Raw genomic sequence first — 72089 nt, 5'->3', positions numbered from 1 at the left:
ATTAAGTTTTAGTGTCATTATTTTATTTTATGTTGACTAATAACTTATCCCCAGCAATACTTAATTTTGCCAACTAGTTGGAAACAAACACTACCCCAGAAAACAATTTATTTTCTAACTAGTTGACTAATAACTTCTCCCCATCAACACTTAAATTTGCCAAATAGCTGGAAACAAACATTGCCCCAGAAAACAATTCATTTTCCAACTAGTTGACTAGTAACTTCTGCCCAACAAAGCTTTATTTTTTCAATTAGCTTTCACCCTGGCCTATTTATTATAGGCTGGGCTACTTGAAACTGTGAGTGCACAGATCTCTAAGAATAGAAGGGTAAATTAGTCAAATTTCCAAATATGGAAAAATTTCAGTTTAGCAGCACTTCTCAAAAAACATGGTAGGCTAATACAATAAAAATAAAAATTGTCTTACTTCATGCTCCTTTTCTATATATTACTTGTTATCCTGACAACAAAGCAACCCTCCCTCCCTGATGATCCCATCAATATATACAAAACTAAAAGAAAACTCCAAAAAGTGGAAGACAATTTGCTAGATGTTTTCCATAGAAATTGCCTACAGATTGTTCTGGGTACCTGGATGAATGACCATATTTCAAACAGTAGGCTGTACAAAAATGCAGTTCAATCCTGCTCTCTATGGCTATAATAAAAGAAAGGTTGAGACAGCTAGGGCACATTCTGCAGATGAAGGATGACAAATTGCCAAAGGTTTTCTTTTTTGGCCAACTGTCTAGGGCTAAAAGGAAAGCAAGTTGTCCTTGTCTGGGGTGAGAGTATGTCATAAAGAAAGATTAAAGGAAATGGGAACTTCCTGGGAGGGAAGAAGTTACTAGTTTGAAAATGAACTGTTTTCTGGGGTAATGTTTGTTTCCAGCTAGTTGACAAAATTAAGTTTTGCTGGGGAGAAGTTATTAGTCAACTAGTTGGAAAATGAAAGTTTTGCTGGGGTAACATTTATTATCAACTAGTTTTCAAATTTAAGTGTTGCTGGGGAGAAGTTCTTAGTCAACTAGTTGGAAAAATTAAGTTTTTCTGGGGAGAAGTTATTAGTCAACTAGTTGGAAAATTAATTGTTTTCTGGGGCAATGTTTGTTTCCAGGTAGTTGGCAAAATCAAGTGTTGCTGGGGAGCAGTTACTAGTCAACTAGTTGGAAAATGGATTAGTTTCTAGGGTAATGTTTGTTTCCAGCAACACATGAATTGGAAATCAAGTCTTTTGCAGTAGGCATCAAGACATGACCAATTGTAGGAAAATCCAAAACAGATAGTCCAAGTAATTGAGAGGAAAATCTGGGATAAGCCCTTTTTAGGATTGTATAAAAATGACGTTAGAAGAAGATTTGATAGCAAAATTCTATATAAGCCTATAAAGTAATTTTTTCTAATAGTCAAAGATAGAATCTCCTTTTTCAATAGGCTTTCACCCTGGCCTATTTATTATAGGCTGGGCTACTTGAAACTGTGAGTGCAAACATCTCTAAGAATAGAAGGTTAAATTAGTCAAATTTCCAAATAATGGTAAAATTTCAGTTTAGCAGCACTTCTAAAAAAACATGGTAGGCTAATAAAATAAAAATAACAATGTTCTTATTTCTTGCTCTCTTTCAATATATTAGTTGTTATCCTGACAATAAAGCAACCCTCCCTCCCTGATGATCCCATCAATATATACAAACCTAAAAGAAAATTCCAAAAAGTTGATGACAATTTGCTACATGTTCTCCATAGAAATTGCCTACAGATTGTTCTTGGTATCTGGCTGACTGACCATATTTCAAACAGTAGGCTGTACAAAAAATGTGGTTCAATCCTGCTTTCTAGGTCTATAATGAAAGAAAGGTTGAGGTGGCTAGGGCACATTCTGCAGATGAAGGATGACAATTTGCCTTTTTGGCTGACTGTCTATGGCTAAAAGGAAAGCAGTTTGTCCTTGTCTGGGGTGAGACAATGCCATAAAGAAAGATTTAAAGGAAATGGGAACTTCCTGCAAGGGGAGAAGTTACTAGTTGGAAAAGGAATTCTTTTCTGGGGCAATGTTTGTTTCCAGCTACTTGGAAAAATTAAGTGTTGCTGGGGAGAAGTTACTCATCAACTAGTTGGAAAATGAACTGTTTCTGGGACAATGTTTGTTTCCAGCTAGTTGGCAATATTAAGTTTTGCTGGGGAGAAGTTATTAGTCAACTAGCTGGAAAAATTTAGTTTTTTCTGGGGAGAACCCAGAAAAAACTTCATTTTTAATTTAACCAAAGTTATTAGTCAACTAGTTGAAAAAGGAAAGTTTTGCTGGGGCAACATTTATTGTCAACTAGTTTGCAAATATAGATTTCTCCTATACAGATGGGCCAAATTTTCCAACTAGATGAGTAAAATGCTTTTAATTATAAGTAGATTGGATAGTACCACTCTAAATAAGCTTATAAAGTAATTTTTTCCAATAGTCAAAGGGTGGAGTCCTGACTCAAAATATTTTCATCAATATATAAAATATTGAAAGAAAGTGTCATTATTTTGGTTAATCAAATTATTGTGCAACTTTATGGGATACCATTCAATTTACATGTACTTGGTCCAAACTGTTACAAAGTTTTGGAACTGGAACAAGAGAGATGCATTGAAAGAAGACACAGAAAATACCTAATTTTTGCTATATATTTGCACATTAGGGAAAGGGCATAACATAGTAGGGCTAGATGCAAAATGTGTTAGCTACAATTATTTTGAATAGCCAATTATAAAGTAAGAATTGTTTTCTTAAAATGTTTCCTTCTCAATAGATCCTAATCTAGACCAATACCCAATCTTCTAAGATCTAGAAATAAGAAAAGGTAGGCATGATACCTTAGCAAAACCTTAAACTAGAATTCTTACCCAGATTTGTTGTTGTTTGGGGTTTGACGCGTTCGACCAATCGGTCATATGCGTTCGTATCACTCAATTATTCTGTGCCTTCTGTAATCACTAGCTTGCTTGGGTGTCACATTAGTCAATATTCATTGAGCCATGTCTGGTATCACTTATTGTGCTATTGGTAGGGGGTCATTCACATGTAGCAAATGCCTGCGTCGAAAAACAAGAATCAGAGTAATTCGGCACTGCTTTGTCATAAAACAAATAAAATGCAATTGCAACACAATTAAATAAATAATGCCAATATACAACACTCCTGTCACATGCGTCAACTAAAAAAAAAAAAAAAAAAAAAAAAAAAAAAAAAAAACCTGATAGAACATAGATAAAAGGAAAAAATATAGAAAGTGTGGTGACTCTAAAATGAACTAATATAAAGGTGTAAAAAAAAAAAAAAAAAAGAAAAAAAAAAAAAAAAAAAAAAAAAAAACTTAAAGGGAGTGAACCAAACCAGTAGTCTTAACAAATCTACCTAAAAGGTTTGTGCTTAGTTGTATAGCCCAAGGAGGAGACGTGTAATGTCCCAGAACAGAGCGCATTGTGAATGCTTTAAATGCCCTCTCACAGCAATTCCTTAGTATTTCCCTCTCCTTTTCATATTTTCTACAGTTGAAGATGTTGTGACGTATGTCTTCGTACACTTCACATGTCTCGTAGTTGGGGGAAGGGGGCATTTTCCAATGGAAGAGAGTTGATTTAGTCCTTGCATAGCCACATCTAAGACGAAAGAGACAAGTTGAAAGGATGCGAGATGAGAGGTACATTTCTTTTGATGGTTGCTTGTAATTATACAAATCCAGGAGCTGGGTATGGAAAGAACGGAGCCAAGCCTCTTCTTCCTCCAAAATTTTTGAACTGATTGAAGACAGGAATTCAGGACCAGTAATAGGGGTTTGAGTGATCAGACCCAGATGGGAGGCTTGTTTTGCAGCCTGGTCTGCTAATTCATTTCACGTTCTACCACAGTGTGCTGGGACCCATATAAATAGGACTGATATACCCTTTCTTGCAAGTTGTGCAGTCAGATGTTCTATCTCCAAGTCAACATTTCTTATTTGATGCTTGTGATGTGAAAGGTAGTCCAGAGCTGACAGTAAATCAGTGCAAACAATATACTCCTGATGTATAGTCTCTGTTTGGCTTGCTCTGGCTTGGAGAGAAAACTTAACTGCAATAAGTTCTGCAGAAAAAATTGTCAGGTAGGGGGTAAACAGTAGGAAAGAGACAGGCCCTGGGAGGGTATAACTACTGCACAGCTGCATTTTGTTTCTGTCTTAGAGCCATCTGTGTAAACTTGGATGTAGTCCTGGTATTCTGCCAACTTTCCGAGGAATATGATTTTCATCACAGCTTGGGGGAGGTCCTCCTTTTTTTCAATGCTGATCTTAGGAATAATCAATTCCCCAATTTCTTTGGAGGCGCTGGGAGAATCATCATCCAAATTATCAGTCAGCCTGCCATTCTCTATGAACTCTTCCATGCCAGGAAGGCAAAGGAATCTCTGAAAAGTGGGTATCTCTGTTGGTTTGTAGCGGACATCAGGGTTGTGGTGGCTAATGATTCCTTTGTAGATAATGTGGTTCTTGAGTCTTATCTTTTTTGCAAAATATCTTGCAAGAAGATATTTTCTTCTGGAGTGAAGGGACTGGATCCCCACTTCACAGTACATAGCTGCAATAGGAGTTGATTTTAGGCAGCCAAGGGCTCTTCGTAAGATTGCATGGAGGGTAGTGTCAAGTTTCTTGAGGAGACATTTCTTAGCTGATCCATATATAAATGATCCATAGTCTATCTTGGATATCACCACTGACTTGACAATAGTTGAAGCAAAGACTGTGGGGGCTCCTCTTCTTCCAAGACAGAGAGCATTAATGAAGTTTTGTCTTTGTTTGAAACTGCCAATCAGCTCATCCAGATGGGGTTTCCATGTCAGTTTTTGGTCAAACACAATTCCCAGAAAGCGTGCATGTTCTGCAACCACAATCCCATGTCCATTCAGTTTCACCAGTGGTTTGAAAGCATCCAGGTTATGCAATTTGTGGAAAAACACACTAACTGACTTATGGCTTGAGAAGACCATATTATTACTTTTTGCCCAAGTTGATAGCATATCTACAGCTTTTTGAGAGGCTGACTGTAAGCATACAGGGTCTCTCCCCACAACTGCAACAGCAATATCATCAGCATACAGAAAGAGCTCTGCTCCAAGAACATTTTCCAGGCTTATATCATGACAATAAACTGAGAAGAGAAGTGGACTTAGAACAGCCCCTTGAGGGAGTCCAATGTCAAAGGCTTTCCTCTTAAACTCTGAGAAGGAGCCCCCCAGGGAGGCCTGGACCTCCCTACGCATCAAAAATTGGTGGATCCAATTTACCAGTGGGTCTGGTAAGCCAATTACAGATAGCTTTCTGATTAGTTGCTTCACATCTACTCTATCAAATACTGATTCCATGTCTAAAATGATCACATGTACTGCTTTTCCTTTTTTGAAGCTTTGTTTGATCAGATGCTCTAGTCTAACTAAGGCATCTGTGTTGCTCCTTCCAGGGAGAAATCCGAGCTATTCAATTTGGATGTGGTCTGATAATGGGGTTAAAATTCTTTGTTTTATTACCCTCTCAATTAGTTTAGTAACACAAGAAGTGAGTGATATGGGGGGGTATGAATCAATCAGCCCAGGGTCTTTTCCTGCCTTTAGAAGTGGGATCACTGATGCCTTATTCCATTCAGATGATATTGATGACTCTATGACATATCTATTAAGTAACTCTGTCAGTAGCTCAACAAATGTATCTGGCAAATTTTTCAACATTAAATTGTGAATTCCATCAGGGCCAGTTGCACCAGGCTGGAGCTTTGAAATGGTGTCTTTAACTTCCTGAAAGCTGAAGTGAGAAAGTGTTACAGTACCGTTTTTGAGACTGAGTTGATGGTGTGTGACCTGTGATAGTGTATCTACATTCAGAAATTTTTCTAAGAACAGATTAAGCTTCTCATTGGTTGAAAATTCTGTAGTCCTTCCCATCTGTATTTCTGCAGGGATGGGTGTTCTTCTTCTTTTTACCTGAAAAAAAACTGAAAATTTCTCCATAGCTCTTGAACGGGGGTGTTGTGGCCAAATTTGTCTTCAATGAGCTTTCTCCATCCATCTTGTGTCTCAGTCTTTAGTATCTTTTTGAATTCTGCTGTCTTTTGCTTGAAAGCTATTTTATTCTCAATTGAGGGGTATCTAGAGAAGTTATTTTTTTGTTTTTTATTATCTATGTAGGCTTTGTGGCATTTATTGTTCCATCCAGGAGTGGAATTTTTTCTCTTTGGATGAGGTTGTTTTTAACCAAATATTATTTCTTAAGAAGCTATTATAGCTGAAGTAATCTTATTGGATAATGATTCCACTGACTGGTCACTTGTCTTAATTTCTGAAGCCTTTTGGTTTAAGTTGTGTTTCCAGGAGTTCCAGAGTTTGTCTTGGAATTTCCAGAATTTCACTGGTTGCAACCTTGACCTTACTGGGTTGATCTCTAGTGTTAATGATAGAACCTCGTGGTCAAAATCAAAGTCACAGGGTTTCTGAATTTCTACATTATTTACAATATCTGATGATGTGAAAGTGAGGTCAATGGTTGAGTATTTGCCTGTCTGAGGGTTCAGCCGTGTATTTAGATCTTTGGGGGTGACAAGGGACAACTTATATATGGGTTCCAGGATGTAATCAGTTAGTGGGGTTGCAATTAGATCTTCTGGTGATACAGTATCCCACATTTTGTGGTGCAGGTTAAAGTCACCCAGATTTGCCTAGCAAGGGTCTAGCACCAGGGTTGCCAGAAAGTCAAACAAAAAACAAGGCCGAGCCTTTGAAAAACAAGCCAAAATACGCCCGAGCCTTTTAAAACCAAGACTGCCATCTTGGTCAGTTCATAAAGCTCTAAAATTGCCCAAATTTGTGTGTTTCACAACAATTTTCGGTGCTAAAATCAAAAAAAAATTTTTTCGTGTCGCGGCTTGCGCCGCGACACGCGCATGGCCCGCTAAGTGTATTCGGCTTTGTTCTAGATCAGTTTTTTTCCGGTTATTTCAAACATAGCATCAATCTTTCGAAACAAACACGGCAAAAATGTGGTCCTGATTAAATAAAACTTCGCACAAATCTCTCAAAACATATACGGAAAAATGCGGTCCAAACTTTTTGTTAATTCCTTTACCTTTTTCAAAATCCTCATTATTTCGTCAATGACAAAAATAAAAATTGTATTATGAAAGTGCTACAAATTGAAGCACGTGCTACAGTGCTACACATGATGAAATAGTGCTAAAATAGTTCTTTCGTGCTAGAGTCAGAAAAAGTTTTGCCCCTAATCTAATTCTACTTTTACCTTGCTTGCTTGCCCTTTGTTCATCCTGCTCCACTTTCACGGAAGAACTACGATTTTTGTGATCCGCCAAAATTCATCTGTTTTAGCTGCAGTTTCATGCCTCATAATGGTTAAACAGCTGTGAACTCTTTTTATTAACTTTTAGAATTTAATATGACTTATTCCAATGAATACAATACAATATCTTTGGTTTATTATCGCAAAAAAAAATTTGGTACACGTTATTTGGTACAGTTGCAGCACAATATTTAAAGATAACTGAATGATTAAATTAAGGCCTAAAAAAAAAAAAAAAAAAAAAACCGTGAGAACGGGGTTAATACAAAAGCCTTCGTAATCCCAAAATGCAATAATACATAGAGATAAAAAACAAAAACAAAAAAGAAAGGCACTTACTTCTAAAAGGCACTAAGAGATTTAAGACTCAAAGGATGCTAGGATATTATCTAGATCGACGAGATCGGTAATTTGGTTAAGGCTTATTGTGTTCAGCCTAATTATAACCCAACTCCTGACTAGAATTAAAATAACTAATTATTTTACAAATGAAGAACAGAAATTAGTGTTGGGAAGGGCTGAGCCAATATGGAAGACATTCTAGCCAAAATTGATCGTCATTATTTATGAGAGCACCAAAGAATGCAACCACTACCTGGCATCCATTAGAAGGTTGGGATGCAATTTCTATACCTGGAAATACCACTGGAAAGAATTGAACGGTACATTTGGTAAATACATATAAGATTCCATATCAGAAGTAGGGACAAAGGGACCACTTATAAATACCTTTTACTCTTTCTAATATTATAATACATGTTTCACTCAAAAAATGTATCCTTCAACTCTCATAGTCCCATATATAGGCCTAGGACATATGTTTATGCAGGACAACAAAAACACTCAAACCACACAATTATTTCTTTACAACATATAACATGTTTTTATTAATCATATTATCAAGTCAATTTTCATTGTTATCTATATTCATAAATTTAAATAATGTTTGATATGCACTATATCTAAAAGTGTTCTACAATCAGATATTGATCAAATGGTTTTGACAGGTCAATAAACTTATGTAAAAGATGTATACAATTCAATAGTTGGTACGGGGATGGGTGAACACACTACTTGATGTGATATTAGCCTATAGTTGGGGATATTGAGAAGGAAACATTTTAAGACAGCAATTGTTCCTTTACAATATGAAACGAAAAAGTAGTTAAAAATTTTGAAGGTGCTTCCACTATACTTTATCCCACCCCTCTAATGTGCAAATGTATTTCCAAAATTGTATATTTCCCATCTGTTTTTCTGTTTCTTGACTTCATCAATATTTATTTTATTTAAAGAAAACAAGGGTTTAAACAAGAGTGATGCATGGCATAATACATGGGAAATTTATGAATAGGGCTATTTACTTGCAGATTAGGGGAAGGGGTAAATTATTCTGGAAGTGTCTACAAAATAGCTTAACTACAATTTTTCTCTACACTTTTAACTGAGAATTGTTTTCTATATATGTTTTTTATTTACTAGTTCTAGTTTCAGATTAATAAAACATTATTTTTGTTTTGGTAGATTTCTATTTTAGGGGTCTTTTCCTGCCTGAGAAAATATTTAAGTTAGATGAATGACTCTTTCAAAAAGAGATAGAGATATTAATTAATAATCTTTTAGGAACATATTTTGAAATACTTACCTTCGTCTCCTTCTCCTTATAGAAGGCACTGATGTTTAATGACCTTAAACAATCCTTGTGAAACCTTGCAAATTAAATAATTATAGATAACACATTTTGATTGTAATTCAACTTTACTCCCTCCCCCAACCCCCAATGGGCAAAAAAATAGGCTAGCCTAGCCCAAATTCTATATTTCCAATATATTTTCTGTTTCTTGATTTTTTCATTATTGATTCAATTTTTGGGCAGATTGTTAAGACAAGAGTGATTGTAAACATGAGCAGAAAATATGTAGGGTAGAATCCTAGACAAGCTACTTTTGATATCTTGGAAGAGTTAGATTAGGAAAACAAAACTTTCAGTGATGAAACCAGGGCCAAAAACATGCTCTGGGAAGGTGTTGCCATTCTACTATGTTAAATCCCTTCTGATTTCTAAGTCTTGGAATTTTGAAAAAAACAACATTATATCTTAATTTTGAGTTTCTTTTTCTCTGGTTTTAGTTTGAAAATGCAATTCCTGTTATAAGAGTAGAATTTTAAGCCTTATCAAGGTTTTTTCCTAAATTTCGGAAATGTATTTCCAGATCTTTGAAACTTCCCAAATTTGGATTGAGCAAAGTTGTAAAGATGAAAACACATTTTTGTACTTTCTTAAGCAGAAGATCTATTCTGCATGGTTTCACTTTTATAAAACAATGGTTTTTAAAGGTCATCAAAGGTCAGTGCCCTCTATTGGGGAAAGGAGTAGAGATGGGTTGGCTACTTCAAAATATCTTTCAAGGACATACTTTAGTCTGTAAACCCATCCTGGTTTACAGACTAATTGCTGTGAGGGTTGTGGGTAGGGGGGGTGGCATTCTCAAAGTCATAATTTCTGGACCTTTAAACTATGCTGAACAAAATTGCTATCTCAAAATTTTGATTGGGTGTGTTTTGGGAAGTGATTGACGTGGGGGAGGGGGAACTGGTTGCCCTCCATGAGCTCTTTTTGAAGTTCCTGTGACATTTCTTTCTATAAGAAGTACCCTGGTTTAAAAAAAAACAATATATTGTGCCTAAATTGCTCTTTACTTAAGCAGCACTATTGTGCTTCCTATGATATTTTGTGTTGAAATTTTAATTATGCAGTACTGGAAGTTCCAATTAGACCAGGTAAGCCTCCCCCTATAATTCAGCCTATGAGCACCCATGTATATTTGCACTTTAGGGGGGGAGGTCTTGCCTTAATCTGAGCAGAAAAAATTCCTTGTAACTTGTAAGACTCTTAACGCAGAGCCATCTCAGCCATGCAGAAATAAATTCCTAATGGAGAAGCGTTTCAGAATAGAAAGCGTTCTACGCACTAAAGGAGGGCTCTTGTCTTTTTGGGGCATAACCACGGCTGAGCCACCGTGATTTTGGATTTTTTTCTGGTTCCAAACTTTCAGTCAAAATAAACCCAAAATAAGCCCATTTTTGTACAAAAAAGCCCACTTTCTCGCCCCATGGTCCCCACGCCCACTCCAAAATTCAGCCCGCCTCTGACGGCTAAAACAAGCCCAAGGGGCGAGAAACAAGCCCATCTGGCAACACAGACCAGCACCTGTAAGATTTGGTTGTTGTTGCTGTTGTTGTTTGGGGTTTGACGCGTTCGACCAATTGGTCATATGCTTTCGTATCAGTCGCTTATTCTTTGCCTTCTGTAATTACTAGCTTGCTTGGGTGTCACTTCATTCAATATTCATTGAGCCAGATCAAGTACCACTTATTGTGCTATTGATAGGGGGTTATTCACCTGTAGCAAATGCCTCCGTTGAAAAACGAGAATCAGAATAATTCAGCACTGCTTTGTTATAAAACAAATAAAAAACATTTACAACACAATAAAATAAAAAATGCCAATATAAATCTCTCTTGCCGCATCCTCCAACTATAAAAAAAAGCTGATAAAACATAGATAAAAAAGGAAGAAATATACTAAGTGTGATGTCTCTAAAATGAGCTAATATAAGGGTGTAAAAAAAAAAAAAAAAAAAAAAATCTTAAAGGGAATGAACCAAACCAGTAGTCTTAACAAATCTACCTAAAAGGTTTGTGCTTAGTCGTCTAGCCCAAGGGTGAGACGTGTGATGTCCCAGAACAGAGCGCATTGTGAATGCCCTCTCACAGCAATTCCTTAGTATTTCCCTCTCCTTTTCATATTTTCTACAGTTGAAGATGATGTGACGTATGTCTTCATACACTCCACATGTATCGCAGTTGGGGGAAGGGGTTATTTTCCAACAGAAAAGTGTTGATTTTGTCCTTGCATGGCCACATCTAAGACGAAAGAGACAAGTTGAAAGGATGCGAGATGAGAGGTACATTTCTTTTGATGGCTGCTTGTAATTATACAGACCAAGAAGCTGGGTATGGAAAGAACGGAGGCAAGCCTCTTCTTCCTCCAAAATTTTTGAACTGATTGAAGACAGGAATTCAGGACCAGTAATAGGGGTTTTAGTGATGAGACACAGATGGGAGGCTTGTTTTGAAGCCTGGTCTTCAAGTTCATTTCCTGTTATACCACAGTGTGCTGGAACCCATATAAATAGGACTGATATGCCCTTTCTTGCAAGTTATGTAGTCAGATTTTCAATCTCCATGGCAACATTTCTTGCTTGGTGTTGCTGGTGTGAAAGGTAATCCAGAGCTGACAGTGAATCAGTGCAGACAATATATTTCTGATGTTTGGTCTCTGTTTGGCTTGCTATGGCTTGAAGAGAAAACTTAATTGCCTTAGATTTGGTTAACAACTTATAAAAAATAAGATGAAATAACTCTTCTTTTTCTTCTTAGACGGCAAGTTTTCAGGATCAGGAGACAACTTGGGTCTAATGCTGTGCCATGAATTTCCAAAACCTATGAAAAAAGTGCCCAGAAAATAGCGACGAAGAACAAAAGGGAAATCTTTTTGCAAGACAGGGTAGATATTTTGAATGAATATATGACCCTATGTCCAAGGGCTGTCCTCAGCAAGGACATACTTTTTGGAAATGGGTATCCTCTTTGATTTATTAATAGTATAATTAACTGTAGACTGAAAAGACATTCCCGTAAAATTAATGATAGTTTACCATGTGATATTTCTGACAAGCCCATAAACATAACATACCACCCTTACATATCAAAAATCACTACAAATCTTAAAAAAGTTTGCACAAAAAAATAATCTGTATGTAGTATTCACAAATAATTTTAAAATCATAAATTTTCTAAATTTTAGTAAAGATAAAATCCCAGTTACTCGCCAAAGAGGGGTCCATCAAATACCATGCGATTGTGGCAAATACTATGTAGGTAGAACACACCAGAATTTAGAAAAGCGCATACAACAGCATAAAGATGATATAGTCAAAGCTATAAATTCTAATATTTCCGCCGTTTCATCTGAATCTGCATTCGGCAGCCATATTTTTGAAAGTCCTAGCCGCAATATACTTTTTAATGAATCCGCCATTATTAGCAACGACCTAGGCATAAAGCAGGTAGTCCGAGAATCAATTGAAATCAGACTTAAGATTAGTAATAATATTTTCTTGAATAGGGACTTGGGGGAATATACACTAAATGCTTTATACACAAATTTAATTAAAAATGATCTTACAAAATATTTTAAAAAACAAATAGACATTAACACAGAACCGATCACAAAAAGACCTTTGAGGTTAGCTGCCAAAAAGGCTGGATTAGCAATAAGAACGTGTTTTTAAATTATTTGTCCTTCATCTCATTGAATCGCCTTGTTTTACCTTACTTTTTATCAGTCCTGGTTGAACTTCGTTGAAGTAAGGATGCTGGCACTGCTTTGAAAAATTTTTAATTTTTGGTTTTATTGGTCGCATGTTGTCGTGAGTCTTTTTTCTTTTATATATTTTTGTCTTGCTGAGGACGGCCCTTGGACATAGGGCCGAAATATTCATTTGAATTATCTCCACTGTTTTGCAAAAAGATTTCCCTGTTGTTCTTCGTGCTTTTGTTGTTTGTAAAGTGCCCAGAACCTGTGAAATCCGTAAAAAAAAAGTATTCCGACCTTCTTACTACAGTTTACTTTTAGTCACGTCTTCATTGACAGATTCTGGAATCTAAACTAATAAAGACTTAGTCATTTTATTACTAGTCAACATACTAACGGTCTTCATTATTCAGGAATTGGGCATCAAAAATTGTCAATAAAAACTACACATTTGGTACTCTGAAATAGCAACGTTTGGACTTCATTAGTTACTGGAATACGTGCAACATGGTCCAATTGGTTGTAATAATGAAATGTCCATTTTGTTTGATTGTATGAAGGAAGCGATGAAAGGAATTCCGAAGTAAATTCCTCTCTGCTCATTTACTGCGGAAAGAAAAAATCGCTTAAAGTATGACCTATCATTGTTTGAACTGTATGACTCACAGTTATTCTATGGCAAACATAAGAAGGTACGAACGGTCGCAGTTGCTATTTAGTTTCTATTAGTTATTAAAGTAAGAAGATAAATGCCCCTTTCCCAAATAGTAAATCCTATATATAAATAACGGGAAAATTCCCTCTCCTCCTATGGCTGTTGGAGTTATGTCGTCCCCAGAGGCGTTAGCTATTGGACCATTCTCTAAATATTTGCTGAAAAGATCAAACAAATTTTGAACAAAATCTTTATCTCCAAATTTTGATTGGATGTCTTTGAAGGGAGGGGAGTAAAAATAAAACATAGATGGAGGTTTGATTGCCAGCCAATCCCTTGTCTTATAAAGAGGGCACTAGAACTTTCAATTTACGACAGAATGAGCTCCTGCCAAAGTTTTTATGACAAATATTTCTACATGAAGTGGCTCGGTGAAAAGTTAATTAAATAGACAATACGAACAGTTTACTTCACTCTTTTTCTCAGGCAGAACTTTTGGGCCGCCAGGATGGTAGAAAATCACCTCACAGGTATGACCAGATTGTCAGTCCCTACGTTGCTCCTTACCTTCTTCATCCAAAATGGAGACCAACCAATAAATAAATCTGAGAAAATAAGCTCTACATAATTCAACTTTTAGGAAAAATTTTGTCATATTTGGAGCATTTCAGGTCTACCAAAACTTTTCGGAAAGTAGTATTAAAATCATCAAAGAGAACCATCCGAGGAATGATAATTTTTCTTGGTCAGAGCTGATGACTTAAGACAAGTTTTGGCAAGGGATGCCACAAAGTTATTGTTTTTTCAGTTACGTTCTATGGATGGATTTTTGTCAAGATTTAAAGCAAGATTTAGTGTGACGTAAATTAAAATTCCTAATTTTCTTTGCATATGTCAGAAGCCTTCATAAGGCCTTTCATTGGCTCCTCTAAGATGATATATGTTTATAGGTATCTTCGTATGCAGTTCCTGCACACAGGAATAATTAGATAGCCCTTTTATTCAAAATAGCTGAAATGTTTCAGAAGTATGCATTCTGAGTAAGTATAACACCTCCTCAGTACTAGGGGACATAAAGTCCACTAACTACCTAGTGTAGATAGATATATTTTGGTAGAACAGAGGGGAATGCTTAGTATTGGCTATCTGACTGGTTTAGAGCTATTAATGTCGTTCTCTAGGGGGTAATCCCCAGGTTTTAACAAATGCATTCTTATGAAATGGCCCACGCCCCTGAGAACATCAAGAGACCTTATGTTAACACCAATTTTCAAAATATTTAACTTGTGCAATCTCAAAAAGAGCTTGGGAGGGATAAACATAAAACTTTGAAATCCAAGGGTGGGCTGGAGGAGAGGGGAAAAGTTGAAACATTTTATTAATTAAATAGTCGAAACAAATTTTTGGTTTCATAGCAAAGATGGATCCTTGGTGGGGGCTGGTTGACCTCCAATCACTTTTACTGTTAATAAAAAAGGCCAGTAGAACTTCTGATTACCAATCAAAGGAGGTTTATACGATCACCCTTTCTAAAAGAAACTTTATGTTCCCCCTGGGCATAACTTACAAACCCTGCCCTGCGGGTTGTTGGGGGGGGGCGGGGGTTGTCATCCTCAAAGTCATAATTACCGGACCTTTAAACTACGCAGAATAAGATGATTATCACAAAACTTTGATTGGATGTGTTTGGGGAAATGATTGCCGTGGGAGCTGGTTGTCCTCCATGAGCTCTTTTTGAAGTTTTTATAACATTTCTTCCTATAAGAAGTGACATGATCAAAACAAATTAAAAATTAATAATATATTGTGCTCATATCGGCACAATATATATTTTGTTATAATATTTTGTTTTGAGATTTCTATTATACAGCATTGGAAGTGCTAATTAGACCCGGTAAGGCCTCCCCCCTGAAATTCAGCTTATGGGCACCCATGTATAGCACCAAAAAGTTTAAGAAGGTTTAGCTTGTCTTTGAAAGCATAGTTGGCTTTGCAAATTATGTTCTGGTCTTGAGAAGGCGGGGGGGGGGGGGAGGATCGTCTGCCCTACTCATGTTAATTTTTACTCGTTTTCAGTTTGAATCAGTTATTTACTGTAATTTCTGTTCGTTTTGGGTTTAATTTATTTATTGACTTTGATTTGTGGTAGTTTTACGCTGAAAAACTATTTGAATTTATTTCTACCCAGTTTTGGCATAATGGAGCTCTTTACTCTTCTTTGACAAGCTGGTTTTGTGGAAAAAGTTTTTTAAATTAATTTCTGTTTGTTTTTTATTAGCATAGTCTTTTTCATGGAAAAAATATTTATCTTTTTGTTTTTGTTTTTCTATTAGACTCCATAGTTTTTTTATTTTGAAGATTACTTGACATTATTTCTTTATTAAGCTTTTTAGTTTTCTTTAGAAAACATATTTTGTGGATGAAGTTTTTAAAAATTAATTTTTACAAAAAAAAACTTACGTGAATTTCGTTAACAATTTTTTTTTAAGGGGTATGTCGTTGAAAGATTTCAGATCCCCTGGCATTCATCTGCCATAATAGTCCCTTAAAGAGAGTGTACCAAGTGGGTGATACCCTCACTCATTTTGGCCTGGCTGCTCATGAGTAATTGAAACGCATCCAAAGTCAATAATTATAGGCAGCGCAATAGCGCTATGGAAGTTAAGAGCGATGTGGGCACAAGATATTTTTCATTTATTTTATTTTATTTATTTTTTTTTTTTTTTTAGACCACTTCATAGGCACTTCATATAGAAGTTGTCGTACAAAACTTCAAAAAGAGCTTATACTATTGGAAATTAAAAAGGCTAATGCCCTTTTTAATATTCAAAAGTGATTGGAGGGCAACCAGTCCCCCCACCCCAAGCCCAGTATTTCCCCAAACACATTCAATCAAAATTGAAATGACCATTTTGTTCAACATAGGTGAAGGGTCCGGCAAATTATGTCTATGAGAATGACAACTCTCCCCCTCTCCTGTCGTAATTTATGTCCCAGGGCCTTTTAAAAAATAAAAAACAAATTTTTAACTAAAAGTAAAGACCTACGTTAAAACTTTAAATAAACAAAACATTTTCATATATGAGGGGGACTTCACAAACATTAGGGTCGTTTAATTAGAATAAAAAGCTTTGTCAAAGCAATAGAGACTTTAGTCTAACAAGCAAGGGATTTTAGAGGGTGCAGCCCCACTCATATGCTATATGGACTAATTTTTGTCTTTCCAATGCTTATCTGTACTTTCAGTTGAAAAAACTTATTTTGTTGAATTTTAATGTCTGATTGTTAATGAGATCATGAAAATCCGACTCCCTCGAGGTGGTTTCAGGCACGATCTCCTCCCCCACTCTGAACCCAGCGACACTCTTTCATAACGGATAATTGGAAATTATACCTCACATCAAGCAAATCACTACTAGGGCACTACTACCCCGCCCCTCCCCCACTTCAGCACTAATAATAAAGGTGTAGACTGAAAATATACGTGGGAAATGGGAAGAATTAGACAATAAGTCCCAAACAATTATTTAGTTTGCATCTAAAGGCTCAGTGAAGCTTAACAAAAAGTCAAAACTTTAACATAAAGAGCAAGGTCTTGAGAAGGGGGCAACCCCTTTCATATACTTAATACTTTCTGTCCGTTTTAAGTTTTGATGTTGCTCCTTACTTTCAGTAAGGAAAAAACTTTTTAAATTTAATTTCTGATCGTTTTTAAATAATACCGAGAAATACGGCTTTCTCTCTATGAAAAATTCCTTCCCCCCACGGAAAAATCCTCCGTGGAAAGTTCTCTTCACATAAAAATACCCCTCTCCTCCAGGAGAATTCCCCTAACACAATTCTATTCTAGCTGAAAATTCCACACAGAAAATTTCTTACGGACGACCTCGGGTGAAAAATTAGCGTACTTTCATTTGAAAGACTAATTTGTGATTGTTTTTAAAATCATACTGGTAATCCCCTCCTCGGTGAAAAAATCTCCAAGCAAAAGGTGTTTTCCAGCATTTATTTTTGGCGGCGGGGGGGGGGGCTGAGCATACAAAAGAAATTTAAAACAACGAATCGAAAATGGGAAATTGATATCTAGTTCCTTGTGATTTAAGGGATTATTTAGGAGGTATTTTCCGAGGGTTATTTTCCGCAGGGGGGAGGAGGGTAATTTCCTGTATTTTTTTTCTGAGGGGGGATATTTTCCGCGGGGCATATTTCCCAGGGGGTATTTTCCACGAGAGGGTATTCTCCGCGGGAAGTATTTTCCAAGGGGGGGGGGTATTTTTCGAGGGGGGGGGGCACCGGCCACCGAAAAAATGAAACCGAAAACAAAGAAAATTAATAAACACTCTAGGAAAACAAATACTCAGGAGAAACGAAAAAAAATTATGACTAAACCTAAAACAGACAGAATTTAAATTTACATTCGGTCCCAACCTTATCCACAGAAAAATTCTCAAAAACAGTTGGTGTGGCTACTTTATGACAGTCCCTCAATGGTAGACTGACCATTTTGGCATACGCAAAACTTAACAATACCGATCACTACATGGATTGCTTTAAAATTACCAATTAACATTCCAAACATTTGTTTAAAGCGTTAAGCTATTAGTTATTATCATGCAATTAGTAATAATAACTAACAGGGCATCTTTTTCAGATAGTTTTTATTAAATTGTAATTGGAAGCTTAAATAGTGAGGAAATGAAAATACTATAGCAATACAAAACGGAAGTAAAAAATGACTTCCGTTTCCAGGGGGTATTATAAAACAAAAAGATTTGATAAATTGATTGTGACACTCAGAAATTCAAAAAACTTTTGGAGTTTTAGGGGGGGGGGCGGCAAAACGAGCTAAAGAGTAGATGACAAAGAACAACTTCCCAAAAGAAGAACCAATCCAATGTTTTAAATTATCTAAATTATAATACCTGTGTGTTTTGTCAACCGTAGTATGACATTTTTAGTACCAGCCTGAAGTAATAGCCCATCGCCCCGGCCATCGCCCTATGTTCAGTTTTTCCAAATTTTGAAGAAAACACCCTTCGCTGATCGCCCTATCTTTCAAATTGATTACAGTGTTGCCAAATTTTGGCTCCTATAACCTAAAGAACTACTAAAAATAGTTTAACACAATTACTTCAGAGGAGAGGAGATTCTAAGGGGTCAGCTATTACTTCAGGCTGGTTTATATTACTTCAGAGTAGAGGAGATTCTAAGGGGTATTACTTCAGGCTGGTTTATAACAGCCTGAAGTAATAGCCCATCGCCCTGGCCATCACCTTATGTTCAGTTCAGACTGCTTTTAAGGGACATAAAGTGTTTGTAAGTCATCAGAAGCATTTGTAAATGATGTAGAGCATCTATAAGTGATCTAAAGCGTTTATAAGTTATCTAAAGTATTCATAAGTGATCTAAAACGTTTACAATTCATCAAAAGTGCTTATAATCGTTTTAAAGCATTTATAAGTGTTCATGAGTGTTTACAAGTGATCAAAAGTGTTTAAAATGATTTTGGCTGTTTGGGAGTAACCTAGAGTGTTTAACTGTTTATAAGTGATCTCACGCTATAGATACGCTTTTGAATTACAAGTGCTTTAAAGTACTTAAAGTGATTTAGAGCCTTTGTAAAGATTTTTTAGTGTTCATAAGGGTTAGAAACCTTTATAAGTGTTCAAGAGCGTTTATAAGCTGTCCAAAACTTTTTAAGTGATATAAAGCCTTTATAAGTGATCCAAAGCATTTACAAGTTATTTAAAGAATTTATGAGTTATCTTAGGTGCTTTTAAATGTTCTAAGGCAGATAAGTGATTTAAAGTGCTTATACGTGATCTAAAGCGTTTATAAGTAATAAAGCGACTGAAAATGTTCTTAAGTGATCTAAAGCGTTTTTAGTGATCAAAAGTGTTTAAAGCAAATTAAAGCATTTATAAATTATCTAAAGTGTTTATAGGTGATTTAAAGCACTAAAAAATAATCTTTATCGTTTTTAGTTAATCTAAAACAATTTTGAGTGAATACGTTCTATATCGTCTTCTAGAGCAGTTATAAGTTATCCAAAACGTTTTTAAAATATCAAAAGCTTTTATAAATGATCTAAAGAGTTTATAAGTGGTCTTAAGCGTTTAGAAATGATCTAAGGCGTTTCGATGTTAAGCAAAGAATTTATAGGTTATCTAAAGCGATTATAAATAATCTAAAGCAAATAAGTGATTTAAAGCGTTTGTAGCTGATCTAACGTGTTTATAAGTGATGTAAAGATTTTACAAGGGATCTAAAGTGTTTGTAAGTCATCAATACTATTTTAAAGTGCTTTTAAGTGATCTTTCGCGTTTACAAGTGCTTTAAGAAAGACAAATTTAATATTGGGCTCCGCAAGGTTTGGTCAATTTCTTGACATTTAAAAGATATCTAAGCCGTTTATAAGTGATCTAAAGTGTCATAAGTGATAAAACTGCTTATAAGCGATCTAAAGTAATATAAGTGATCTAAGCGTATCTAAGTAATGAGAAGCATTAAGATCTAAGAGCATTAATCTAAAGCGTTTATAAGTTATTTCAATTGTTTATAAGTGATATAAAGCGTTTGTAAGAGATTAAAGAATTTATAAGAGAATTTAAAGTGTAAGCGTTTACAATCGTTCTAAAACAATTATAAGTGTTCTGAAGCGTTTATGATTAATCTAAAGTTTTTATAGTCTATCTACATCGTTCATTCGTTGACACGTAATCTGAAGTTCTTATACGTGATCTAAAGCGTTTAAAAGTGATTATAAGCCATCTAAAGCGATTTTCAATTTATTTAGATGATCTATTATTAGATACATTTATTAGCTAGATTTATTAGATACAATTGATCAAAAGTGTTTGAAATGATTTTAAGTGTTTGGTTATAATCTTTCTAAAGCATTTAGTAGTGTTCATAAGCGTTTACAAGTGATCAAAAGTGTTTGAAATGATTGTAGGTGTTTGTAAGTAATCTAAAGTGTTTATAAGGGATCTCACGCTTTGAATGCAAATTCACATTATAAGTGTTTTAAAGCGCTTAAAGTGATATAAAGCGTTTATAAAGATTTTTTAAGCGTGTATAAGTGTTCAAAGCCTTAAACAAGCGTTTATAAGGATTCCGTACACATAAATGTTCAAAGCCTTTAAGTCTTCTAGAGCGTTTATAAATTATCCAAAACCTTTTAAGTGATCGAAAGATTTTATAAATGATTTAAAGAGTTTACTAGTGATCTAAAGCGTTTACAAATAAAGCATTTATAAGTGATCAAAAGCGTGTACTTCTTAAGCAAAGAATTTATGAGTTATCTATAGAGATTATAAATGGTCTAAAACAAATAACACTTTAGATGTGCCTTACCATTTTCAGACGCCTCTTCTTCAGGAACGTTTGCCACTTGTAAAAAACCTCCTTAGACGTGGGATTTCATTCAAAATGTCTTCTGAAGCTATTTCTTCGTAATTCTCAACTAAACAGTCCACTAATTTTAACACTTCAGTTTCTGAACTCTTCAGCAAGTTCCTGGTCTCCAAGATAGCAAACCGAAGTGATATTCATTCCATACATTGGCATGGAAATTTATGTCAAGTTAAGTGAAAGTTACTAGGGGTGGATTGTTACTAGAGATAAATTACCTGAACGAAAGGGGAGTTTTGGGGAATCGATCTTTTTTCGAGAAGACAGATTTTTGGGGAAATCCCCAAAAATTCAGGGATAGTGGAAGCACTGGTATTTTCAGACAAAATCTGCCAACAAATTTTACTAGGTTATGTAAACTGCCAAGTAGCCTTGCTACTATGCTACCCTACTTTTTGCACGGCGAGCCCTAATCAATCATAAGTCCTTTTATACCAATTTTTGTCACCCCTCCAGGGCTGGTACCCAGGGCTGTCCGCCACCCCCCCCCCCCCCCGAACCCCGTTTCCTACGCTACTGCTGGGAGGGTTGTCTATTTCCCAGATAGTAAAGTAGGCCCAGAAGGTATACTAGGTAGAACCCCTGTTTATAATTTTAAGTTTCCAGGGGCACCAGTTCACGGAAATGAAGGGAGGTAAAGATTTTTACTGTTTCTTAATGAAGACATAAAAAGATATTTTTCGAAATCCATGGAACATACTCCAACATACGCGTCTAATGATACAGTGACACTTTTATTTCTTCATATCAGTTGTAATATAAGCCATACTTGCGTCATTACTCAATGCTGAAATGATTTTGAAATGAAAGTGGTAAGCTTTAAGCTACAGAAACTAGCATTAGTTGTTCTCAGGCAACTGTAATCAACACTGTAAAAAAATTGTTTGAGTTTCAATAAAAATTGTTTGCCATGCTTATCAACAAAAAAATTGAAATTTCAGAAGCTGAAAATCATTGGAATTGAATTTTTAAGTTCTTATTCGAGTTCCCTGATCATTATTGAATTTTCAACTTTGCTGAACAATAAACTATTTGGGTTTCGTCTTGCACTATTGAATTTTCCAGTTGTTGAAGATCAAATACGTTTCATTTCCAGATCCTTACTAAATTCCCAATTAGTTGAAAAGCAAATACTTTGGATTTCAATAAGGATACTGAATTGCCTGTATAATCACAAAATTTGGTGACAAATCCCTAGTGGTGGCAATCTTGATTAACTTCCAAGTAATTTTACCCATAGGTTATACGGATGGTAATCAGAAATATCACGGGGTTTAGCATTTCCTCATCTACTCGGATTACATCTATCTCATCTCAGCTAGCTATAATAACAGCCAGGAACGGTCCTCAATAACCAAGATCTGACACAATCCAGAACCCATCATTTTCCTAATCAGAGATAGACGTTTCCACTCATCATCATGGTTTGTGGAAGCGTCGGTTTCCTAGAGAAACTAGAACAATCATGCTACAGAAATGATCCTTTGTAATGTTGGGCGCCGCCCAACATTATACAGGATCATTTCTGTAGCGGTATTCGATATTGGTTTTGATATATTGGGCCAAAGATCGATATCGAAACGCAAATATCGATATCGATATTTGGAAATTTCTGACTATTTCCAGATTTTTCTGCCATCTATCAATGAACATCTAGCAGAAAAGATCAATATAGGAAATTGTAGTTATGCATGGGCCATAAAAGGACCCATAAGATGGTATTTAAATGATAGTGAGACGTCTAACCTTATAATGCTATCGTAACCAAAAACTGGCAGGATACAGGATGCTAGAACTGGGACTGCAATTGTCCCAGTTAAAGGTAGGAACATTCTAGCGATAAGGAAAGTATTAAGGACCTACGGGCAGAACATTTCAAGAATGTGCTAAACCGTGACGAATTTACAGGAAAAGATATGGGAAAAATATGAAGAATTTTGTGACACTTTGGATGTGAGGGAAGATACATTTTGTGAGGAAGAATTAGCGATAGTGAGCTGTTAAAAAGATCAAAAATTTTTAAGAGCCCATGAGCTGATACCGCGGTAAATTAGCCTTTTAAATATGGTGGTTGTGAAGTTAGAAATAAATTACTGAAGACTGTGAATATGGTTTTTGAAGAAAAGGGAAAAACCTAGCCTTTTTAGAAAAACTTTAATTAAACTCCTCTGTAAAAAAAGGTGATAAGAATGCTTGTTGTAATCATTAAGGTATTAACTTGGTTTCAGTATGACGCAAATTACATAGTATGCTGATACTTTTTAGACTTAGAGATTCTGGTAGACAACGCTTTAGGAGAAGAACAGTGTGGCTTTAGAAAGGGGAAAGAATGCGCCGAACAAATTTTTACTCTTAGTTCAATATAAGGGAAAAGTGCCTGATTCATCAAACCTCTGTTGTATTTAGCTTTATAAATTATGGGAAAGCATTCGATTCAGCCGATGAAAAAGCTCTAGCGAAGGTCCCATCCTTGTATTGTTTACCATTTTACCACATTGAAGAGCTTAGTGCTGTGTACGAGAGTAACATTGATGAGTTTAAATATGGGGCACTTTATTCACTTACGGAGAGGTAGCTTCGTCTTAAGTAGCTTTTTTACAGAAGTATTTCATATTAGCTGATGTCATTTGTGACTGCTATGCAAGTGGGCCGACCATCAAAGTTCACGTTTATTGGAAGCAAACAAAAGGAAAGCAGTGTCCTACCATCAGTTTCACTTCTGCAACGAATCTTGCTCGGAAGAAAGAAAACTTTTTCTCCAACTCAGACAATAATTTAAATATCATAAAACTGAAGTTTCAGACCCTCATTTTCTCATACTATTTTTGTATTAAATCAGGAGTTAAACAGGATTGCGTTCTATCCATGTTTATATGGATCATTTTGATGGACTCTCTCCTAAGGAGCGCAGCAAAGGCAATGGGAGAATATGGAATCAATTAAGGAGGTAAAACTCTCAGGCTTAAAACTAAGGATGAGTGAAGGTGATTCTGGGTAACGAAAACTTCGATCAGATGGACAACTTTACTTACCTAGCTAGTATCTTTAGTAAGGAAGGTGGGAAAAATGAAGATGTTAAAAGTAGAATAGCCAAGGTCCAGGATGTTTTTCACAGTTGAAAAACGTTTGGAAGATTAAAATGTAACGTGTGCAACACAACTCTAGTATCCGCCTCTTCATGGGTACAACTCAAACGCTGTTCAAAGTCTGTATCAATAATTCCACTTCTGCTGAGCATCACTACTCTCATCCGGTCTTAAAAGCCTCCAGCGAGGTAGACAGTTAAACCTGCTTGAAGCACATGGACTAAGTTTTCGAATTCGTCAAATAAAAGTTCAATCAGTTTTGCCTTGGAATTTGATAGTGTCGAGTTTCAATCATCTAGCTTTGAGTGTTTACCTTGCAAATTTGTATGGAGATCCTCGCTGCTCGTGGCAACCACCACAGTCCTTCAAGCAGATCATATTGCCTTCTTTGTCACAATATCCAAATATTCCATCATATCTATCTGCAAGGACATGCAGTTCTTTAATGTCACCGTTAAATGACACAAAAGTAGAAAATGTTCGTTTTCCGTAGTTCTCAATGGTTTCCGATTCAGTTGGTGGGTGGCTTCTCAGGTACGCCATCAAGTATACCACCCTTGAGTGAGTCGACTCACTGCTAATCTCGACGTTAACGGGCCACTCATTCAAACTACTTTTTGCTTTCAAATACTCCAGAAGAGCTGACTTGGTTCTTGACCGAAGTACAACCTTCCCAGAAATTGCACTTCTCTAAAATATAGAAGGTGCATATGAGAGAAGCTCATGAGAAACAAATTCCTCAGATGGTGAAGTCCTGTGTCGCCAGCAATGTCAACACTCACCAATACCCTTTTGACAGTTTGAAGTTCAACATTGATGAGACTATTTACGGCACTCAAAATCCGGATTTTCTTTTTCTGGTTTTCCTGCTCATTATTCATGACCGTCACTTTGCTAAAACCAGCTTTATCCCCATCCAAGTAGCGCTCAAGCGCTCTGCTCAAGTAGCAGCAGCATGCTCCTCCATTGATTCTAGTCAGATTCTATCGCTTCGATAGAATTTTTCTATTGAGCTAAGTCACGGAGATCTACCGCCGGGACAGGCGCATTCGTGCTGGATATATGCCTATGGTTATCCAAGCTAAAAATTGGGTCACCCCGCGTCGTCGCTAATAGTTCAGAAACGAAAAGGGTTAGAGAATTTCTAGATCACTCAATTTGTACAACAATAAATTTTCTACAGAATCCATTAATAAAAAATGTGCATTATGTAGGCAAATTTCCAAGATGGATCAAGATTTTTCCAAAAACGCTATAAATTATGTTATCTTTTTTGTCTATTTTTAGGGATTAAAACGGAACGGCAAAAGATAAAACAATTTTGAAAAAAGAATATTGAGCATTATTCAATTTCCTTTGATTTGAGCTGTAGCTAAGCAATTTTGGTGCGGTTTTGAATTTTTATTCATTTTAAGGGAATTTTGTCGGTGGAGATCGATTTTTAGGGAATTTGAAGAAATGAGGATGTTGCACCCACTTGTCGACTATGTAACGTCGATTTTCGTATTCAGCATGGTCGATTACATCAGACTGCTTTCTCAAACCTTCTTCTGCTTGCTGATCACCCAAAAACTTAAATATCAAAATTTTTCTCGTGTGGCTCCCTGACTATATTCCTTTTCCTTTTATCCAGGCTATAAATGTTGATGTCACTCGCGTGCCTACCCAAACAAAAATAATGTCGCTTTGCCCTCCGGAGCAGCTGCATCTCGGTCCGGCTTTATCTAATGATAGGGACTTGAGATAGGAAATGGTCGTACTCATTGTACAGTGTTTTTGGCTATCCTAGTGTTAAACGAAAAGCAGGTCCGGGGAGTGTTGCCAGGTTTTTGGCATAACTTATAGCCCCAACAGGAGCAATCACTAGCCCAAAAGTAGCGAACGCTATTATGACCCTGTTATGGCGCTGTTATCGGTAAAACGAGGAAGAGATACAATCGGCATATCAGATAACCTACACATAAGTATAGGTCAAAAGCAAATAAGAGCTCTGTGAACGAATAAAAATAAATCCTCTACGTATGCTGTCGTAATGGATCATTTTGATGGACTCTCTCCTAAGGAGCGCAACAAAGGCAATGGGAGAATATGGAATCAATTAAGGAGGTAAAACTCTCAGGCTTAAAACTAAGGATAAGTGAAGGTGATTCTGGGTAACGAAAACTTCGATCAGATGGACAACTTTACTTGCCTAGCTAGTATCATTAGTAAGGAAGGTGGGAAAAATGAAGATGTTAAAAGTAGAATAGCCAAGGTCCAGGATGTTTTTCACAGTTGAAAAACGTTTGGAAGATTAAAATGTAAGTATACGAACCAAGATTAGAATACTGGGAGTGATGACAGTGGTCAATTATGTGTCTGAAGAGTGGGTGCTCTGAAAAACGGAGGATTTGTTTGATGTAGGAAAAAGAGATACAATAAGGAGGAATTTAACCAAGAAAATAATATAAAGAGAGACAATAAGAGTTCTTAGAAAAGGCGGATAGTACTATGGGCAGTTCAAATCCTCTTGTACTGGAATGTACAAGCCAGGATCAATTCTCCGTAATTTATCAATGAGCTTTTTAAGATAGACGTCGCATGACTTTTGTTGCACTATTCATGGCAAGGCTCAACCTAAACTTATGCATCGAAATTAAAACGTTAAGGCAAACTGGTGAATTTCTCAAATTGGTAACATAAAATGCATAAAACACATAATGGCACATCTACCCAAAACCCTCCTTGAAGGGGAAAAATCAGAGGATTTTTCCCCTTCAAGGAGGGTTTTGGGTAGATGTGCCCGGGGGATTTTTTGGGTGTGTATAAGCAGATTTTCTAAAAATTTTGGTGTAAAAAAAATTTGTCATTTTCCTGAGCTCAAACCGTAATTTTTCCTCCAGTAAAAGGTATAAGGTCCCTATCTGCAAAAATGTAGAATTTTGTATTTTTTGCCGGACCAATCAATGGCCATAAAATATTGGACAAGGATTCGTTCAAACGGATGTTAAAAATTTTTGCGCTCTTTTTAAGTGACCAAAAATATTGTTGGGAAACTAGCCTCCCTTTTTTCCCTAAAAAACACCCGATCAAAATTTTGAAAAAGAAATATTGTTTAGAATAGTTTAAAAGCCCAACAAGTATGCCTCTGAGGATATGACCCGCCAAAGGCCCCGGGGAAAAGGGAAAATAAAACTTGTCCGTTTATATATAGTATCTGTTATTGGGAAATATCTTATTCTTGGGGGGGGGGTGCGTCAAGAAGTTTCATTTGGGAAGATTTCTACGACGGGCGAGACGGATTTACTGGCATTATTTGAAAAACAATCAGAAATTAAATAAAAAACAATGTTTTTTAATTTAAATTAAGGAGCAACATTAAAATTTAAAACGAACAGAAATTACTACATATATGAGGAGAATTGTCCCCTCCTCTATTCCTCACTGTTTATGCTAAAATCTGACTTTTTGTCTCAATTCTTTAAGAATGTCTCCTGAAACACAAAGGCCGTTTGATTGGAATAAGAAGCTCTCTTAAATTCCTAAAGAACTTATTGTGTAAAAAGTGAGTGATTCAGGAGGAGGAGCCCCCTCATGCATGAAATAAATTCCATTCGTTTTTAGTTTTAATATTACTTCTTACTTTCAGTTGAAAAAAACTTATTTTTTATTTAGTAATACAAAACACAACAACAAACTTCCTATATGATCGAAATATCCAAACTGGAAATGCATATTTTTTTCCGTTTTACAATTTCAATGCTCCTTTCAAAAATGAATATGGTTACAAATGCTCTATTTGAAATATTGTAATTTTTTCTTATAGTACCACTTTTTTTTAGCTTTTGTTTCGGCAAACCTGCTGTCGTCTTTTTTTGTCTTTTTCTCTTGTCATCTTTGTCTCCAAAGTGCAAGAAAAAATTTAGTGCGCACGTAAACCCCCGGTGGTCATCAAAACGGGTACAGGCTTATATTTCTACTAGGAATGCATTTTATGCATTTTTTTTACACCAAAATTTTACACACAAATTTTTTTTACACCAAAATTTTTAGAAAATCTGCTTATACACACCCAAAAAATCCCCCGGGCACATCTACCCAAAACCCTCCTTGAAGGGGAAAAATCCTCTGATTTTTCCCCTTCAAGGAGGGTTTTGGGTAGATGTGCCATTATGTGTTTTATGCATTTTATGTTACCAATTTGAGAAATTCACCAGTTTGCCTTAACGTTTTAATTTCGATGCATAAGTTTAGGTTGAGCCTTGCCATGAATAGTGCAACAAAAGTCATGCGACGTCTATCTTAAAAAGCTCATTGATAAATTACGGAGAATTGATCCTGGCTTGTACATTCCAGTACAAGAGGATTTGAACTGCCCATAGTACTATCCGCCTTTTCTAAGAACTCTTATTGTCTCTCTTTATATTATTTTCTTGGTTAAATTCCTCCTTATTGTATCTCTTTTTCCTACATCAAACAAATCCTCCGTTTTTCAGAGCACCCACTCTTCAGACACATAATTGACCACTGTCATCACTCCCAGTATTCTAATCTTGGTTCGTATACTTACATTTTAATCTTCCAAACGTTTTTCAACTGTGAAAAACATCCTGGACCTTGGCTATTCTACTTTTAACATCTTCATTTTTCCCACCTTCCTTACTAATGATACTAGCTAGGCAAGTAAAGTTGTCCATCTGATCGAAGTTTTCGTTACCCAGAATCACCTTCACTTATCCTTAGTTTTAAGCCTGAGAGTTTTACCTCCTTAATTGATTCCATATTCTCCCATTGCCTTTGTTGCGCTCCTTAGGAGAGAGTCCATCAAAATGATCCATTACGACAGCATACGTAGAGGATTTATTTTTGTTCGTTCACAGAGCTCTTTTTTGCTTTTGACTTATACTTATGTGAAGGTTATCTGATATGCCGATTGTATCTCTTCCTCGTTTTACCCATAACAGCGCTATAACAGGGTTATAATAGCGTTCGCTACTTTTGGGCTAGTGATTGCTCCTGTTGGGGCTATAAGTTATGCCAAAAACCTGGCAACACTCCCCGGACCTGCTTTTCGTTTAACACTAGGATAGCCAAAAACACTGTACAATGAGTACGACCATTTCCTATCTCAAGTCCCTATCATTAGATAAAGCCGGACCGAGATGCAGCTGCTCCGGAGGGCAAAGCGACATTATTTTTGTTTGGGTAGGCACGCGAGTGACATCAACATTTATAGCCTGGATAAAAGGAAAAGGAATATAGTCAGGGAGCCACACGAGAAAAATGTTGATATTTAAGGTTTTGGGTGATCAGCAAGCAGCAGAAGGTTTGAGAAAACAGTCTGATGTAATCGACAATGCTGAATACGAAAATCGACGTTACATAGTCGACAAGTGGGTGCAACATCCTCATTTCTTCAAATTCCCTAAAAATCGATCTCCACCGACAAAAATTCCCTTAAAATGAATAAAAATTCAAAACCGCTCCAAAATTGCTTAGCTATAGCTCAAATCAAAGGAAATTGAATAATGCTCAATATTCTTTTTTCAAAATTGTTTTATCTTTTGCCGTTCCGTTTTAATCCCTAAAAATCGACAAATAAGATAACATAATTTATAGCGTTTTTGGAAAAATCTTGATCCATCTTGGATATTAGCCTACATAATGCGCATTTTTTATTAAGGGATTCCTTAGGGTATTTATTTTTCTATAAAATGGGTGATCTGGAACCTCTCTAACCTTTTTCAGCTTTTAAATATTAGCAAAGATGTGGAGTAACCCGATTTTTAGCTCGGGTAAGCATAGGCATCTATCCAACACGAATGCGCCTGTCTCGGCGGTAGATCTCCGTGACTTAGCTCAATAGAAAAACTCCATCGAAGCGATAGAATCTGGCTAGAATCAATGGAGGAGCATGCTGCTGCTACTTGAGCAGAGCGCTTGAGCGCTACTTGGATGGGGATAAAGCTGGTTTTAGCAAAGTGACGGTCATGAATAATGAGCAGGAAAACCAGAAAAAGAAAATCCGGATTTTGAGTGCCGTAAATAGTCTCATCAATGTTGAACTTCAAACTGTCAAAAGGGTATTGGTGAGTGTTGACATTGCTGGCGACACAGGACTTCACCATCTGAGGAATTTGTTTCTCATGAGCTTCTCTCATATGCACCTTCTATATTTTAGAGAAGTGCAATTTCTGGGAAGGTTGTACTTCGGTCAAGAACCAAGTCAGCTCTTCTGGAGTATTTGAAAGCAAAAAGTAGTTTGAATGAGTGGCCCGTTAACGTCGAGATTAGCAGTGAGTCGACTCACTCAAGGGTGGTATACTTGATGGCGTACCTGAGAAGCCACCCACCAACTGAATCGGAAACCATTGAGAGCTACGGAAAACGAACATTTTCTACTCTTGTGTCTTTTAACGGTGACATTAAAGAACTGCATGTCCTTGCAGATAGATATGATGGAATATTTGGATATTGTGACAAAGAAGGCAATATGATCTGCTTGAAGGACTGTGGTGGTTGCCACGAGCAGCGAGGATCTCCATACAAATTTGCAAGGTAAACACTCAAAGCTAGATGATTGAAACTCGACACTATCAAATTCCAAGGCAAAACTGATTGAACTTTTATTTGACGAATTCGAAAACTTAGTCCATGTGCTTCAAGCAGGTTTAACTGTCTACCTCGCTGGAGGCTTTTAAGACCGGATGAGAGTAGTGATGCTCAGCAGAAGTGGAAGTATTGATACAAACATTTAACAGCATTTGCTTTTTACCCACGAAGAGGCGGATACTAGAGTTGTGTTGAACATGTTGGACTGTTTGAAGAGGGGTGGCGATATTGTGTATGTTGATGCAAATGACACAGATATTGCTGTCCTTTTGTTCTATCATTATGAGCTATTCCTTGGATACCACCCAAATTGTCAAAAGAGGTAAGTTTTTGTGTGATTCCGTGAATATTCAGTGCCTATACACCAACTTTGCAGGAATTTGCCAAACCATATATTTTTATCAATCTGCCTTCTTCATACGCTTTCGGGCTGTGATACAGTTGGTTTTATGTTCTCTAAAGGAAAAAGATTGGTGGCTAAGGCTGTCGAGAAATGGGGACTGCAGGAACAGATTGCTTTGCTTGTGAAAGAGATAGAGAGGTCAAAGATCGATCCTTCTGTTCAAGAAAATTTTCTTTGTATTTGCAAAAGTCATCGTCGCCGCATAGGGTAAAGATCCACACCTCTTTACCTCTCTTGATGACTTGCGAGTACATTTATACCCTCGAGGGCGGGAGCTTAAATTTTTGCCGCCATCTGACGCTGCCTTTGAGTGCCATGCTAAGTGTGTTTACCTCTAGTTGGACATTTTTGTACAAGCGAACCGACCAAAGCCACAGTTTCTAGATCCCCTTCAGTTTGGCTGGACATTTCAGGATGGTGAGGTTAGGCCAGTTGTGTCCACCCTTAAGGCATTCCCAGATGGGTGTAGCCCCTGAGTACTGCTCGTGCAAGGGCTGTACAAAAAATTGTCCATGTGCGGGAAATGGACCTTGTGATTAGACCCTGAAGCCCCGCAAAAAATCGGCAGCGCGCCGCCTAAAAAAAAACGGTGGCGCGCCGCCGACCTTGCATCAGCGCGCTGACGCCGCCGCTGATTCTATCGGTGGCGGCGTCACTAATACGCCGCCGTTTTTTTCTCTTTTTTTCGGTTATCGATATTGACCTCCGGGCTTCAACCGTCATCCCGGCTAATCTGTTTCTTAAAAATAAATACTGTCATCTTGGGCTCGCCACGTATATCGGTTCATAGGAAGGAGAAGAAGAAATTTTTCTTGAAACAAAAATTCTACCTTCCACTTTAAAATTCTGTTAATTTTTCTTTCTGATTTTTCGGATGAAAAGAGGTAGGTAAAAGAGTATTAGGCAATTCAGGATGTTGTCATAGGCAGCGCAATCGTGCTGCCTAAGTAAAGAACGATGTTGGCACAATGTATTATTTATTTTTTGTTTTCCATACCAGGGCAATTCGAATCGAAGGAGTTGTGGTAGAAACTTCGAAGATGGCGCATTCGATTGGAAATTGGAATAGCTAGTGCCCTTTTTAATACTCGAACGTGATTGGAAGACAGCTAACACTCCTTCCATGCCCACCGTTTTCCCAAACACATCCAATCAAAATTTTAAGATAGCCATTTTGTTCAGAGTAACTTATTTCCAAAGAGAAAATATATTTTTTGAGGAGGTTACTCCCCCACAACCCTTAGGGCAAGGGTTTCGTAGTTATGCCCTGGAGGTATATAAGAACGATGTTGGCACAATGTATTATTTTTTCCTTTAGACCAGGGCACTTCATATCGAAGAAGTTGTCGTAGAAACTTAGAAAAGGGCTCATTCAATTAGAGATTGGAGTGGCTTGTGCCCTTTTTAATCGTCAAAAATGATTGGAAGATAGTTAACACCCCTTCCACGCCCACCATTTCTCATAACACAACCAGTAAAAATTGTGGGATAGCCACTTTTTTGAACTCAGCAGAAAGTTCTAGAAATTAGATCTTAGACGATAACAGCCACCCTCACAGCCCTTAGGGTAAGGGTTGTAAGTTATGCCCTTGGGGCATATGCGGTGTTTATAGAAAGCGTTGTCGTAGAAACTCAAAAAGGGATCATTAGTTTGGAAATCGAAAAACCTAATGCCCTTTTTAATAATCGAAAGTGATTGGAAGGCTTGATATTTTTATAGTAGAGATCGATGTGGGTATAATGTATCATTTTTTTGTTGTTGTTGTTGTTTGGACCAGGGCACTTCGTATCGAAGGAGTTGTCGCAGGAACATCGAAAAGGGCTCACTCGATTGACAATTAGAAAGGTCTGATGCCTTTTCAATAGTCCAAAGTGATTGGAGGGTAACTAATCTCCCTCCCACGCCCACCCTCCATTTGCATTTATGTTTAAAAAGTAAATGTTGTCTTAAAATTAAATCAAAATGCACTGTGTTTTTGCTAATTCCCAATAAGGCATCTCAGCAGTGTCTCAAGAACGACTGAGGGTATTATTTTCAAACTTTCAGGGCTTCTTCTGCTTTTAAAATTTGACCAAATCAAAATAGCGTAAGTGTATCCAAGCTATCAAAGAAATTAAACAAATTTTTTTGCGAATGTTATCAAGTTTTCCATTTCAGGTCAACTAGAGGAGGTATGGAACTAAATTAAGCACTACTTTTTGTGTCCAGATTTTTAAAAGGGTCTATGTTGTTAAATTTTGCTGAAAATTGTTTTCCAGCATACAAATAGCAGGACAAACTATAAATTCTTAAGAAAACGAAAAGATTTAAAGTATGATTTTCTTTTTCCCTGAAAGACTATGTCAATATAAAACGAACAGAAATTAATTAAAAAAACTGTTTCCAAAAAATAAGTTTTTTCAGAGAAAAGTAAAGAACTCCATTAAACCAAAAATGAGCAAAATTAAAGTCAAATAATCTACCAAGCGTGAAACTACCACAAATGAGCATCGATAAATAAATGAAACCTAAAACGAACAGAAATTACAATAAATAACAGAGTCAAACTCAAAACGAGCAGAAATTAACATAAGTCGGGCTCAAAACCCCTATGCCTTCCCAAGGCCAGAACATAATTTGTACTTTACTGACAAAAATACAAATGAATATGCATTGTCAGTTTAACATACATATACTAATATTTAGTAATCAAAATGTTAATATTATTTGATTTTTCAAAGTTATAAAAGTAAAAACATTTATATTTTTTCAGTAAAGTGAAAATTATGTTTTGGCTTTGGTAAGGCATAGGGGTTTTGAGCCCAACCAAAGTTAATTTCTGCTCGTTTTGAGTTTGACTCAGTTATTTATTGTTATTTTTGTTAGTTTTGGGTTTCATTTATGTATCGATGCTGATTTCCGGTAGTTTCCCGCTTGGTAAATTATCTAGAGCTAGTATAGAAATACATCTATAGAAATGAATTACATTTTTTGGCACAGTTAGGAGAGCAAAATGAAGTTGAATTATCCTTAAACTTTTACTTGAAACGTTATGTATTGACCCATTCTTTCAGAAAAGAATTTCGGAGGGTTATTCCGTGTTGATCAGAAAAGAGGACAAAGGTGCAGTTTGGGTCCTCCTGTAGTTTAGGGTGCGCGAGCCCATGGTCAAAGGTGCAGGTTTGCTCTTTCTTACAAAACAACTTATTTCAGCAGATACAAAGAAGACTCCCATTTGCAGCAGTCTGAGGCAACATAAGAGACTATGGTAGTATCAGATCTTGCGTGTGGCCGCTTATGCTCGTCAACTTCTGGCTGTACCGGCCACATGTGCCCCAGCTAAACGGCTTTTTAGCACGACAGGACTGATAGTGACTGACAAAAGATCAATGGCTCCAGGCAGAGTGAACAAACTGACTTTTGTTACAGCAATTGTAACTGAAGGGATGTAACCACTGATTTAAAATTGCTGGTGTTGTTAAGCCATGGTATCTGGTTTGTATGCAGTGTTTTTCGATGTTGTTATTTGTTGTTTTGCTTTTTTTCACTTCTTTTTAGCATGTATTTGATGATCAGGAGATTTTTTAACCTCAAACTTTGAAATTTATACACACATTAGCCCAAATCATTAACAAGCAGGAAATGACTAAACACGGGATTTTATAGGAACAATGCGATGTTAAACAAAAACACAACATAGGTTTCCCTGGGTCTAGTGACTTAAAATGAGAATTCTACTTGGTCTGATTGACGATGAACATAAACACTTTCCGCACAGCCCAAAAAATTCCTGTTTTGTCATATTGTTCTTGTATGTTTTTAGCCAACCATTTAAAAATGCTTACTAAAATCGAGGTTGAACGTGCTTGGTGAAGTAAAATTTTTATTATTATTTTTAATCAGAAAAATCGGCGCGCCGCCAAAAAAAATTTCGACGCGCCTGGCGGCGCGCCGCCGCCGATACTGAATCACACATTCGCTACCATCATTTTGGCGTGGCGCGGCTTCGGGGACTACTTGTGATTTACTTTGTGGCTGTGGTGGTAAATGTTTGAATGCTTCTTCTATGCTCTATAATTAATTCTTCTAGTTCTATAATTGTTAGTTTCTTCTATCTATAATTCAGACTCAGATGGAAAAATTTTATATGCTGAGCTAGTATATTTTAAAATTTCCTTGTCGAAGAAAAAGAAGAGCATTCGAGTCCTTTTTTTTGTTCATATTATTAGTAATTTCACTTAGGCATTAGCTTCAAGGTCATGTACGTAAATATTTCATTTGCGGGAAATAGACCATGCGACTTACTTTTTGGGTGTGGGGGAAATGTATGAATGTTTCTTCTAGCTATAATTCGGACTCAGATGGATAAGTTTCATATGCTGAGCTATTATCTTATAAAGTTTTTTTGCAAATAATTGCATTACACGAAATAGTTAGCAGTTGCTATCAGAAGGGCAAACCATTTTTTTTGCTCATATTACTAGTAATTTCACTTAGGGATGAAAAGATCTATCTTAAAGATCAAAGATTGGCTAGTATCTTGCCTTAGACCTTGCGACTTACGTTGTGGCTGTGAGTGGGGGGGGGGATGTATGAATGCTTCATCTGGCTATAATTCGGAGATGGAGAAATTTGGTATACAGAGCTATTCTTCTAAATTTTGTTTGTTAATAAGTGCATTACACGAAATAGTTAGCAGTTGTTATCAGAAGAGCATGCCAGTCTTTTTTGTTCATGTTATTAGTAATTTCACTTAGGCATGAAGATATTTATCTTCAAGGTCATGTGCGTAAATTCCTGAGTTCATGCATGTACTAATGAGTATACTGTGCAGTTTCAAAGTATAACTCCGTTGCTCGCCAAATGCTTGAATATTAGAGCGTTTTTTTTGACGACTGAAAACAATAAAATTGCAAGTTTCAAGGTCATCAGCGATGAGCCCAACTGTATAGCGATGGCACCCATAATCAGCGGCATTAATTACCATAGGATGCGCGATCATTGTTGAAAGTTTTTGCGAAGCATATTTTTTAACAGCAAAAAAAAACATGATTTTTTCGAATTTCGAAGACTAGCACTCCCCCCCCCCGGCCGAGTATACAACGCCCATATTCGTAATCAGCGCTATCGATCACCCCATATTCCGTTGTAAAACCTTCTGCTGCTCACTGATCAACCCTCCTGTCAACATTTTTGGTGAGTGGCTCCCTGACTAATAATACGAATCGACCGTCTAGGAAATAAGGAATAATACGAAAGGTAAAATCGGTTTGAGAATAGAAAGAAAAACGAATTTATAAGGATTATCAAGGTAAAAATAAGTTTTATTTGAACAGTGCTATAACGTGGACATTAGATTAGGAAATTTGGCGCTTCGCATTGATACTTCAGTTCCTATTTTTTCTCAAAGGGAAACTATGCGGTCAGCATGAATGCAGACTATAAGCTAAATTAAATTTAGTCACTTTCTTTTATCACATGATAATTGGGATTGGTTTGATTTTTGTCTGTAGTACTGAGGAGCTCGTTAAGGATATGATCAACTACTAGTTTAAAAAATTATTGTCTCTGTTCAAAAAGGAGACAGTCAAACATTTGAACTACTAAAATAATTACTTGTTTATTTTCCCTGATTTCTGTAGATTCCCCGGTTCCTCAGTTTTACTTCTTAATATGGACATTTGCGTGAAAATAATGAATAAATTGTTCAAGGGACAAGTCCTCGCAACCAATTTCCCAGTTCAGGTCTTGCACTCAAGCCATTGCTTTACTCTGCTTTCGCAGATTTTTTATAGGTTAATCATTAAATTTAACTAATCTTTTTTAGTTAGATAAATTTTTCCAAAAATAATCCAGCGTCTGAGAAATATACTGTATTGTTGAAAAAGGGAGGAGCTTCTATACCCACCAAGACTGCAGTAGATATTTGCCCGGAATTATCGTACTTAAATTTTCAAAATTCGTTTTTTTATTTTTCCAAAAATTTGTCGTGGCCTAAAAAAAAATATCTTCGGAAATATTAACCTTCATCCGCAGAAACGTGCTAAAGCCACCCAGGTTTTTTTTTCTTTGGGGGGGGGGGGGCAAAATAGGTTGACCCAAAGAATTTAGAGGGAGGGGGCGCGAAATAGATTGATCCGATAAGCCTGCGGTAGGAGCGTTTAGTCAACGCAGAATTGAATTAACGAAGTAAATTACACTACTTTAGACTACACCTCGGGGGAGCGCGCGCCCCCTGGATCCGCCACCTCAACCATTCCTTCATTATAGTCCAAGAGATTATTCAGCCAGAAACCCAAATCAATCCAGAGGTAATTTCTCTAAAAAACATCTGAAAAATCTCCATCTAGTTTTCGGAGCGACCATATTTTCAAACTAGGTTCAATCGAAGTTACTACAGCTGGTCAGCTACCTCATCTTTGCTGAAACTTGGAGAATGTAGAACTAAGGCTTACAGCTCTGTAAAGAATAATCAAGAGGTCCAATGGGCGTATTTATAGGTAACAGAAGAGCTAGGCCCCCAGAAATTTGACCAATGAGCTCATTTTAACTCTTTTTACGCAGTTGCTTAGATTAGTGCATTTAAGCCGGGAGTACCACTAATAGCCAAGAGTGAAAAACATTGAGATAGTTCAGACCAAGGCCATTTTTTACTTACTATTGCTAAGAAGTACAAGAAAGAGAGGAACAAGATTAAAAACTTCGGAAAATTAAACTAAACGAAATTCAATTCGACTTTTTCTCAGACTTGCGGAACCATTTTGATTCGGCATTAAATTACCAGACATACCATTGAAAAACGTCTCTTTTCAAGCATTGCACTCACTTATGGGATAAGTATTATCAACGGGTTATAAATGGGCTACATTGCTAGGAATCCATAAGTCCAAATGCAGACAGGAGTTTTATTATAAAATTTACAAGAATAAAATTAAAGCATTCTCAGTCTTTTGTTTGACAAACCCTCCACTTGAAGTTGATCTTATAGGACCGAATTACTATTACAAGATGTAGGTTCAATAACTATAAAACAAGGGTGTCGGCTAGTAGCTAAAAACACTAGATTGAAGCTCGATGGAAATCTTCAGTTGAAACTGACACTTCAGCCACTGACAGTCATCTTCTTCCGGTTCTATTCTTTGCCAGCAGCATCGATTCAGGAACTTTGGTGTTCAATTAGCCAGCTCTAAGTGTTGAAAGTATTTGTTACCGTAATCAAGTTTCCTGTAGTTCTACATTTGGTCTGAATAAAAAATAAAATAAAATAAAAAAACAAAATTAATAACATTCGACAAGATAGCACTAGAATAGTAAAATCAGTTGGTAGTGCATGTTTGTGAAATCATCTCATAGTTTCATTCTATTGGGTTGATCATCATTAAAGTATTAATATATTAATCATGTGGATATTAAGGCAGACTCATTAACAACACTAATTCCAGAAATGTTTACTTTCTAAACAATTAGCATTTTATACGAAAAATCTTTAGTTTACTCAAGTTAAATTTCTCTCGTCTCTGAAAAAAGTTATAAGCAGAAAAAAAGACATTAATACAAGATACCTGCACAAAACAACAACTCGTCTTGGCTTTTCTCTGCATAAATCAGCATAAAAAAAGGCATCGAATGGTGTATTCACTTTAGTCCTAACTCAATAATATGATTTCGTAGTACTTTACCAGTCTATCTTAGTTTTCACAAGATTTTTGAAGACACTAAATTTCAGCTACGGGAGAGTATTTGTTAAAACGTACAGTTTTCTATACTACCTAGACTTTAAAAAAAACCTTGAATTCATAAATTGAACTAATAGAAAAAGCGTTTAGACTGTGCGAAGTCTTCAGATCAATTCCGTTCGGGTATAAGGTTCAACTTTTCTTTGACTCAAGTATAACATTACGAGAAAATCAACCTCTTTTATACCGAAAAACGACGGAAGCTTACAAGACGATAAAATGTTAACGTGTATCTGCTGAGGTGAGTGAAAGCCGAATAAAATAAATTTACACATAGCAATTTCAAAAACCCCCTTCCCCCAAACGATGCCCAAAAAGGGAATATGCATCCTGTAACTAGGAAAGTCTTGATCTGCTGTGTTACCTCATAAAACTAGAGATACGATTAGCTAACTTGATACCATTCTGCCTGAGCCTTCCACAGTTGATGAAGATATTTATCGCTAGTTCCCACTATATGTTCAAAGTAGCGAAAGAGGTAAAAGAGAACATGATTTCTTAAAGGCTTATTCGCTCTGGGATTGTAAAACTTTGCAATGCTTAAACAAATTATTCCTGATGCTTGATAGAAAAATAGACATAACTCGTGTTTAATATACAACTTCAGAAAAAAATACATATCTTAAGAACTTAAATCGTTACATTACATAAAAAAAATAATTATGAAAATTTTCTTTTGGTTTTAAGAGGAAAGTTTTCAAAATTTTTATGACATACATTATAACTAGGACAAAATTAATGCAAAACAAATAGGGTGTTTTCCTGGAACATATTTTGAAAAATGTCACAAGAACTTTCGTGACACTTAATTCCTGATAGGTTTAATTTAAAACCCGAACTGTTTAAGGTACTCTAAATGTGGCAGCATGTCTTTCGATTTTCTCGGCACTTTATCGTGTATAATAATTAATTTACCATTAATCGTTTATCAAGAATTAGCTCTTCTGAGAATCTTCACTTTAAATTGTGCCACCATTTAGATTTCTTCTTCCCTAGGGATCTGGTTAACCTTCTGACTTACTTGATAGCATCTCTTCTGGAAGAAAAAGAAAGAATTCAGAGGGTGGTATTCTCAATGTAAAATAACTTTAATTGAAATTTATTCAGTTAGGACCAATCAACAGGGTTTATCAGCCTGGGGCGGTAAAAAATTCATCATACATTTAGCATCCTGCTCGGACACTGATCGTGCGAGCTCAGCAGCGGTCGTTCATAAGTAGTAAGATTCCGTAGCCTTTGTCTAACAATATTCGAATAATCTTGTCAATTATTTTCGTTTCTACCTAACTTGTGATGAAAGAGCATTGACAGATTACCTCTCTGAGTCAAAGCTGGCCTAGCTTTTTCAAAATTGTTTTCTTCTGTTGATGATACCGGTGTATGGAATATCTTCCACCCTAGAGCAACGTTAAGGTAGATAGGTATACAATAGAAATGTTTTATAGTCGCTTCTGTGAGACATTTGAAGGGAATTGGAGACCAAAATATTATTCGAATTTATGACTGACCGACCACAGGAATTACAGGCAATTGGACAACTGAGGATTGTTCATTTTTGTAGTTTTGCCTACTGGGAAAGACTTAAGAATAATTTGTTGAATTATTCGTTAGCAATGGCCCTAATTAACTGCTTCTTATCCCAAACCCTGTCGAATAATTAAAAATTTATTATTTTAGAACAAAACTTTTCAGACTGTTCTCAGATGGGAGCATTTGGCACGCGAAAAAAAATATCATGTTAGCTACTTATTAAATTCCTATTAAAAGCACAATATACATTGTTTTATCATCGAACTTGGCTTTTTATAAATCTAATAAGATAAATAGAAAAAATAAAAAGGAGTATCCAAGAAATACTTGCTGTAATGTGACTGCTGTAATAAATTTTATATAAATAATAATAAATACATAAAGCAAATTATTAAGTTGTAATGTCTACTGTGAACCTAAATATTTTGTTAAGGCCAATAAAAAAATACAGGCATAAAAATCATAGAAAAATTACCTCGAAAAGGACATAATATGCATCTACGGCTCTCTTGAATCTAGTGACAAGATACCTGAAAAAATAAAAACACTTGACAAACTCAGACACAGTTTGAGCTCAAACCCATCATAAGTCGGCAGATCAGTTTCATTTCTAATCATTAAGCGTCAGAGACTTGGGTATAAAAAATATCATCATCTAACGTCAACGTGAATAACTAAGAACTTGGCACCAAATTCAATCGATTTTAAATCAATTTTTTTCCTATGAAATCAGCAGAAGGAATGTAATGTTTTTAATATTTAGGTAATATTTCATTAGAGATACAAAGTAGAACGTACTTAAACAGGCACTGAACTATTCTGGAGCGACATTAAGAAGTCGTCAAGATGTAGTTACTTTTAATGAACTTTCTACATAATACTAGGATTAGGCTTTGGAAGTATCTAAAATTATAACTTCAAAAAATTTTTAAATCACAACCAAAGAAAATAACTTCCTTGGAACTACAGCTTGCATTTCCAATGTTTTAAGAGCTTCACTCAAAGCGATTGTTTTTAAATCACGGTCCATACTTTCTAAAAGAAATATTGACGATGATTAACCTACATTCACGATTTCCTTTTTCTGATCAGAGCTTGATAGCATAGCATTATTTAAACAGAAAACACATTCACAAAAAATTCCTTCTCGTTTTTTCAATTTACCCAAAGCCTGGCAATTACTGTCGTATTTTGTAATTTCTTAATAAGCATGGTAAAAAACCTTTTGAAAAAAAGTAATTATTAGCAGACGAAGATTGCTTTCGATTAAGGTTAATAACAATTGGTTATGCCAGCTATTTTGCTAGTTATTATTATAAACATTAGTTGGTTTCCGATTGACCCGAAACTTACAGCTACATATTTGCTACTTCGTCCCTTTAAGTAAAGGCCTTTGTATGGTCAGGTTTCTTGCTACATCGTAACCGCATTTGCAAAGTAATAAAAAGTCTTTAATTGAGACTTGACAACAGTCTTGTTTCTATGGAAGCTATACTTGATTAAAATGTTTTAGCTAAAGGCTTGAGGCTCTATAGTCTTGACAAATGAAAAAAGGAACCAATAGTATATGAGCCAATTAAGATTTACAATAAAGTTGGTTTATAATTAAGTATAATAAACTTATAAATAAGTTCATAATAAACTTACCAAAAATCAGTAATACTGCAATGACTCGCAAACTAACCATATTTGAATACCTGAAAGGAAAAATTCATTAAAACCAACTTCTCTAAGGCCAAATTAACATTAAAATCAATCAACATTGAATCAGATTAACTTATCACCATAAGGTTCAGAGACTCTAGTTCGTTTAAGTGGATATTTCATCATTTCAATTAATAAACGAACAGTTTTTTAGGTCGGTATTCACACTAGTAAACTTACGATTAAAGCAGTCTTGTATCTGGCGTTATTTCCGTGAACAATTAAATTACACACAGAGACGTTGATTTTGAATTAGTTATCGAGTATTTTGCAGTAGGTGGCATAGGTTGCATCCAGACAGACAGCCAGGACAGATAGTTCAAGTATTTGAGAGGCAAATGTTTAAATGGCTGGGATACGGGTAAATGGCAGGAGTAGGCATGATAAAATCTTAAATTTAGTGAGAAGACATTAATCCGTTTGGCAATCATAGCCTCTGAGATGCAAAAATAAATAGAAGAGTGGCAACCATAGACATAACTCTCCCTAGTGAAGAAACTACATTCCATGAAGCATAAGACTAACAATTAAATCAGCATTCCAACTCTTAATGCATACATTTTTTATAATTAGATTTGCCCAAATATTAGAAATCACACGGTTAAACACAATAAATAAATTAAACACAAGGAATATCGAAATTAAGTGATAAATAACTGCCCAAATCGTATCAGCGACCAAATTAGCGAAAAGGAAAGATTCAACTTCTTATGAGGAAATAAAATCATCAGCAATAACTTACCTCTTGTTTGCAAGAGGGGATAACGCTTATGCTAATTGTAGTTCTGGTTATCACTTTCAACAGCACATTTACTCGAACCCTAAAATAAATTGAACCAATCATAGTTTTGCCACCATCTTAGCCAATGATCTAAAACTAAATATGACTACGCCTCAGAAGAAAAGCAGCAGAAGATTTTGTTACATAATTTTTCAAACGGTAACTCCTGTTATAATCATAGGCGGTCAAGATAAGACTTCTTCATAAATAACTATATTAGCCAAGCAAAGGCAAGCTAGGAATAATTCCCCTTACAACATTCTTTCGTGCTATTGCCAGGATTACGTAAAAGCGTAATCTCTTAATATAAGTTTCAAAAACCCATTTCCCCTAAGCACAATATTTGCTGAATTGTATTGAAAAATTAGGCATATTTTCATATCTGCGAAAAAAAGATCCCTATAATCCTGGATGGAATACAAAAGTAAATTGAATAAACTATTTAATTGCTAAGAAAGAATCGAGATATGGATTTATAATTCGACATCTTGATCATTCCACAGAATTCCTCATTACATTGAAATTATAATTGTGATACAATTGATACGTTTAAAGTATGTCACAAACTCCAAGAGATTAAGAAATGATTATGAAAAAAGAAATAACTAGGGGTACAGTTTTTGAATCAATCTTTTACAAAAATGCAAAATATTTGAGAAAATAGGATTTTAAAACCTTAGTATGTTTATAGATTAGCAGAGGTTTATGCACTGCCATAGGTCTGTACTCTAACAGACACTATATAGGACCATTTAGAATTCTAATTATTTAGCATTCAATAAAAACGGTAGAACTGAACAACAAGCAATTTCGCTGTATAACAACAGATTCACTTCCTCCAATATTTTTTTTCAATATTAAAAAAAAGTTCATTAACCTTGGTAAACAGTGAATAAAAACCCTAACAACAGCAGTGAAAAAAAAAGCTTATAGAAAAATCAACAGGCTATAGTTTTAACTATTTAAAGAAAACCCTACATACGATACAACAGCAGCGCAAAACAAAAAATACTCCCGTTAAGCAAATGGAATTTTGAATACATACATTAAAAGATAAAAATTTAACGCAAAAGAGGATCCTTCCGTTAAGACAGAAATTGGTCAGTGTCGAAAAGAAGTTTTTAAACAGAAAGACGCCATATTTTTAACCTAAAATTATTTCATTCAGGCATCTGATAATACAAAGAACTGCCTGGAGGTTATTTTCATTAAACTGATTTCAAATTTCTAGCTTATGATGTCGTGTACGTTTCCGATTAATCAATCCAAACTATCAGATATTATTACACTGTCCATTGTACTTGAGGAACAAAAAATTATTTCAATAGAAAATAAGAACTTGATATGTAATGAGCATCCATAAGTCTATACGCAAGTAACGAAAATGAGATCAAATGGCAAAGTACTTACAAATGTGCTCTGGACATCCGTGATCAAAAAAGCGAATCCAACTTAGATGACCAAGTCTTAAATAAAAAAATACACTGTCGATGCTCTGTTTGATGATCCTCGCACTAAAAAAAAAGAACTAGACAATTAGCTCAATCAAAAGTGGTATTCTTAAAACAGAATAGCATCAAAATCAGAAATTGGATCAAACAAATAATCAGAAATCAGCACTCTAGCCTGTTAATTTATCATCATTCAGTAAAGACAGGAGTAGATCTATAATTATTTTTTGTATGAAAATTTAACCTGTATTGTGCTACTGCATGGAAATTTTGTGAAATTAGTTATGTTTAAAAAAGAGTTAACGAAAATAAGAAAGATCCTTTACGGGAAAATAGCTTGTAGAGGACAGAATATTTGGAATTATTCTCCAGATCGAGCTGGCATTCACTAAGACAGTATTACGATATAACGGACTTCTCCATAGCGAATTACCTATGCTTGCGAAAAAAAAAATTGTATTCAATTGGTGCCAACGAGTCTCCGAGTTTTTTCAATCAATGAGTAACCAAGTATAAATTTCAATGATGTCTTCCCTTAAAACAGATATATTTGCTAATTCCTGGTAAAACAAAGAAGCGAATACTTAGCAAAATCACATTACCGTAGTTAATCGAAGCAAACACCAATCTTTATTGCCGATTCATACCAGGACACCCATCCCCAAAACTTCATATTTTTCATGATCTTGGTTGATTATGAAAATATTCCTACTTTTTATACTTAGGCAATATGCAGCAAAAAGAATCATGAACATGCCAAAAATTTAATACGAATGAACTTCATGGATAACAGCTAGATTGTAGCAGAGGTTGTGAAGATTTGTGTTCAATGTTACTCGTAAATAGTGACTTTTCGCTACTTAAAGGAAAGAAGTTCCTTTAAATTCCACGATGAATGCAAGTTAGTTTACACTTACAAAACGATGTTCTTCCGTAGTATGCCCTGCCTTCTATACTTAAACTTCTTATTATTCAGCACTAAATTGAACAAATTTAAAATTTTCATTTTGAAGAAGAACATATAATCGAACTTGTATTAAATAGTGAATTGACGAGAGAAACATACCCTTTAATAAACTTACCCACTCTTCGGGACGTGTGAATTCCTCTCACGACATCTGTAAATATCTTCTATTCACCAGTCTGAAATAGAAGTTGAATTTAGTTTTTTGACCCAGCAAGTAATTGAGAACAAACTAACAAAAAAAAGGTTCAGATTAAAATACTGTTACATAATTTTTCAAAATGGTAAACTCCAAAATTTATCATCACAAGAAAATTGACCAGTTGCGATTAACTATATAATCGCTGTAATACTAAGGATAACAAAAGAAAACTCGGTTGATTTTTGAATTAAAATCAAGTTGCCATCAAACCATTGGTCAACTTGAGACAAAACATGTAGTCTGAGTGAGCCTGGCATAAGCCTTTTTTTATGATTTGTATAAAAATTATTGTCCTAGAGTAGAACTAAGGTAGATACCCATAGAACTAGCGGATGACCGAGATTTTAGGTTTGGCTCATGACGGACAATGTCGACTAGACTTGAACGCAAAAGTGACTTACTGTGAATATTCTTAAGTATTTCAACCCGCAATTGCTATAAATAGAAGTATTAAAATTAAAAGTGTAATTTTAATAGGCATTAAAATTAAATGTGGTTTAAAATAGGTTGACAAATCTACAGAAAAAAAAGAAATGAGCACTTAAAGGTTACATATACAATTCCTCATTTTGTTTGCTCATCACTAGAGGCACTTCATATGGAAGGGGTCGTCGTAGAAACTTCAAAGGGGGCTCATTCGATTGGAAATCGAGAGTTCTAGTGCCCTTTTTAATAGTCGAACAAGCCGAAGTCGAAAAAGAAGTATCACAAACAAGCCCCAAATATTCCAAATAATTTTGAAGAACTTACTCAATAAAAACGAACTTCGGTTCAATTTTTCTATTGGTTTTGTCCTCCATTTGTTATAAGGTTCTGAAAGGGGTGAAAGAACATCAATAAATTATATAATGAACACGTTTTTGTAGCTAATTAAATAAGAAAATCAGCAAAGTATTATAATCAAATCAAAATCATAAACACAGACCAAAATGAGAATCATCACTTAAATAAACGAATACTCACACCCCTCCCCCCCGTGAGATTTGTACAAACTACCCTCTTCCCAGAAAACGATTTTCAACCTGTTACACTCATTAACGGACAGATAGCTAATTAACGGTCAAGCAGCTCCACCCTCCCTCTAAGAAAATTTCAGGGTCAATGCAAAAGAAGTGAAAAATTTTAATAAGTCTGCTAAAAAGCGGATGTATTTTAAATTAATTCATAACTTTCTACAAAATACCAAAAATGAGCAAAAATAGTCAAATAATATTCCAAGTATAAGACATCACTCATAAGAGGGGCAGGCGGTAAAGTGCCTAGGTAGAACATGGCCTAAAATACATTGAGAACCACTTGTCTAATCTGAGGAATATGGAGTTGACATCCCTAAAAACATAATTACTAGAACTTCAAGCAGAACAAAATGGTTCTCAAAATTTTGATCTTTTTGGAGAGTTGGCGTTGGGTGTACGTGCACATCGCTCTACTTAGACAGCGCTATCGCGCAGCCCATAATGTTAGCTGCGCTTTAGAACTGCTAAGGACATAAATAACTTCTTATTCAAGTGCATTTAATGAGAAAAAAGCTACAAAATAGTATTGCAATGACGCTATACAGTGTAAACGGTGTTGTATTCACACTATTTTTCATCAATATTAAATGTCTATACTAGACGACCCACACGATTACGGCCGTCTAAGCTACCTTAAAAGCATATCTAGCTTGAATAATTAAATTCATTACGAAGGGGCAGAAGAGTTTAAAAAATGCTTAGGTGGGGATTGGCCTAAATTCAGATGTGAATCACTAGCCTAAAGCCAATAAAAACTTGTTTGTTGGCTAACTTATTGAGAAAGTTTTAAATTGAGCTTAGGAATGGAATACAAGCTAGGTCAAACGATTTCAACTTATTTTCAGAAGATAAATATTTTGTTAAGGTCCTCAGTATAAAAGTTATTCAATCCTAGATGTTTGCCTCAAATTTTTTGGTATCCCATGAAGGCCGACAGATATATTTTGGGAAATACTAAACATATATTACTAATCAATTTAATAGTAAATCTCAAATATAGCTGTTATATTACCTTTTGATGCCAATCCTTGGTGACGAGTCTTCATGATTTCTTTGGTGGCAAGTCTTTCGTAATGGATAGAATCTGAGAAACATCAAAAACCAAGTAACAATTCAAACTATAAGAGAAAAGGCTAATTCAGTCAAAGCTCGCAACATATTTCCCTACCTCTTCATTATTTCTGTTTTATCAGAAGGAAAGCAGCAGAAAGAGTATATTTCATTTCTTTCAAACGGTAACTCCTTGTTTTCATCATTGTTATTTTTAAGGATCGAATCATGTACATAACATCAAACTCTGAAAAGAAATCTAAGAGCACAAATCCTTCTATTATAGCTATAAGGACGGGAAAAGTCGCCCAAAAACAATCGAGTGGTCTTTTTTTAGATCGGAAGTTTTTAAGTTTGAAATCAGTTATAAAAGCAAAATTTATTGAAGATTTTAAAAATCTGAACTAACAATTGGGACATATTCAATATAGGAGATATTAGAATCAATTCAACGTACAGAACCCTCGATCACGGTTATTGCCACTACCATAAAAGCCTTGATTCAGGTGTATAATGAAGTCTTTACAGAATTAACTAGGGAATTTTTTTTTCTTTGTGTTAGTTACGATCTATTCGTACATGACGATTTACCTTATAATTGAAATCCGAATACCGTAAAAAATTTCAAGCGATTTAATAAACATAAAAAAATTGATATAAATAAAAACATGTCTTTTAGACAAAGTATACAATAGATGCCTCTAACGAGCAAATATGGTTGTTTAAAGAAGAAATTTTCAATATGAAGACTAAAAGCTGAACTGTTCAAGCAACTAAAAATTATTGGCTTAGAAATAAAAAAAGTAGAAACAAAATACAATGGACTACTTAATAATAAATGAACCTTTAAAACAAATTTGTATTACAATTTAAAATTTGTACCATCTAGATTAAAATAGATTTTATACAAGGTCTAATAAATTATGAAACTCGAAAGAATCAAATAATGTGTCAGAAGTCAATAATATAAAGTTTTAGATTAGAAAGTATAAACTGGAATTAATTTTAATAAAACTTACTTGCCATCTATTCTGTAATAAGTAACTTGCATCATTTTGACAATCTTGGCAACTGCAAGTGAAAAGTGAAATTGAAAAATAACGTTAAGGTACATGAAAAGTTTCAGAAACACTAAACACGTCAGAAAGACTAATCCAAATATAAACATAGTAAGATTCATATAGGGGCGAAATTTCACATCATAAAGATAAATAAACACAGCTAAATCATAGAACAAAAACAAATGTATATATATTCATAGCCTTCGAATAAAGAATATGGTCAGAAAATGCAAAACCCCAATGAAAATAATTAAAGAGAAGTATTTTGTAAATGTTTCCCTTTATTTATCATTCGATCTTTTGTTATATTACCTAGTCTTGATTTAACCCTTAAAAACTCTAATTCTAATTTCTCTCGTTCTTGTATTTGATTGATCTGATTTTAATAATGGACATATTTAATCCAACTAACAATTCTTGCTATTCTCGGTAACCATAAGACATACCTGCAATCAAATGTTAAATGATTTGCCATGAGCGATACTTTGGCAAAAAAAAAACGCCAATTCGATAGAGTAAAGTAGGCATCATCTAATTAGCTCTAAAGAACCAAGATTCGAAAACAAAAAAGATCTGGATAGAAATTATTCTTTTGTTTGTAGAAGGTTTTGTTTAGGAGGCATAAGGAGAGGAAAGGAGTTTGTATTTACCATAGATTAAGCATATAAATTTTTACATGGAAAATCGAAAAATCGTAAAAATTCGAAACTAATGGGATGGAGCCGGGACCCAAATAAATCTACGTAAATATTTGATTTTAGTTAACTTTTTACTTTTATATATATTCAACTTTTGATTCAAACGATAGGCTGCGTCATTTTCTATTTATAGTCATACACAAAGGATGTTTAAGCAGTTGAGAACAGGAATCTTACCTAGAAGTCATGGTCAAATGTCAACGTTTTTGTCCATCTTCATATCAAATTTTCTTGGTAAGTCAATGTATCTGGACAGGTGTATAAATTCACGTCATTAAGACAAAAGTACTTGATGAAACCTGAAAAACAAAAATAAAAATAATTTATATTGAAAAAATGACAGCATAAACATGTTTAATTAAATGAACTAAAATCAGAAGACGAACGCAGTCAAAATATCAGCATCGAGCTAAGACAAAGACAAATCATCATAGCAAAAATGAAAAAGAACCATGCACCTATGAAGCTTGTTGTTCAATTTGTGCATCGTTTGGGTAACTTAGCTACTCTTGTCAAACTAGATCAACCAGCCTGCGGTCTATTTTCAAATCAGTTAAACCCCAGACCGAATACAGCACTTTGGAGGAAAGAATTTCCAGAAGAGGGATGTCATGAGAGGAACAGAGGGAGCTAAGTTCATAGACGACCGCGCCACCTAAAATGCACAATTTTTGGGGATGTGGATAATGAAAATCGACCTCTCAAAACAATATTAAATCAAAGTTACAGTCTGCATCTAGGGTTAAAACAAGGCTTCAAGCTTTTTTATGTTTAAATTTAATTGGCATGCTATGAGAAATTTCCAAAACACGGAAAACTATCGACATTTGTATCCGTTTACAAGACTAAGATTAAACTGGTAGACTAATCCTAATTGGTCAATATTGGAATATATTCCCTTTAACGTTATCAACGAAGAGTCAATGAAATTAAAATGATATCTGAAATTTTAACCTAAATTTACAATAAATTAAACTAGACTATTATTGAACATTCTTAGAAATAAAATAATGCGAATATAATGAATATGACAAATTACGGAAATGAAAATTTTCACAAAAAAAGAAAAACTAATTTAATCATTTATTAGCTAAACCATAATGAATAAATAACATTAACATTGTACATCCCATCAAATCTAGTTAAACTAATCGCAATACATTTTATTCATTGTCGAATTAATTATATATGAACTAGTTGTGGCAGACCATTGACAGGGAGGGGGGAATGTTGAAGAGGATTAAGCTATCTTTGAAGGGGGGGGAGGGCTTCAGCAGAAAAATGTTCCGAAAAAATCTGAACTGTATGCCGCCTCCCTCAACACAACGCAGAAGACTAGCCTAACATTTTGTAATCATTATTAATTAACATTTAAAAATTGAACAAACAAAATAACAAAATGACATACCTGTATGTTACTACTTCAAATATTTCACCTTGGTGGCATTACTTCTACTACTTCCTTTATGACTACAGATGACATAAAACGCTCAAAACATATCGAAGGCAACTGCTAAGAGAAACCCTACATTAGAGTAGTTCAAAAATACAAACTTTAAAGTTAAAAATGTACCTATCAATCAGAGAATAAACAATTTAACAGCATTAGTATCAGTTGACCTATGCAAACATCATCTTGGACCAACCAGAAAAAATGTAGTTTTAATTCAAGAGCGCGTCATATTTTAGTAAATGATTTTATTGAACCAACTTTTGTTCCTTAGTCAGATTCTCTTCAGCTATGATCTGATGTACCAAAAATTTCATAAGCAATCGCTTTATTTACTATTATTCTCGAAGAGAATTACAAAAATTCTCCAAGAGAATTACTAAAATTCTCCAAGAGAATTACTAAAATTCTCCAAGATAGTTTTCCCCTGCCTTTTATAACATTAAAAACAAAAGAAAAAAAAAATGAAAAATAAAAATGGATGAAGAAAAAAGGAGATTGTGATATTCTACCTATATACCAAACTAGGTAAAAATGTAAGGTATAGAATATCTTATGTGGCGTTTCTTGATTTAATTTTTTTAATTTTTTTTCATGCTTCAGAAAGACCCACACAAAATATAACTTGTTATAGCTACAAAGTAAACACTAAAATATCTATAAGTACGTTCTTATGGATATGACTTTTCATGACAGAAACGGTTCTTAATCATATTTTTTGTCGCAAAAAGGCTATAAGGCTCTTTGAACTGAAAGTTGCCAATCACTAATTTAAATAATCGCTTTCCACACGGTAGTTGAGATTAGCAAATGTTAGTTCCATGTTTTTAAGTATTTATATCTGAATTGATTAAGGAAAGTCATTCACATCTAGACTCGATCTTACCCTATTTGAAACAAAAAGCGGTTTCTTTGGTTAGAATGACACACGCCAATTTATTTTAATCTCATTTTGTGATAACTTTTTATGTCAATGAGTGAAATATCAACACTTGTCCCAACCTCTCAACAGAGGCGAATCTCCAGCATTTTTATTAGGATGCAAGAGGGGTCCATATCTGAATAGTCAAAAAGCATGGGACATATATTTTTTCTCCACATTAGGGGGGGGGGGCAACTTCCTCCCTTGCCAACCCCAAACGACACCCCTGCTCCAAGAGTTAGGATGGAATCATAAAATAGTAGGCAAAAGAATAAGTACAGTTTTAGTCTCCAACAACTATGACCAACAATGTCGGCTCAAACAAAATTTTGCTTGACCTTTTTTTCACTTTAAACAAATAAAGAATGTGTTAAAAACTAATTTGCTAATAAGGGACAAACTTTGAATTGATACGTTTAAATTGTACAACCGATAATTATATAGGTATTACTGGCTAGTGAGTTTGTACATGAAATTCAAAGAAAAGGAAAAAAAGAAGCCAAACTTACGGGATTGACTGAACTCATGTTGCTAAGATCCCATCATCTGTCGATCTAAAAAAGAGGAAGTGTAAACTAATTAAACTCTTGGAAACCTATTAATTAAACAGAAGATTTAGCTGGAACTATTTATCAGCTCAGTCAAATAAGGTGGTAAGGTTGTCGTCATAATATTTCAAGAGTAGCAAATACCAAGCAACATCATAGCTTCATTAAGTAGAGAACATGTTATAGATCGACTCAAAACTTTAAAAAACATTTTTGAAGTTTGATAATAAATATTGCAAAACTCCCGAATCTGTCTAGATTAAAATTTGAACACGTACATAATTTCTATTACAACAAAAATTCGTAGTTTTGAACTACTTCAATAATGCAGAGTCATTTTGGGGTTGTGCTTCCAAATTTCCATTCTCTTATGCCTCTAGAATGAATCCAGTTTTAACATTCAATTCAAAATGAACTATCAGAATAATAAAAACTAAAAAACTAAGAATTTCGCTGCTTAGTATCGCAGTATAGATAAAAGGCAGTAAACAGGAATAGTAGCCATAATTTAGACCCTTTTACTGTGTTCAACAACTGAAAACCTAGGGCATATACACCACGACTAGTTTCTCTACATATTAAACATAAAACGAGGGGACATGTTACATTTGGATTGGATTTCACAGTTGGCCAGGAATATTCTTCAACTAAATTAACAAACATATTTAGCTTCTTTCATGAAAATATGTCTGCCTCTCTTGTTTTACTTTAGTCATTTGTTCCAACAACTAATTCTTGTACCCCATCCATAGTTTTACAAAAACCAGACGCCATAAAAAAGAATATAAATTTATTGAAGCTGCGACGGCTTCAAAACACCAATATTGTCAAAATAGACAGACCAAACAACCAAGAGAGAAACAACAGATTATTTATAAGAATTTTCTACTCAAATAAAGTTAGTTCTTTTTACAGGCTGTTTTTAATTAATTAAAATTTTTAAGAGATTTAAAACCAGTTTAAACGTTTCAGATTTAATATCAATTTTAAAACTTCCGTTGATTTAGCACCTCAACCAATCAACTGATTAATTTCAACATTGTTATAATACTGATTATCTCTTAACTTTTGAAACCAAATACAAAGCAACTGAAAGTTTGAAAACTACACAAACTTACTTATTCCAACCAGACGTCCAGCTACAGAAACGGCACCTTTTGATACCAAGAATTATCCATTTTTTATGAGAGTTGCATCACCTTCAAAAATCTGAACGAGATTTGTCAAATACAGGCGACGTTTCGATACTAAAGGATGTTCAAACCTGGAATATAAGTGCACACCAAATCAGCATTTAAGAAGAAAAATATAATACGAATTCAAAGTTTGGTGAAAGCTTAATTTTCATGGGTTTATCAAGATATAGCATAATATTTTAATCATTTCAAAGTACAAATAGACTTCTAAAGGAAGAATGAGACTACCAGACGTCATTAATTTCCAAGGTTTTACCTATAGTTTTACGATCCATAAATTTTACAAGTTTTACCTGCTGGAACTATGACGGATCAGGCGGCCAGAAATATTCCTTAGTTAAAATTGATACATTTACTTCACTAGTTAACATGTTTCAGAGAAAAAAAAATTCAGCCCCTCTGGTTCAATTCTGTCATTGGTGCAAACAACTAACACCTAGGAAGGTACAAAAAAACTAATAAGGGGGAAAATTCCTGTCTATGTATGCGGGCGATTCTATGGAAGATAAAAGCAAACCACATACTTTTTCTGTACTTATGTCTAAATGACTGTTTAACTTAACTGATAGCAAGTAAGCCCTATTATTCATTTAACACTTTTTATCTTTCATAAGCTTTTTTATGATCGACTCCATTACCACTTCAATCCAAAGATCCGTAAAATGATAAGCCCTTTCGTTTTGTGCACAACGATATTATAAAATTTCGTTGGTTGGAGCAACCAAAATAACCATAATACTTAGCTTTAAGTTGAACGTTCCTTTACAACATTACACAACTAAATACAATAAAATTTGACACCTTGTCTGATCAATAACATAAAAACCCACTGAGAATTTGAATTAAATACCTTTGGATATACGTTAGAAGAATCACATTGGGTTTGACATTAAAGGTGAAGTAGTTCAGCAAAGTCAATCACACCTGATGCAACACCTGAAATAAAGAAGTTTCCATAAGAATTAATAGGAAAAGAAAAAATTTGTTAGCCCAGAGTTGATGAAATATCAGAGTGAGCTGAGTATTCTTCGTCACTAAACGTCAGTAGCAGAATTGGATAACATCATCTTTGTTGGACAAGAAAACCTTATCATGAATCTGGTAATATAAACAAATGAGCGCAAGTGATAGTGATTTATTCATTGTAGCAATTCAAATTCGTTTTAGTATGGCTAGATAAAGTGTAAACCCTGTTTATTCCTCAAACAGAACTGTCAAACTAGAAGCAAGCTCTTTAGCAGCAGTAACCAATCGAATAAATTTCGACTTTGCCCTTTGCAACTCAAATCATTCATAGAAATTTACAAGCGTCAATTTATTTTAATGGTCATCATTTGAAAATAAAAATTGTAATTACATTCCTGTAGCTCAATATTCTCGATAAATAAAATCTGATGACGGGAAAATATAACAGAACTTGGGCCACAAGTAATCGGATGGATAGAATTGGAGAATGGCCGTTTTAACTATCATTTTATAACCTTAGAGCATAAACAAACTCCAATCAACCTCAACTCCAAATGCCAAAAAATTTCAGATTAATACCCAGAAACGATCTTGCGATATTGAAAATACGCAGTTTTGAACACCTAAATGTACGCTGTCTTTTGGTTCAGTTCACTGTACTCAACATACCCTGAAAGTTCCAACATAATACAAGGCACCCAGAAAAAAAATGATACATTGAAGACAATAGTTTCAAATTGTCAAAGTACACAGACCAAACAACTATGAGTGGAACCACTGAGACTATTCATAAAAAAATTTTATTCAATAAACGCGACATTTCGTTAGAAAAAGGATTTTCAAACCTGGAATATAAGTGTAAAATAAATCAAACTTTAATACGAAATTTTCAAAATATCAGTTTCAAGTTTGAAGATCATTGGCATTGTGGAGAAAGCATAATTTTCATTGATTTATCAAGATAAAGCATTATGTTTTAATCATTTCGAAGCACAGATAGACTTCAAATAGGGAAGAATGAGAAACGAAATAAACCTTTCGATCACACTCGTAAGATATTTTTTTTCCAAAAATTCCTATCACAAGCCCAGAAGAAATCGAATTCGCGTTTCTGAGTCATAAAAACCAAATTAAAGCAAAGGAAACTTCAAAGGGCACAAACAACTTAAAAACTGGCAAACAATGCCACAAACATTATCAGAAAGAAAAACCATACGATAGTCAAAAATATTAAGGAAAAATAATTTCCGAGGTCAAGTCCAATGTAGTTTTGCGATTCATAAATTTTCAAAGTTCAAACTCCTGGAACTATGTATAGAAAAGGAGCAGGATTTTCAAAGGAAGCTATCCTAAAACCGCAGTGGACACAAGGTATGATGATCATCCAAAAGGATTTTATCAAACAGTAAGAAAAATAGAAAAATGAGAAGTCGAAATGAAAAGATAATAATTTAATTTATACAATTGAAAAATTTGAGAGACTGCTGGCATTTTATTTTACAGTACAAAGAAATAATGGAACTTACATCGAATTGACCATTCAACTGTCTGCTCATGATAATATTATCAGCTCCATCCAACCATCAGGATGCACATGCGATATCGACATTAACTGTTACGAGACAATATTGCGACTTCAGTGGATTCCATCTAAAACAAAACATTTATTCAAATAGTACCATAAGAAGAACTTACCAGCATTTTGAAGAAAAACAATTAATCAGAAACAGGCGTCAACAATAATTATTCTGAAGAGGTGTCAGAAAAAAACATTAATTTCATCACTGCAATCCAGTAGAACTTTCCAACCAAAAATTGACAGAACACAAACCCAAACCCCCAACTCATGAGCCATTTCTTAAAAGCAGATGCATTTTATGCTAGCACAAAAATAAACTTATGTTTGGAATTAAAATCGCTATGTATATTTACTGAAATTTTTATTTCAGTAACAAGGTCCACGTAGAAACGTAGGGATTTAAAACGTTTTCTTTATGGCTTTATTATGAACAGTCGAATCAAAATCCTCAAAGGCAAATCCTTTGTAAAATCATATCATTGGAGTTTTTTTTCAATTGTTTTCAAATGCTTACCAATTTCAAAAATTAGCAGTTGGATAAGTTAAATAAACTTGACATCATTTTCTCATCCAAACCATTGTGGATTCAAGATTTTTATTGCAATGAAATCAAAATAAAACATTTGCATTGTCCTACTAATCCTGGAGTTTAATACTCTTTTCTTTAATGTTACTACACTTCCATAAAATTTTTCGCATGAATACTAGCAAAACTGATTTTAAGTGTTGCTAGAAGATGACAAGTGGCACATGAGGAGAACATCATCTATAGAACAGTTACATCATTTGAGACCCGAGAAGACCATAAAAAAAGAAATTATATACAATAAACCAGCAATAACAAATTTCCCAAATCACCATCTTGGAGTTTAAAAAATTTATTATTTGTTTAGTCTACAGATACATATCTGTAGACTAAACTTTATTTTCTTGGTGATGATCTTAATGACTATGTTGTAATGCAAGTTCACGCAGAGCTATTGGTTCTAGTAGTTTTAACTCCCCTAACTAATTAGAGTGCAAGCTTCATCTCATCAGTTCCACATTCAATGACTTGCTCTATGGAGATTATTTAAGACAGGGATTCCTAATGTGGTCATGATTAACCCCGGGGTTGACGAGGTCTAAGAATCAACCCCTGTCAACTGATACAAATCCTTATGGGTACCTTTAAAGGTAAAAGATAATGAAGTCGAGCGTACTTTCAAGCACGCTGTGTTAAATGTATTAAACATGTAAATATTTAACAAGATTTGCATTTACCAAGATATTTAGAGACTGATACCAGAGTATCAATTGTTCAGGCTTTTGTTCGTTTTAAGACAAAGCTATTCCATGGTAAAACATAGCTATTGGAATACAACATGGAATAACAGCTATTCCGATGCTTGTGTAAAATCTATGGCTGGTTGTCATCCTGGTTTAATCGAACTCTCCGTAGTAACAAACTGAGTAAGGAGCGACTCAGCACAATAGTAACCGAAAGTCTTAAAATATTTTTGATAACAACACATCAGAACAATTGGCTTTACATGGTGATTCCAAATACATAAACATTAAATTTAGTGTTACCAATCAAAATCTACGAACCAGAGAAAATTTGCCTGATTTAAAAAAAAGGGGGGGGGGGTATCTCCCAAAAGTCAAGCGATCCTGATCAAACTCACACCATAAGATACAGCATATCAGAAAACCCTACTGTAGAGGTTACGACCTTATCCACGAGTGGATTCTTCTCAGAAGTAAAGATCATATATCTCTTTTTTTTTTGCTCTTCCCTAAGGGTGATCATTTCGAACCAATGGTTCTAAAACGGTGGTTCGCAACCAATTTCGGACCAAACCCTACCTAGGCATATCAAAAATTTTAATGCCCCCTTGTGATATTTAATTTTTTTTAATTCAAATTCTTACGTATATTCACCAGAAAGAAACTTAAAAAGCTGTAAGCTTAGTACCTTTTTTAGATCGTCCTCTAGACATAGCAGCATATCGTTCGGCATGTTTTTAGTAACTTCTTAATTTATTTCTTGAGCCAAAAAATAAGGAATTGGGCATTACTTTAAGGTTCATTTAAAGACAAATCGGATTTGTGAGTGATTTAATTTTTTCAGTCATAAAGAGCAAAGACAAAAGCAGTATGTTCACCTTCCGCCTACTTCAGTTATGGATACACGTATAATTACACAAGAATCTTCACTTACAGCCTAAAATAAGAGTGAAATATAAATACATGGATACTTACCACTCTTCTAGTTTTGGTTCATCAAAAGGACATTGACCAAAGACTTGAGATCTGACAACTAAAAAAGGAATAAGATTCAGAGAAAGAAACCAACAAAGGAACAAAACTGTATCTTGATCAAACCAGATCAGCAGGTTTGGTAAGTTATACATCAAAACTATCAGAAGCAGAACTGAACCATCATTTCAATACTTTTTGTTCGATCATTTTGAGACTAATATTTATTACCGGGTATTCAACCTTCTTTTTAACCTATACTTCTAGGATTGTACAAGACTATATTAAGTAATTTTTACTATTCCAAATCTTAGCATTGAAGACACTAAATTAAAGAGAAAAAGTAATAGAAAATTATGCCGAAACTCGAGAAATATACCAGTCCCTGGGACGTTTCCACGCAAATAATAATACAAAGGAAACAAAAAAAAACAGTAAGTAAAAAAAAACAACATAGGTGACCTATCAATGCACTTAAGCGACAAGAGCGGTTGAAGCAAGGAAAAATAAGTTTAGACCCATAAATAGCTATCTGTGAATTGATCAACACAGAAAAAGTAAGAAGGAAAACAGGAAAAATGACAAATTACCACAAATGAGGGAAACATTATCTATAGAACAATTACATCCTTTATTTGGAAGACCCGAGAAAGCCAAGAGAATGAAATTATATACATTAAACCAGCTATAACAAATTTCAAAAATCACTGTCTCAATTAAGCACAATGGTCAAAAATCGGAGTTTATTACTTGTTTTATCTTAATGACGATGTTGAAATGTAGGTTCTTTTAACAATCCTCTTTTTTAGCTCACAGAACAAACAGAAAAGACAAACAAGATCTAACTAAATTAGTTCATATGATTCTTACTAGGTATGAAAACAACCTATATTTTGTAGCAGACGAAATTTGATGTAAAAATTTAAATTCAAAATATTTTCCATATACCTGGTTAGAATACTGCAATGGCTTATCTAAGCAAGAATAGAAAGCTGTTAGTTCTAAACCCAATTGGAAAATTAAATATTATTTATGTTAATTTTTTTGTCTGCACTTGAATACATTTCGTAGGATAAAAACTAACTTTTGCTGAAATGGCCATATTTTTTTTTTGTTACATCCAAAATTTATCAATGAACCCTTTTATTAACAACAAACAATAGATACTTTTACAACTTATAAATGCTTCTAATTGCTTTTACTTCTGGAAAGCCAACAATTCTCAAATTGAACGAGCTAAAAAGGGTTTTGGGCAATATTACAGTGGAACAATTAACTTTCATTGAAGTCACACTCTCAGAAACCAGAAAATTGATAAAACCATGTGTATGTCCAAATGTCAACCCTATCAATGTTCATATATCAAAACAAATGTTTCTAAGGGATTAGTTTATGTGGACTATTAAAAATAGAAAATGTGTTAGTTTAGTACCATGTTGTTGATATCAATATTGCAATGATTCACAAACTTCGGACTATATTCTGAATTTATGTGATGTCCAATCTTGTTGGCTGAAAATTTTTCATTAGTGCTTCTTTAAACTTGTTCCACTCCTTTCTCTACATATATTCCTGGTTGAACTGCATTATTCTCAAGACCAAACATCCACGCTAAAAAATACATCATTCTTGTCAATAAATCACCCTTCATCTGAAGTAAAGTGGGAATTTGGAAAAAATGTCAGTATGAACATTCAACAAGAAAATTCTGACCGCCCGTTCTAAATGTCATCATAAAAGCTCAATGGCGTTCCTTATTGTAATAGAACCTGTCCATTCAGCACTGCAAGCTAAACCAAGGAAAAGTCTATGCCAGGACTGTCCAATATTTTAATTAACCGCTATAAACCCAAATCTTTCATGGTAGCTAGAGAAAATACAACTTTACAGTGATTTTTAGTGAAGATCATGCCTACCTCCCATTCAACATGTACATTTCACTAGATTCATACATAAGGCAAATGTTTATTTGTAATAAAGCACTTTAAATTTGTGTCCCCTAGAAGCCTCTTAAAGTACTGAAAGGATATAAAGCACACTGAAAACTTTTAATAGGCCAGTTATAGTTGAAACAAAATTTTACCAACAGGCTAAATACAAAAAATTGAAACCTGATTTCATCAATTACGTTGAGCTTGTTGTCTACTAGAACCGCCCACACGCGCAGTGGCACAGTCGGCTAAAATTTATGTACCAGTTGGCATCTGAACATAATATTTTTGTAGTACAAGGAGAAATATTTAGTGGTCATAAGGTATTGACGCATTGAACATACATTTAGCATTAAATATATTAAAGGTTTGAAGGTTTGAGGAGGCTAAAGGTTTAAATCTAATTGAATAAGTAAGATTTGAATAGTGTAATGTATTTTCCTTTTAATGCTTTGCAGTTTCAGCCACCTATTGTCTTGCATTCTGACACTGCTAAAGATGTTTATCACGAAATTTGATTTAAACACGATTGAGTACACGATTTGATAGGATAGACACCCGAAGTCTGGGCAGAATCTTACTTTTAATGACAAATTTGGGTACTGGTGCATCATATGCTACACACCGCTATATACTGTATCAAGGAAACCAGACACGAAACCCGTCGAACTGCTATTTGCAAAAGAGGCATGATTACATAGCGTGGTTTCTCAATGAGTTTACAATATTTGAACGATTGTTTTTTGGGGTTTAGGGGGAAAAAGGTACCAAGGTTAGGCTACGTATTTAATATATGCTATGCTTTACCCCCCACCCCCAATGCGCAAGTATAGAGCCCAATTTTTTTTCTTAACTATTATATATTCATCCTATTTTATTATATTTCATTAGCATTAACCAAACTTGACTTCTTTCATATGCAGCATATTATGCGCAAGTACCGAAATTTGATCAACTAGCATCAGTTTGTTAAAGGGTAGTAAACTTTAAAAAATTTGATTGAGAAACACTCAATAATTTTTTATTGATAAACAAGGAAATGATAATAAGATTAGGGATAATTAAGAAATCTCCTTGATAAAAAGATGATTTATCCTGAAGAGGTGAACATGTACTTTTAATATGCAAACTTTTTGTTTTTACCTTCTTTTTTTTAGTTAGAGGACAGTCCCAGTTAGAGGACTGGAGTATTGGAGACGTGTAAGTTTTAGAGATATTGGATTATACTTAAATATGCATATACAAAATATTGGCATTACTATACAGCAGATCTTGCTCTCTATGATCTGGGGTTCTATATCTCTTTTCTTTTGAGGTATGCTATAAAATGGAACCAAAGTGAACTAATGAATACCGAATTGCCTGCATAAAGCATAGAAGAATATGGTTTTGAAAATGCCTATTAGGTTATGGCCAAATTTCCTTATAGGTTTTTGAATGTTATGAGGTTTTCAATGTTTACAAATGGATGAAATAAAGAGAAAAAGCTGTGGTGAAATCAAAGTAACATTTCAGACATCACTTGAGAAAATTTGTCCTGGTCCATCCTTGACAAATATCAGTCTGAATACAAGATGCGGTTAAAAAAATGTAGATTACTTACCCTCTCAGGTCTGACGCTGTGGTGACGACGCTGTGTGTGTGTGTGACGATCTGGTGGAAGAAAAAAAAAATGGAAAGTTTGCTGTTCAGAAATTGATCACAAAGAAAAGGTGGGACTCGGCGATTTTCTTTCTTACATTGTTGACTGTACCAAGGTAGCAATAAAAACTGACACTTGAAGTTAAGTTGGATTCCGTAACTAACAAACTAGATACTGGAATACAAGTGCTAGCCATAGGGCAATCAATCAGCAAATATGGAACTAGGCTTAGTCAGTCAGAAAAATTTGTTTCTCAGAAAGTGTCAAAAATGGAAGGATTAGAATCTGAAGCCAAAAATTTACAGCAAGCTGGAATCGTAAGTCAATCACAATCCCAGGTTCAAGAATAAAAATTTTCAAACTCAGAAAAGCTGAAGCTTATCAAACTAGGACCATTTCAGCCAAAAATCAATTTTCCAAAAATAACAAGGAAATCCAATCCCAGAGTTCCAAACACCAGTTGCAGTTAGTTAGAAACTGGTACAATAAGTACCTGAACCTAGAGTATGGTGTCAAGAAAAATTTAGCTTACTGCTTTGTCTGTTTGTTGTTTACAACAGGACACGGCTGTGAATACAAAAACAAAGATTCTTCATTTATAACAGGAACTAGAAACTGGCACAAAATGCAAAGTAAGGGAGCCAAGGCTGAAATGCTTATTACTCACTTCCAATCAAAGTAAATAATTGCCAAGTTTAGTAAGAAGAATCTAATGAAAGAGTCAGAAAAAGAAAGGAAAAGAGGGTGCCACATTATATATATGTTGTTAGATGTTACCACCACTCTAGGTAAACAAAGGCTGGCATTTTGCGTGAAGAATCATGATGGAGAAAATCATGTTGAGTTAGCTAATCTTTATTTGACACAACATTGAAATCAACCCTCAAATGAAAAATCAGATGAAGCCAAATGTCAACAGCTATTTGTTGAGTAGTAGCCAAAATAAATTAATTGTGATTGTTCTAACAGAGCTAGTTCAAAAATCGTAGCAGAAGTTAATGAAGCTGACTACTTTGACATGTTCACAGACAAAACACCATCTTCCGGCCATGAAGTGTGTCGTCTCTGTGTCGACACAGAGACGACACAGTCTTAACTGTAGTTTAAGTTGTGTAGTTTAACTGTAGTTTTGTAGTGTAGTTTAACTGTAGTTAGTTTGTAGTTGTGTTTAACTGTAGCAGTACAGAACATTGATAGAGGGAACCTCTAAAGAGCATTTACTTGTCATTGTAGATTCTGAGTTAAAGAAAGGAGCCAATATAGCATAAGATATTCTACAAGTTTTGCAAAAGGCTTAAATCAATGATGAAAAACTGACAATTCTACAATTTTACAAGTAACATGATTAGGCACTTTGATGGAACACAAGTTCACATTCCCAAGAAGTTAGGAAGAAATATTCAATACCTAAAATGCCTAGTCCACAGAGGGAACATTATTGTTCTTTTTGCAGATTTGCAAGACTTTTGCAGGTAGTTGCAAAGGCACTAGAAGCATCATTGAGTTTTCCAAGTTGTGCTCTCTAGCAAAAAAGAACAGACAAGGATTGCCTTTAGTTTACAGAGCAGTCACTTTTGCAAAAACTATTGCAGTGACATTGGTCCAAGGTGAATAAATATTTAGCAAGATGAAAATCATCACGAATAGATTGAGGTCATCTGTGGGACATGATCAACTTGACCATCTCATGCTCATGGGCATCAGAAATGACCTTCTGGAAAAAAAAATTCTCCTCAACCTACTTGTAGAAAAGTGGAAAATGAAAAGCCACCCAGCCTTAAAGTTTAGCTTATTTTCTGTCTTGATTTTACTTTTATACCGAAGTTTTCTCTACAATATATGACAATTTTCTGCTAGTCTTTTGTTGGCACATCTTGGATGCCCCACCCAAAGATAAAAGACTAGTGATGCCCCTGGTAAAGGGTGTTGTCAACCAGACTGTCATTTCATTGCTTGACTAGATTCAATAAAATGGCACTCAAATTTTTGATTGGATACATTTGTGTAAAAAAAGCCAGTAGCATAAAGCATTACATATATTAAACACATAACCTAACCTAACCTAGGTACCTCCCCCCCTAAACCTCAAAAAACCACAGTTCAAATATCGTATACGCAATGAAAATCGCACTATGGATTGCATTACTCTGAAGCCGTCTATTGAATTAACCTGCCAAAAACGGGTTTTTCATGACTGGTTTCCTTGTAGGTGCCCATACAGTGGGAAAGTACCAATATTTATATGAACTAAGAAAAAGCAAAAAAAAAAGCATCAAAGAATATTTTCACTTTCATCCTAGCTAAATTATATAGCCCACTGCAAATTTACCATGAACTTACCCTCCATCCCACCCCCTAGTGCGTAAATATATACCTTGAATCAGAATATACCCTGAAATGTTGACAGCAAAGTTTTGAATCACAAAATTCAGCACTATTTTTAGTCGATAACATTCAAAAAATGAACACTTAAATTGAAATGGTGAAAAAAAATTGATATTTTAGTGACCTAATAAAAGGTGAATTTGTAGTTAGTTATATAATTGAGCTAGAATGAAAGCAAAAACGTCATTTGATGCCTTTTTTAATGCTCTTTAATTGATTCTGGGTCTAATTGAATCTTTGAGCTCTTAAAGGGGCCCAAAAGGTATTTTATATGAATTATTAAAGAACATAAAAGAGCATTAAATGATGTTTTCACTTTCATCCAAACTAAATTATATGGCCTCAATGCAAATTTACTATGAACTTTACTGCCCTCCACCCCCCTAATGTGCACACATACTCTGAATTTTTGATGGAAAAATTTGAATTCCAAAATTCAGTGCTATTTTTGTCAACAACATTAAGAAAACAGTTAGAACAATTGTTTTACAAAGTTTTTCTTGTTTATTTTTTCGTTTTATGAATGATCAGAATTCCTGTTTTATGGTTATAAAACGTGAACTATATTTGCTGTAGTTGCCTTTTCTCACCCTCATTAGTGAGGGGAGCGGTGGCACATACCTAGGCTTATTACTAGTGTTAGTTTTAAGTTGATCAATTTGTAAAATGTTTAATTAAATAAACTGAACTTGATACTTAGCAAGTGTCAAGACTTGGCAAATCCCTAGGAATCTCTCGACTCTTATTGCTTCTTTCACCATACTGTATAACATGGATGTTATCTGCATATCCTTTTTGGTCAAGGCTACAAACTACAAATCTACATAACTACAAATCATCTAACTCTATGCAGACAACTCAAAATTGTTTGGTGCAGTCAATCATGAGTCACTACAAGCCTATCTTGACCATATTCAAAAATGGGCAACAACAAGGCACATAAGCTTTTAATATTGACAAATGTAGTGTTATTCATTTTGGCAAGTCCAACCCCAGGTTCAAGTATACTACAGTCAATCCAGCTGTAAATAATACTCAAGAACTGTAAAGTGTGGATGAAGAAAGGGATCTTAGAATCGTTGTTGACAACCAGCATAAATTCTATTCTAACTGCAAAAAGACTCATGCAAATTCTGTCCTAGCACTCTTAAAGCAAACTATATCCAGTAGATTTCCCTATGTTTCTGTGAGCTTGTACAAGGCCCTTATCAGACCAGTACTTGATTTTAGAATGTGCATAGCATCACCAGGAGACAGGGGTGATGTACAGCATCTGGAAGTAGTGCAAAGGAGAGCCACAAAGGCAGTATCTAAGATGAGAGATAAGCCTTATGTTAAACATTTAAAGGAGCTTAAATTATCTACACTGGTTTACCAACAACAGCTGATATGCTGATGACACGTAAGCTTACTTTGCAAGAACCCCCTCCCCATTCCATTTACCAATTTCACAAAATATTGGCACTGACAGGAGAGGAAATTCAAAGAAGCTGTTTAAACCATCAGTCAAAACTCAACAACTGTTTTTCTCCCACTGTGTAGTAAACCACTGGAATAGTCAGTCAAATAAAACAGTCTCAGCATCCAGTAATAAAGTGTTCAAGAAGTCATTGGATGCTGAATGGAATGGTGTTCCCTGGAAGTACCAGTGGGATGCATTTGATTTTTAGTCATTCACATCAAGTATGTGGCATGGAACAGATCATGATGGATCTTAATTCGCTCCAAAGTGCAAATTATGGTAATTAAGGTTAAGGTGTTTCATTTTTGTAACCACATAAGTTATCAACACTAGTTAAGGTATTGAAAAGTGGTTCATAACACATCACTAGTTTATAGGCTAAATAAGTTGTTCAAGAGTAATATATTTCAGAAATACCTATTTATAACAAACTCCTCCCTCTAGAGGGTCCTGAAAATTGCCTACATGATATGTCTGCCTATTGGAATTTTGACAAAACATTTCACCATAATTTTCAGTTATCAGAGAAACCCTCCCCCTGCTTTGGAAAGTAACCCCCACAGAAAATAGGCTACTCCTTCCTTGGAAAATTTCCTCATGGAAAATACCCTCCACCCCCTGTGGAAAATGAGCTTTCTAAATTTGAAACTTTCATTTAAGTATTTTATAGTTTTGTTGAAATGCTAAGGAACAGGAAACAGGAGAATTTACACACCAGGAGTGTCTTAAAAACTTAGAAAAAAAACACAAATCCATGTGTTGAAAAGGCTTCCATGATTTTATATAATATTTGGCAGTAGCAAGTGCCAAATTCAAAACAAATGAAAAAGAAAAACAATTTAGGCAAAGAATTATCAATATTAAGCTATACTTCTTTATTTGTTGAAGTAAAATAAGCAAAAACATTTAAAATGTATTGTTTTCAGTAAAGTGCAAATTACTTTCTGGTCTTGAGGTGGGGGTATTTTCTGGAAGGGGGGGGGGGGGGGTAAACACCAGCCATGACTTCAAAATACCTTCCCAGGACATACTTAGCCTAAGCCTGTAGAAGTTTTTGGCAGTTCATATTATTGACTTACAAATAAAGTGACCATACTACTCTAGGTCAATATCTACCAAATCATATTATTGAGTTAGGACTATAGTGAATACACCATTCAATGCCTTTTATTATGCTGATTACGAATATAGGCTAATAAGTATTTCTATTGGAGATGGGTTTCAGCCCCCCCACCTATATGGGCCAATTCAGGGTTTGTTATAGCCTATATAGGGGGGGGGGGGCTGAAATTCATTTCCGATAGAAATGCTTATCATATTTGTAATCAGCATAAAAAATGGCATCGAATGGTGTATTCACTTTATTCCTAACTCAATAATATGATTTGGAAGATATTGACCCCCTATATATGCCGATTCAGGGTTAGGTTAGGTATAGCCTATAAGAGGGGGGGGGGCGGAAATTCATTTCTAATAGAAATGCTTATTATATTTGTAATCAGCATAAAAAGGCATCAAATAGTGTATTCACTTTATTCCTAACTCAATAATATGATTTAGTAGATATTGACCCTACTTAATGCCTTTTTTATGCTCTTTATGAATATATAATAATCATTTTTGTATGAAATTAATTTTACCCCAACCCTTATATAGACCAATTCAGGGTATATATAGCCTATATTTGTACATTAAGGGAGTGGGTGGTTGTAAGGTTTAAACTTACCTCTCATTTGCATCAGAAGTAGACTTTACCCCCAAAGGCCCTAATGTGTAAATTAGCCTATATAAGCTACCCTGAATTGGTATATTTTGGGGGTGGGAGAGATGGGGTAAAATTACATTTCCAACAAAAACAATTAGGCCTATTATATTTGGAAAGAGCATAAAAAAGGCATTGAGTGGTACATTTACTTTATTAGTATGTCAATAATATGAATAACAAAAAAATACTGATAAAAGGCATGAAATGGTAGGTTCCCTTCATTAAGTCTAGAAATGAATAGCAAAATATTTTCCAGATTCGTTATTAGTCTTTAGTTTGGAAAGAGGTAAATCAGGCTGATTAATAAAACATTCAAAAAGAAGTTTGCAATTTCAACTACAGTGAAAAACTGGGGCAAAAAAGGAAGAACTTGATGAAAACACTCACATCTTGATTAAACAAGCTCCTGTGAAGTGCAGACAACTGAAATCAAGCAGGGGAAACTGAGTTGCAAAAAGAAGAAAATATTTAATTGGAAATTGTAAGCTCTATCAGCCAGTCATGTTAGAGAAGAAAACAAGGAACCTTAATAAGTAAGATCATTGGAAGTGGTGTAATATAGGCTAATGTGCTGTTGAGCAGAAAGAATTTTGTCACTTTTGCCACAAATGAATTTTGTCCCCACCAATACATAACACATAAGGGTATATATTAGCATAGGTTATATTAGGGTAGGGATATGGAATAAGTTTGTTTCTGAGGCAAGTTGAAACTTTACCCCCATCACCCTAATGTGCAAATGCATAGGCCATTCCTGGATTGGTATTGCCTAAATAGGATTGGGGGTAAAACTCATTCGCAGAAAGGATAATTGTTACATTTGAAGAGCATGAACTGGTAGATTCCCTTCATTTGTAATTTTATAAAAGGAATAGCGAAATATTTACCGGATTTTCTATTAGTGTTTAGCTGATTAATAAAGCATATTCAAAAAGATTTGTTTGAAATTTCAACTACAATGAAAACCTGGGACAAGAAAAGCGAGAAGTTAGTAAAAGACTCACTTACGTCTTGACTCAACGAGCTCCTGTGATAAAGTGTAGACAACTGAAATCAAGTAGCGGGAAACTGAAATGCAAAAAGAAGAAAAGATTTATTTGAAAAATGTAAACCCTATCAGCCAGTCGTGTTTGAGAAGAAAGCAAGGAACCTCAAAAAGTGATATCGTTGGAAGTGGTGGAATATAATGTGCTGTTGACTAGAAAGAGTTTCGTCTTGAGTCTTCGAGAAAGAACTCTATTTAACCATGTGAAAAAAGTCGAATGCCCATTTTTAATTCTTTGACTTCTGCTGGTGAAAGTAACAACAGCAAAACGGCTGAACCCTGACGTTGAACACCTTTCACCTTGAAAGGCTCTCATTAAACCGAGGAGACGTGCATGGTGGGCACCCCGCCCAGGAGTCCAGCCAATACCAAACCCAAGGGACGTAGCTCCAACATTTTTATTGTGGGGGGGGGGCAAGAGAGGGTTCACATATGGATAATCAACGGGCATGGGCTATCCTTCAGGGGGAAGCGATGGCAGTTCTGGCCTCTTCAATTTGCTTATGCTTATAAAAAGCATTAATATATAAGTATTACAGTAATTAAGTGACTTACTTCCAAATACGACCTCTACTTTACTTTAATTAATTAAAAAAACTTTTTCCACAAGATAAGTTTTTCAAAGAAAAGTAAAGAACTCCATTAAACAAAAAATGAGCAAAAATAAAATAATCTACCAAGCTTGAAACTACCACAAATCAGCATCGATAAATAAAAGGAACCAAAAACGAACAGAAATTACAATAAATAACCGAGTCAAACTCAAAACGAGCAGAAATGAACATAAGTTGGGCGCAAAACCCCTATGCCTTCCCAATGCCTGAACAAAGTTTGCACTTTATTGAAAAAAATATAAATGTTTTTACTTTTATAACTTTAATAAATCAAATAATATTAACATTTTGATTACTAAATATCAGTATATATATATTAAACTGACAATGTACATTCATTTGTGTTTTTTCAGTAAAGTGCAAATTTTGTTCTGGCTTTGGGAAGGCATAGGGGTTTTGTGCTAACTTATGTTAATTTCTGCTCGTTTTGAGTTTGACTTGGTTATTTATTGTAATTTCTGTTCGTTCTGGGTTTCATTTATTTGTCGATGCTGATTTGTGGTAGTTTCACGCTTGGTAGATTATTCGATTTTATTTTTGCTCATTTTTGATTAATGCAATTCGTTACTTTTCCTTGAAAAACTTATTTTGTGGAAAAAGTTTTTTTTAATTAATTTCTGTTCGTTTTATATTGACATAGTCTTTTCAGGAAAAAAGAAAATAATACTTCAAATCTTTTCGTTTTTTAAAGTCTTTATAGTTTGGCCTGCTATTTGAATGGCGAAGAAAAATTTTCAGCAATTTTTAACAGCGTACACCCTTTTAAAAAGCTGGACACAAATAGTAGTGTTTAATTTAGTTTCGTACCTCCTCTAGTTGACCTGAAATTCGCAAAAAAATCTGTTTACATTCTTTTATAGCTTGGATACACTTACGCTATCTTAATTTGGTTAAATTTTAAAAGCAGAAGTAGCCTTTGTTTTTTGAACAAAGGGGATAAAATTTTTTAAAACTTGTGTTTGATTATCTCCTTAATGAGCTCCTCAGTACTACAGACAATAAAAATCAAACCGATATCAATAAACGTATGTGAAAAGTGGAAGTGACTATATTTAATTTAGATGCAAGTCTACATTCATAACCACCTCGTAATTTCCCTTTGAGAAAAATTGATAAAACTTTTAAAACTGAAATATCAATGCGAAGCGCCAAATACCATAATCAAATGTCATTGCGTTATGGCATTGTTCAAACAGAACTTATTTTTAACTTGATTATCGTTGTAAGTTCATTCTTTGTCTTTCTTTCCATTCTTAAACCAATGTTATATTTACCTTTTGCATTATTACAGCCCACTATATATACATTTACATCAATCGATCAACCTTTTATTTTTAAATAGATGAACAAACGAAACAATTAACATGAACATTTCGACTCAAAGCAATGCTTGTACAAGTCATACCCGATATTGGTAAACAAATTTATATCACACTCTGAAATGAAAAGAGAAGAGCTGATAACATAAGAGAGGGATAAAGAATTAGAAAGGAAGAATCGAGACGAGGTGGAGTCTAAGAAGGAAAGTGAGAGGATGAGATACAAACTAAAAATTGAGACGTTAACTCATGCAGTATCCAATACTGTGTAAGAGAGGTATCGTTTTTGGAGTGTGGCAAATGATTTTATGGATTTAATAGATTAATTAATTCAGTTCCATACAGAAATACTTCTTTAAACTGGAGAGTGTTGAGACCTTGTAAGCCTTCTTCTCGGTAGCATAAAATTGTACTTGTTGCAGCGGAGAATTGTGCTACAAAGTTCGAAGTACCTGGAAAGACCTTCAGGAATTCTATTCAATATTGCCGAGTGTGCTAAACACACATTACTAACGTTGATTATCTCTGTTATATCTATTGTTCCAGTGTCTCTGTATAGGTCTGTTGAGGGGTATAGCCTGGGGAGGCAATATGTGGCCTTAACTGTACGGTTTTGCGATCTCTTTAATGGTTTCAGAAGAGGTTTGAATGTATTGCCCCAGAAAGAACAGCAGTGGATGAATTAGGGGAAGACAAAAACATTATAAAGCATTTTCACCATGTCAGCACTTAAAAACAGGCTATATATTTGCAACATTGTTATTTGCCATGAAACTGTTGAAGACAGCTGGGATATGTAATTTTTGAACAAAAGAGGGAAATTTAAAAATATGCCAAAGACATTAGTGACCATGGTGTGAGGAACGGGATTTCCATTGACTGACAGTGCAACATTATGAGACAATGAGGAGTTTGAAGGAGTAGAAGTGAAGACTATGATGCAGCTTTTTATAGCATTTACCTGCATTTTGCTACGAAAACACCAGTCAGATATTTCGTCAAGAGTTTTTGGAGCCTTTTATGCAGCAGACTCGGATGATTCAGCAGCAATGAAGAAATTTGAGTCATCAGCAAATATTACCGGGTGTGCATTTGTAGTAAGACATTTTGTCAGGTCATTGATATACAAAATAAACAAGAGCGGACCAATTACCGACCCCTGAGGTACGCCAGATTTTACCGGTAATATTAGCGACACACTACCCTCCACAATTACACACTGTATACGATTAGTCAGGTACGATGAAAACCACTCGTGAGCAAGACCATATATTCCAAATAAACGCAATTTGGTGACGAGGATGGAATGGCATACCGTATCAATAGCTTTAGCGAAATCCAGGAAAATTACAAGTACCTTTACTCAAGCATCCTAGCTATTTCGCGTGTATTCAACCGAATCAACTAAGGCCTGCAAAGTTAAATAATAGCGCCAAAACCCGCATTGACGGGGAGAGAGTAGCTGCTTGGTATCGAGGAATCTATATACTCTGTTATAAACCACTCGCTCGAGGACTTTTGATATAACTGGTAGAATTGATATGGGTCAATAATTAGAGATAGGACTCTTGTCTCCTTTTTGTGGAGGGGAAGGACTTGGGCAGTTTTGAACACATTAGACTAAACTCCAATTGCTAGTGAAAGGTTGACCAAGTGTGTAAGTGGAGCTACAAGACCTGCAGAGGCCTTCTTCAAGATATAGTTGCACAGCCCAAAGGTGTCTTGGGTTTTGCCATTAGGCAGCTTACTGATAATCACTAGTAATTCCTCTTTCGTATATTGTGCTATGAAAAGACCAGATATTGTTCTACTGTGGGTTTGTTCAGGAGATGGGCCAGAAGTATGTAGAGATGTCTGATTAACGAAAAATTGATTAAAAGCATCAGCACGAGATTCGCTTGCTACTGTCTCACCACGCATATAGGTATATAAATTTATATGCAGTGTTACAGCCATACCAAT

General features: G+C 35.0%; 1 protein-coding gene, 1 long non-coding RNA gene and 1 other non-coding gene across 9 annotated transcripts in view; all 3 read right to left on the bottom strand.

Moving 5' to 3' along the window:
• Nucleotides 1–3154, bottom strand: part of Rrp47 (Ribosomal RNA processing 47) — a 25180-nt gene extending 22026 nt beyond the window's left edge. Inside the window, exon 1 of the mRNA XM_089098829.1 lies at nt 2890–3154. Coding sequence (XP_088954955.1) covers nt 2890–2937 — 48 coding nt within the window. The 5' untranslated portion in view covers nt 2938–3154. The remainder of the gene's footprint in view (nt 1–2889) is intronic.
• An 18943-nt stretch (nt 3155–22097) lies between these two features.
• Nucleotides 22098–22303, bottom strand: LOC148945284 (small nucleolar RNA U3). Its single transcript, XR_016142789.1, has one exon. It is a non-coding gene; the product is annotated as a small nucleolar RNA U3 (small nucleolar RNA).
• Nucleotides 22304–37754: 15451 nt separating this feature from the next.
• Nucleotides 37755–68217, bottom strand: LOC148945283 (uncharacterized). 7 transcript variants are annotated; one of them, XR_016142762.1, is made up of 19 exons: nt 68158–68217; nt 59397–59575; nt 57968–58025; nt 55671–55794; nt 54029–54114; nt 53101–53246; nt 51944–51988; nt 50471–50575; nt 49240–49361; nt 48323–48374; nt 47266–47371; nt 45988–46050; nt 45154–45214; nt 44031–44134; nt 42582–42660; nt 41783–41832; nt 40611–40665; nt 39521–39641; nt 37755–38112 (listed from the first exon to the last, which is right to left on the bottom strand). It is a non-coding gene; the product is annotated as an uncharacterized LOC148945283 (long non-coding RNA). The 7 variants fall into 7 exon arrangements; XR_016142763.1 differs by having other exon boundaries at nt 45138–45214; nt 50471–50572; XR_016142759.1 differs by having other exon boundaries at nt 50471–50572.
• Nucleotides 68218–72089: the final 3872 nt, after the last annotated feature.

The sequence above is a fragment of the Artemia sp. Qi Xiang Cuo genome, chromosome 13, assembly GCF_049724085.1.
Source record: "Artemia sp. Qi Xiang Cuo chromosome 13, ASM4972408v1, whole genome shotgun sequence".
Classification (NCBI taxonomy): Eukaryota; Metazoa; Arthropoda; class Branchiopoda; order Anostraca; family Artemiidae; genus Artemia; species Artemia sp. Qi Xiang Cuo.
Note: the sequence above shows the minus strand (reverse complement) of the source record. Positions and strands in the feature narration are given on the sequence as shown.